A 72,089-nucleotide genomic window follows, 5' to 3' on the forward strand; every position below is an offset into this window, starting at 1 on the left:
CCTTACATCTCACTAATATTCATAAAAGCAAGTAATAGAAATTTGGGCAGCATGCCTTTTGTATTTCGCTATTTTCTAGCCATTTAAAGTTTCATTATTTTCCTCAACTCAGCCCAAAGTCACACATAAGCAATATTAACACAATAGCCCTTCAACTAGGTTTAATGTCATCCAAATACAAGGCAAGTCTAGCAATGCAACCAGAAACCAGTTTTAAAGACGAATAGCTAAATAGCAGGTTTGACATCTTTTGGCGTTTTGGCCACAACTGAAGCTACGCTGTTTATCTCAATCCGTAACTTGTGATGATTACAAAAAATAGATGTTACTAATATTCTCTGATTAGATCTTTTCAGAATGGAGTAGAACAGGCTCAAAGGCTAACATTTGCTGAAATAGCTGTCGAATGCACATAAAGACTGCATCGGCCGTCCGACAACCATTGAGTAATTTCGGACCATGAAGAACCCATTCTCAGACGTCCGAAGATGATAAGCCAAGTCCTCTAAGCTAATTGACCTCGATCAGATGTACAACACCTGAGTACCGGACGTCCGACAAACATTGCGACACTTCGGACGCAAAACATTGGAGGCATCGGACGTCCGAACGAATTGAAGGAGAATTTTCAGTTTTACATCATACCTTTGGACGCATATTCTGGAGGTACCGGACGTCCTAAACATTTCAAGAAAACTTCTTGAACTCACTGCCTGCGTTCGGATGCAGAAAACTAGCCTATCGGACGTCCGACACCACCAACGGCTAGTTGATTCTTTAGCTGCCTTCTATCCGTTGGTAGCATTAATTAAAGAATTTTTTGGTCTCTTATAAAAAGGAAAAAGTCAACCACTTCCGACAACTTTTGCATATTGAGACTACATCAGATCTTGAGTGATTCAAGTGTGAGAATACTCTTTAAAGAAGATTTGTACTCTTAGTTGTGTAACTTTCGATAAGCTTTTCAAGTGTGTTTCTATTTCTTTAATAGTGTAGCTTTCTAAGGGTTATCCAAGTGATAGTAAAACTTCCTTGCTTGACCAAGTGTGGCTTGGGGCGAGGAGGAAGTGATCCTTCCTTTGTACACAAGAGATTGGTTGTAAGTTGATCAACTTGAAGAAACTTGCTATATAAAGTGGTATTCAAACTCAAGTGGAGTTTGAAACTTGGTTTGCTATTCTATCCTTTTACTTACGGTCTTGCAATATAAATTGTCTATCTCTTCTACCCCCAAACACTTGTGCTTCCTCATCAATTCCTCCATTGTGTGGTCCTTTAGAAAAAGAGGGCAAGTTCAAAAAAAGTGACTCATATCTTGGCCAATTTTTTAATCCACCTAATTCACCCCCCTCTTAGGTTGTCTTCGATCCTTACAATTGGTATCAGAGCTTGGTCTCCTAGAGATTAAGCTCAATCGGCTTTGGAGTAAAAACGACAGCCAACAATGCCAAGTTTTTTGAAGGACAATCCATCACTAGACCCCCAATGTTCAATGGATCAAATTATGTGAGTTGGAAGGAAAGGATGATTATTTTCTTACAATCTATTGATATTGAGTTGTGGTTTATTGTCAATGAAGATCCATATGATACCTCTATTATTGATGAAGTTACTCTTAGGCCGAGACCAAAAACAAGGAATGAGTTGACTAGTGATGATAGAACTCATCTTACTTTAAATGCCAAGGCTATGAATGTTTTATACAGTGCTTTAGATTCAAATGAGTCTATTAGGGTCAAAGGCTGTAGATCTGCAAAAGAGATTTGGGATAAACTCAGAGAAATCCATGAAGGAAGTGAGAATGTGAGAGAACAAAAGAAATCCATTCTGGACACTAAGTATGAATCTTTTAAGACGAAACCTCATGAAAACATTGACAAGATGTATTGCAGATTCAATGATCTTATTGTGACGCCCCCATTTCTCCCTAAGGCGAACCAAAGGGTATCCGCGAGACGCCTGCCCAACTCTCGCCAGGACTCGATACAAATCCCATTCAAACTTAATACAATACCAGCTATCACGAGAAGACAAAGTAAGAAAGATAAGTCGCTTCCATAAATAACATTAAAATTTACACCACGAGTTCCACAATATATCAATCATCCAATTCTTACATTGGTTCCCAAAAGATACATCAATCCCCAAAATATACAATAGCCACAAAGTCTAGTCAATTACATTTGGAACCCTAACACAAAAGTACAACAGAAGGGTTTCTCTGAGTTCACTCCAAGTCCATGTCTGTTAAGGAAAACAAAACTACGGGGTGAGCAATCGCTCGTGAGGTCAAGAAACACACATGCAAGCACGTTGTCCAAATAACAATCCCAATTAGCAAGACAAACGATAATAATCGAGTAATTTACAATTCAAGTGAAATATAAACAGAAACAATTCAAGGATATGGTAGCTCTCAGGAGTTATGTTCCACTTGCTTTGCCAGGTCTCAATCGTATACCTTCCTGTGGTGACTCTCCGTCAACCGGGTCGGTATTTTCAATCCATAGAACTCCACTTACTTCTCATGTCCATCAACCTTACAACCCCCCACTGGGCCCGAACGACGATAAAGGTGCTACTGCACGAGTAGGCCAAGTAAAATCTCTCCAATAGATCAAACTTATCATGTTATTCTCATGGCTCACCGAGGTTCTCGACCAAGCCCATGTCGGCTCGAGTCCCAAGGTCGGCCAATGAGTTTCGGCGTCCCCCATGTAACATTTGTGAGTCGAGGAGATTCACTCCAACGACGTATGCAGCCATAGCATGCCATTTCATTTCATTCAAGCATTCAATCATTCATCTCATTCAATCAAGTCATTCATAATTCATTCATTTCATTTCAATCATGAGTCATTCATTTCAAATGAGAACGAGTGCGGTAAAGTACACACTCGCCTCCATTTTCAAAATCTCCAATCAATTATAACAATTAAACATGTATCAAGTACCCATACACTTGACACTCACCAACTACACAAAGGAGAAATTGTCACTCGAAGGTTCAGGCGTCCACCGTGGGATCCTTTTGAAGGTCCTCTTGTGTGCCTGAGCAAGTAATAACGAACTACTACTTAGAAATCCCAATTATCGAAGAAGATTGTACTAGAGTACAATATAAGAAAATCTCATAAAAAATGAGCCTTAATTACTCGTAGATCGAGGCTCAAAGGTAGGGTTTTAAAACACAAGAGAAATCTGGTTTTCATCTTTCAAATCAAGTGTAAAATGATCAAGTGATATCAAATGAAAAGAAAGAGTTTAAAAAACTCCATTTCCTTTAAGTTAGGAATTTTCAGATTTGTTACACGTACTTTGAAAAATCCTATCTCACTCTCTACAAGTCCAAAATTTGAAAACTTGGTACTGTTAAAAACTACTTTCAAAGTACTAAAAGTTCCTATAAGATACTTTTCCATGATTCCAAAAGGAAGATATTCAAAATTCAGCTCAAAGTTGCTGTTTTGGAATGCCAAGACAGATTTGGGTTGATTTTCGGCAAAGTTTGGAAATTCGGAAAAATTCACACAATGCGAACTAGCCTCTGAAATTCAGAACTCAATTAGAGTTACAATCAAAGTTTTCAACACAACAAGTGGAATAAGAATTGGAATTTTGAGTACCAAGATATAACGACTCAAAGATGCTGAATTTCCTCACTGAACAAAGATTTTCCAAGATTTAGCTTGAGCTTTGGTACTTTAGTTGGCATTAAAATGGACTTGGAATGACACTAAATTTGGCAGTATTACACATGGTAGTAAGGGCTATTCCTCTGTAAATTTTCATGTAAAAATTCGCATGGAAAGTCAGTTAACCAAGTCATTAAAACTCCAAGAATTTCCAAGGCAAAACTGCCTTGTAGTTCCGTTTTCCTTTTCTCCAAACGTTTGGCCAACAAAAACATATCAACTATGATTCATTTGTATAGAAAATATCTAAGAGACATCCAAGATACATTTGGTAGGTGATTAACACCAAGGATTACGAATAACAAGTCCCAAATCAAGATTAGCTATAAATCAGTCCAGAATTAGGGTTTTCTTCCACGAAGACAGCTCTGTAATATGGCCACAACTCACTCAATTCAACTTAGAATTAAGTGTGGTCAGTGGCTTTGAAGACTATATTCGTAAGGCTACAATTTCTTAGAAGGAATCGTTTTAAAATTCTATCCACAACTAGCTCATATTTGAGCATCAAGTCGCAGCTCAAAACAGGGCTTCTAGTACAGACGAGAAACAGAACAGGCAACTTTACAAGGTTGGTACGGCTCACTCAGGTGGAATCATGGCACCATTGGAAAACTGGAAATGTCTAGTTTCTATTGCCGCAAATGGCACTCGATTTCGACATCGGAGCAAAGAGTTATAGCTGTTTGAAAATCACTGCCAGAGCAATACGGGACACAATTCCAGTTTTGGTAAAATTTTGAAATCTCAACATTTGCTCATCCAAATCACGTACTTTTTTGTGAAAACTTTCCACACAACCTATATTACACATCTACATCAAAACAAGTCAATTGGACCACAAAAAAAGTGCACCAAAGTGCACGGCAATAGCAGGGGCAGAAACGGTAAAATTTCCTTTTAACTTCCTTTGAGTTTTCTTCCATAATACAACTTATTTTCACTAGATTAAGCACTAATCCAACATAATTAACATCAAATCTCATTAAATCAGTTTGTCAAGCCATTGTGGGATTACATAGAGCCCACTCACAAGATTTCCAATAATATAAAACTACCCATGTGAATCTATGAGCTCATAAGTGCAAGATAACTTCCATAAACTAAGATTTAAGAGGTTGATCGTTGTTTACCTTAGTAGATGACTAAAATAGAAAATTTTGGCCCTTGGAAGCTAAAGAAAACTGTGAGAAGCAAGCCTTTTTCCTAGCTTAGGTTGATCTCCAAGTGATTTGCAAGTTGTGTGTAAATTTTGGAGTGATTTGGGTGAGATTTGAGTGATGAAATGAAGAAGAATTTTGGTAGCTTTCTTCCTCCTTGTGGCTGGCTGCTATGGTGAGAAAGAGAGAGTGTGTTTTGCTGACATGAAGCTTCCTTGAGAAGCTTAACTGTGTGGTTCAAATTGCCTCAAAAGTCAACTCTCTCCTCGCGCCCACACGCGCGCGTTTCGTGCTCGATTCCTCTCGAGTTTGTTTCACTTGTGCACTAAACCTCTAATGCAATTATATTCATACTATTATTTTTCACTCTTAATGGTCTAAAAGTAAGGGTCTAAGGTCCCTCAATTAATCGCGCACGCGAAAACGCGTATTTTCGATTTGTGCGCGATAAAGTGGAAATTCCAGTAAATTCTTATAATGATAGTATCACTAACTAATACTTAAGCACTTAAACATAAAAATACTTGAGAGTTGAGAACCTTTGTGTGAAAATCTCTTAAGCACAAAACGCACTTAAGCACTTAAGTATCATTTTGTGTGCAAATCTCTCTTGTCTAAGAGAACCCTTGTAAATACTTGAGAGTTGTTCTTGAGAGTGTTCAATTCGACTTATCAATCAAGTGATCACCCTTGGTTGTGGCGTCATCTACCAAACACTTTGGTTTGCTAAATCGTTAAGTCGTGGGTCAAGTCATCCTTGGTTCGTGACTTTGAGGTTTAGAGGGGTCGAGGTTTCCGCATCAACTTGTACTTCGTCTAGATCCGGGGATTCTTGTCGGATACGAGTTCAGGCCTTTCGTCTTGATGGGTTCGTATCAGACTCAAGAGGGCACTGAGGAGAAGCCTTTCGAGGAGGATCCGGAGGAGGACTCTGAAGAGGAGGTTCCGCCTGATAGTCCTGCTGAGGATTAGATTAGGAGTGATGACCCTCTTTTGACTTTTGTACTAGAAATAGTTGGGGTGATGCTAGTTCAAAGGCCATGGTATTTTGTTTAACTGTGTGGCCTACTTTTGAGGCACTTGAACCTACTTTTGTCGTGCCTAACTAAATGTACTTTTGTGGCACTTGTGTGCCATATTTTTGTAAATGCCCTATGACTTGCTAATTGTATGAACTTTAAAGTGTTCATACATGTTAATTATTGTTATTTCCAATGTTTCATGTTGGCTTTTATATATTAAGTATTTTGTGACAGCCCCACCTTCCCCTAAGGCGAACCAAATGGGTTAGCGGACTGACTGTCCAGCTCTCGCCAGGACTAACGAGACAGTTTAATGCGGTCTAAAACGGTTCGGAATATATAAGCGCGCTTAAACAAACCAAAATCTCAAAATAAAAAAAAAATGAAAATCGAAGCCGGCATGAATAGTGCCGGACACGTCAGAATCCGAATCTGTCAAAAATCCAGTCGACTCACAACCAAGCATAGACAACTTGAAATTCAACATTTACAATCCAAAATAACACATAAAATCATCCAACAAATTTACACATGTTCAGTTCTTTCAAATTCCAAAAGAGGGAACGGATCCAAAATACATTTCAAGTTTCATTTGTTGAGGAGCTATACAAAGTGTATTTACAACTAGCTCAACTCGTCAACCAACTATCAAAGCCATTCCAAAAGTATTCACATTCCTGTAAGGAAAACAAAAGGAATAGAGTGAGCTTACGCCCAGAAGATACTATCACTCAAGCAGCAAAGTTCATATAAGCATAAAGCTTTTCACTCCAATTTATCTACGAGGAAGTAAGACAAGAGCACACATCAATAAAATTGAAAAAAGGATACGGACGGCTCTCAAGAGCCCCTTTCCTCGCTTGTATTCTTGATCGGACTTCATTGACCCTCCGTCAATGTTTACAAGTAACCAACCGTAGGCGCCACTTTACTTCCATTCCTTCCACCCAACATACCCCTACTGGGCCTGAACTCCATACAGTATAAATTTGGTAATACTCGAGTATACCGGAATCAGGAGTCTCATACTACAAGATTCCATATAATAGTCCCCATGGCTCGTCAATTTTCACGATCAAGCCCTCGCTGGCTCGATTCAATCGACTACCAATGGGGTTGAGCTCAGTAGTGACAGTAATGGCCATTGGATATTCGTCCAAACGACACCAAATCCAGTATTTCATGTACCATTCAAGTACCACAGTAGACAGTCATATATAATACAAAAGGGGTGAGGGCGATCAAGTACACCCTCACTTGAATCAGTTTCAATGCTGCAAATAAGCATTCAAGATATCAAGTTCAAATGTAACAAAGCCACATAGTAACAAGCAAGTGAGTAGTACACTCACCAAGCAAGCAAGTGAAATTTCATACACTTCCGCCCAAAGAGCGTCTTGAATCACCGTCACGCCCTAAAAGGTTCAAACAAGCACAATAAGACTCGATTACAAGTCATAAACCAATTCCACATACTACCAAAAATAAGGCTCTATTAGAACGTATGAGTACTAAAGTAAGTTAGGAAAAGTCTGGAAATGAAAGTTAAGCTCCAAGACCTAAAAACAGTTTTGACGTCAATAAGCGTATTGGACACAACCGGCACTACGATCATCAGATAGATGTACAATATACACCGTTTCGAAGCTAACAGAAAGGACTACAATGTTGAAGAAGGCCACTCAGTCCAGTTTGTAGTGCAACTAGGTCAAAAGTTCAATGTACCAAACCAGAACTGTATAAACAGGTTAACGAACCGCATTCTGGTTAAATAACCATACTTCAGGCTACCAAAGTCCAATTCAAGTGATTCCAATTCCATCCGAAAGCTAAGATACCAGGCTATATTTCTTAAGAATACATAAACAACCAAATCAGTAGTATTCTTGGTCAAACTAACCAATTACCAAAGCTGATTACCAGGTTCGGACAGAAACAGGGTAGCAGGGGTATTTCAGTATTTTCACAGGATACGTTCCTCCGATTGAACTGAAATTTTTCAGGAATCTATAAAATATCATTCCATACAACTTTCATGTTTTAACCCAAGGCTAATTCGGCCTCTAACTAGGGGAAACAGTACCGGACAGAATGGGTTCAATTGCAACCCTCATTTCCGAAATTTCCTTTCAAAGCGGAAATTTTCCGGAAATAGCCACAATTTACATCCTAAGGCTTCATTCTAAACCATTCCCAACCATCATCCATTGCCACATAATATTAATTATATGAAAACAGAAAAATCATGAATAAATATAAAACTTCACCAATTTCTACCAAAAATCATGAAACAACACCTAATATCATCACTTCATCTCACATAAGTCACTAATTAAGCATTATTGAGAAGAAAGAGAGGTCCCTTAGCTACTCACCTTAACAACCAAAGAAAGGGAGCAATTTAGCACCTTAATCTTCCAACCCACTTCACTAATCACCTCACAACTACTAAGAGAAGGATTTTTATGGAGAACTTTCAAGTTTAATCGGTTGGTTTGTTGGATTGAGAAAGGTTTGAGATGAAGAAAGTTGAAGAGTTTTTCCCTTTCCTCCCTAGCAAGGTTCGGCCAAGAGAAGCTTGAAATGAAGAGATTTTTTTGGTCAATTTTTGGGTTTATTTGGTAAAATGGTAAATAGTGGTCAAAATGTAAGAATTGCTCTCCAAGTGACACTTGTCACCACCATTAATGCATGGCTATCCTTTTGTCCCTCTCACCCTAATCCATTTAGTAATATCTAGTTATCTCTTAACACCTGCTAAAATAAACCCGGTATCCAAAACTTGACCTAACTGGCCGAATTTTTCTGAACTTTCCGCACTAGCGGGTCCCACGTCCGGTATACGCTCTTAATTTCTCAAAAACTAACCGATACTAGAAAAATTATCTAAAAACTATATTTACTCATAAAAAGTATCTGGAAAATTTTCCTAATAAAGAAAATACAGAATAGCATGCAATTAAATAGAATAAAACCTAGAAAATGAGAAGATTTACGGGGTCTCACATATTTTCTAGCGTAATTATTTTATTTCTTGCATTAGGCATAACTAGGATTATGGACGGACGGAGAAGTGGTAGAGGTCGTGGGCGTGGGGCTAGGCAAACCCAACCTCAAGGGGATGATCAGGGATCGGCAACTGGGCCGACCCAAGGACAAGGAAACGTAGAGGGTAACCAAGTGGCTACTGCCTTTAATCGGATGACTGATATTCTAGAACGATTAGCAGAGCGACAGGGTCCAGGGCCAATTAACCAATCCAGGTCCAAGGATAGAGGGGAAGATAGAGCCTTGGAGAGGTTTCTGAAATTTAATCCGCCTAAATTCATTGGAGGATCTGATTCCGAATTAGCGGAGAATTGGTTGGAGCGGATGACTAATATTTTTGCCGCCTTAGTGTGACGACCCGAAATTTTTCATATTTTTATTTTATTTTTCTGGCTTATTTAATTATTTATTCACCCGTTTACCCCAAATAATTTATTTCATCCATTTCAAGTCCATTTGTGTGCAAAAATGTCCCTGTTATAATTTTAAAACGTTTCGTTAGCAAATTTGATTTTTCTATGGCTCGTTTAGCGAGATATATTGAATACACGTTTTTCGAGTTAAATTCGATCCGAGAGTACATTAGTCTTGGAGAATTAAGTATAATCAATAGTAGACTAAGAAAAGTTAATTGAGGGATTAGATGTGAGTTGTTAATTATATTTTAGTTGCACGTATTGCCCCTAAGCTTCGTTTTATCGCGTGAATCGGAAGTTCGCGTCAATCGAGCCGGAACGGCTAAGTGGAGATTTAAGAAATCTATACTAGACTACTAGGAGTTGAATAATTACAGTGTTAAAGGAATTACATTAGAAGTTTAGTGCACAATTGAAACAAACCCGAGAGAAATCGGATACGAAACGCGCGCGCGACACTAGTGAGAGTTGACTTTTGCACACCTTTAACCTAGCTTCCTTAACACACTTCTTTTACAAAAATTGGGGACCAAGAAACCATCTCCTAGCTCTCCTTAGTGCTGGCCAATAGCAAGAAAGAAAGAAGAAGAAAAGCTCTCCATCATCTTGCATTATTCTTGCTCCAAATCATCTCCACCTTTGCAACTAACCTGTGACAGCCCCACCTCCCCCTAAGGCGAACCAAAGGGTTCGGCGGGCCGCCTGTCCAGCTCTCGCCAGGACTCAGTCGAGCCGTTAAAAGAAATAAAACACGTTCAGGAAGGTAATAGCGCGCTCAAACGATTCAAAGTCGCCAAATGGTAAAACGAAAATCAACACCAAAAATGAATAGTGGTTGCCACATCACCACCCCGCCAGGAGCCCAACGAATATAGATATGGCCATATGACTCGGGAAAATATTTCGAATCCAAATAGGATACATGAACAGGGTAAATAATTTTATACACATACGTTTGTAATTTACGGAACAAAAGAAGATAATTAGATCAAAATACATTTGGGTTTTTCAACTATCTAGGAGCTTTATTAAAAACTAGCTCGACTCGTGCGTCAAAACATCTTAGCCCCAAAAGTGGTTCCCTGTAAGGAAAAATAAAGATAACGGGAAGGGGTGAGCTTACGCTCAATGAGGTACCAAAATAACAGCAAATAAGAAACATGGAACTTCATATTCATTTAATCACATATGTGCATCAAATAAAGAAGTGAACAAACACCATAGACAGAAAGGATACGGGTGGCTCTCAGGAGCCAAATTCCCATTTGCTTCACCGAAACTTGATCGAAATAACAGTTGACACTCCGTCAACGTTACAGAAGTAACGAATACCGTAGACTCCACTTTCTTCGATTCCTTCCACCTCACATACCCCCACCGGGCCTGAAATCCAATCAGTTCAGAAATGGTAATACTCGAGTATACCGGAATTAAGGGAAAACTAGAAAACTCAAAACCTACCCGATACTAGAAAACTCACCTAAAAATGATATTTACTCATAAAAATTATCTAGAAACTTTTTGAATAAAGAAAATGCAGAAAACATGCCAGTAACCCGAATAAAACCTAGAAAATGGGAAAAAAAATTACGGGTTCTCACATAACCACAAAATCATTTGGAGATTCACTTAAACTAGGAGATAGGCATCATCTCACGGTTTTCTTGGGACTTTAGAGGTGCAAAAATTTCTGGTTTCTCTCAAGGATTAGGAGGTAATCATCCAATCTTTTAATCTCGGCTTTAGTGGGTTTAATCTTGGCTATGAAGCTTGTAGCTTCATTATTGATGTTGTTATTTGGATTGGAATGATTGATGTGGGCTCTATAAAATCCCACCTTGGTTGTATGGGCAGATATGATGATAATAAGTATTGTTTGTATTAATTATGTGTTAAACAAGATGATATTAGTTAGAAAAGTGAAAGGAAAATCGAAGGAAATTGCATAGGAAGTCCGGCCGAAATCTGTCCTATTTTTGCCGGGCCTTTGGTTTGAATTTTTTATGCTCAAATGACGTTGAAACTGATGTATATATGTTGTGTATGGTGTGTAGAATGTTTCTACCAAAAATTACTTTAATTGGTTGGATAAAAATTGAATTTTGGCAAGAACAAATCTGGAAATTTGTGTAACAGTGGTCCTCTGGCAGTGTTCTTTGAGCGAACATATATCTCTGTCCGGACGTCGGAATTGAGTGCCGTCAGTGGCATTCAAAACTAGATGTCCGTAGTTTTCTAACAGTGTAGAATGCACCTTCAAATTCGAAGTGAGTCATCTGTAACGATTGGTCAAAATCAGCTGCCCTGTTCTGTTAGCCTATCCGAGAGAAAGGTAGAAGTTGCAATTTGTGGCTCTATTTTCTCTCATTTTCAAACTGAATTTCAAAATGATTTGTTCAGATGAAATGTAGCCTTATTATTCTAGTTTCCAACACTGCCAACCATTCACAATTTTGAGTTGTATTGAGATATAGTCCAATTTCCGAACTGTACCAAAGCTGGAAAACCCTGATTTTGCTAGCCGATTGGTCTAGTTTGACTTGGGACATGTTGTTTCAAAAATTTTGGTGTCAAACACCTACCAAATGTATATTAGATTGTTCCTAGACCTCAGTGTTACCAATAAACTAAATTGGAGTTGATTTCATGGTACAAAGTGTTTGAAAAAGGAAAGAAAACAAGATGACAGATTTGTCTTGGAAATTTCTTGAACTTTGGTAGTTTTGTTAACTACCTTCCTGTACGAGTTTTTGTGTGAAATTTGATAGAGGATTAGCCCTCATATTGAAGTTGAATTTTATCGATTTTGGTCTCATTCTAAGACTGTTTCAATATACAAATGATGTGTCAAAGTTGTTCTTCAAATCTGGAAAATTGACTAACAGTCTTCATTTTTGGGCCAACTTTGAGCTGCTATATTTTGGCACTCAAAACTCTGAATTTAGTTCCGTTTATTGTGTTAAAAACCTTGTTTGAAAATCTAATAGTGTTACAATTTGTAGAGGCTATTTCACTTTCTATAAATTTTTTCGAATTTCCAAAATTTGCCGAAAAACACGACCAAAACTGTCTTGTAAGCTCAAGTCAGCCACTTTGAGCTGAAATTTGAATGTCTTCCGTTTAGAGTCTTAGAAAAGTGTCTTCTAGGAATTTTTAGTACTTTGAAATTAGTTTCCAACGGTGTAAAATTTTCCTATTTTGGACCTACTGAATGCAAGATATGATTTTTCAAATTGACACTTAAAACTGAAATTTTTGAACTTGTTGGGAAATGAGTTTTAGAGACTCTTCCCTATCCTTTGATATTGTTTGACCGTTTTAGATTTGACTTCATGAAGGAAATCAGTTTTTCCTTGTGTTATTAAACATCACTTTTGAACCTTGAATTTAGAACAAATAAAGCTGTATTTAATGATATTTTTTTAGATTGTACAAGTGTACAATTTCCCTTGTTAACGAGGGGTTTATAAACAATAGTGTGTTATAGCCAATTATTATTTACTCAAGTGCTCAAGGGGACTTTCAAGAGGATCTCGAAGCGGACGCCTAAAAGTTGTTTAAGCACTTACTCCCTATTTTGAATTGGTGAGTGTTTCTTATAGGTGTACGTGACTTGAATAGTTTGCTACATGTTTACTTCAAAGTTATTGTGTGCTTAAGTGTTAAGTGCACCCTATAATTGCTCCTATGTAACTGTCTACCGTTTTAATGCGAGTGTGTACTTTATCTCACTCAACCTACTAAAATAACAGATTTCTACCATTTAATCATAAATTTCTACCATTTACTGGTATATTTGATTACTTGCGCATGTTGTAAGCTCAAACCTAAACTGGATCCTGCCCTTGGTTACTAACCTGCTCGAGCCAGGACTGGGCTCGGTCGGGTAGGTTGGAACCCTGGGCCACAGTTTTGGTATATTCGAGCATTACCACTGGAGGGATAAGGTGAAGGCCAGACAAACCGAGGGGATCACTGGAGTTATAAGGTGAAGTGGACTGAAATCGTTCCAAGTGAACACCGTATCCTTTCAATGTGTATTTATTTCTGTTCAATGATAACTGTTTCATTCTAATGTGTGACGCCCCCACTTCTCCCAAGGGCGAACCCAAGGGTATCGGCGGGACGCCTGCCTAACTCGTGCCAGGACTCAAAACACAAAGCAAATAAAATAATATAAACCAAAAGAGTACTATGCACAATATAGATATTAGCAAAAGAGTTCTATTTACATCCTCCAAAATAGATATTTCGATCACTACATCACCCTATGCTAATCACCAAGAGTATAAAGTAGACCCGATGGAGGGTTCTTATACAAATCACCAAAACAAGAAGAAACATCTTAGTTCTCCGGCTATTACAAACCAAGCCTAACTATACTAGTGATAGTGCCAAAAGTTCCCCGCGTCGGCCCCTGTTAAGGAAAACAAAGGGAAAGGGGTAAGCTAGATGCTTAGTAAGTAAACAGGGGTAAAAATGTAATTTTCACAGTAATACGAACAATTACGTCACAAAGATGTCATATCGAAAATATAAAAGTAACAACACAAGTTGGCTCCAAAGCCACGTCATGTGCCATGTGTGACCTCCTGTCGACACTCCGTTGACCACAAATTAGGGTCCGTAGAACTCCACTTACTCCCACCGTACACCTTATCATCCACACTGGCCAGTCACCTCACAAAATGGCTCGAGCAAACGAAATTGAGCTTGGTTCACAAGCTCGGTTCATAAACTTGGTTCACATACTCGGTGAACCGGATTCACAAATTTGGTGATCTCAGACTTGGTCGGACTGACTTCGACCAAGCCCTGACCGACTCGAATATCCATCTAGGTCTTGAGATCGGGCCCATAACTTCATCATATTTCATAAATTTTACAAAAGTCACCCCGAGCTACAAGCTCCAGGGGTTCAGCACTAAAATAATTCATATATACACAACTCATAAAGAAGCACAAGTACAAATTAGGGTTTAGGTCGAGTGTGATCAAGTACACCCTCGCCTAAGTACCCTCTCATCCAAACCAAAGCACATAAGCAAGTTATACACAAAAACGGCCTGAATACTTACACAAAAGCAAGTATAGTAAAAGAGCGAAGATCACGCCACGTATAGTAGCTAGTAGGACCCACCGGCTCCGTCTAGCTCACCACCATCTGAAATAGAAGATTGCATCATAATATATTACAAACGGCTACTAACATGGATAACTCAAGTTGAAGAGGTGATTTTTGGTGGGTAGATAGACCGACCTAAATCAGTCCTCTCTGAGATGAGGTGGTGTACCTTTGCTTGTCCGAAGTGGATGGCGGGGCTTCTCCCCTGGTATCACTCCGACAATTAAGTTAGTATGAGAACGAGAAACGTAATTGTATATGAGAATGAACAGTCCTCTTACTTGTTGGGAGTGTGTGGGGTATTTATAGGGTGAGAGTGGAGGTCAGGACGGAGGGTTCATGCTGGTGGGACCCATGTCCTGACATTACGGCTCTGCTCCCTGTCAGATGGCCTGACCCTGACACTGTAGCCGCCTGGACAGGGTGACGCGGAGTCCTTCGCAGTAGTCACAGAGTGCGACAGTGCTTTTCAGATAAAGCACTGATCCCGGATGATGTCAAGTGTCTTGGCATCATCAGCGTGCAGCTGAGGTGGAGTTGTCGAGGTCACCTACACGGTAGACTGGGGATGTGGCCGAGCTTAGGGGGTAATGGCAAGGCATGGATGAGCTCATATGAGGGATGAGGTGAGTTCACCTCGGACATGGGGGTTGCCGAGGTGAGCATCCTCAATAAGGTGAGTTCACCTCGGACATGGGGGTTGCCGAGGTGAGCATCCTCAATAAGCCCCCCAAGCCTCGGTAGTTCCGGGCCAGGGAGGTACCAAGGCTTCCTTGGGCCGAAGTCGTAAAGAGCCGAAGTGCCGAAACTGCTCCGAGGAACGCGGGGACGTGACATGTGGGCAGGTCAGCTGATAGGACGTGGTCACTGGTAACCGTCGCGTCGTGAAGTAGTGGGACGTTTCGTGCAGAGGGTGTCAGCTGAAAGGACGGGGCATTAATGAGGAGAGAGGGAGGCTCGGCTTTTTGAATTTGAACGTGGCCGTCCTTTCGCATTCTTGCCGCCTCTTCGGATTCCCCCCAAACGCTTATAAATAGGGGGGTCCCCCTCACGGCACTTCTCACACCTTTCATTTTCATCTGAGACTTGCAAAGTTCACGAGCGTAGCCGAGATCAGTCTAGTAGCCGAGGTCAGTCTAGCAGCTGAGATCAGAGCCGTGGCCATCAACTTCGTCCAATTCCGTAGGCAATAGTAAGTATCCCTCTTCTTTCTTATCTCGTCTTTCACCCATGGCCAGAACGGCTAAGACCCATAAAGAGACCGTGATTCCGAGCTACCAGACCGAGGTGAGGCCGGATCCTGGGGAAGAAGCGACGACGTCCAGCTCGGAAGGGTCGACCCCGAGTTCTGAGGAGGGATCAACCGAGGCGGGAACCAGCGAGGCAGCCTCGGAGTTGGAGTCGTCCGAGATGAGCGAGGGCGGTTCCGAGGTGGACTATAACGAGGAGCTCGGCGTCGAGATACCGCACGACGAGGACGCACTGGAGCCTGTCGCTCCCAAGGACACAGCCAACATCGACTTCGGCAAGATGCCGAAGTTTAGAAGTCGTATCGGAAGAGATAGGGCCGTGAGGGTGATAAACAAGTACCCCTTCCGGTCGGGGTACGTGATTATACCGCCCCGGGCAGATGACTCAGCCGAGAAGCCCCCTTTGGGCATGGTGGCCATCTATGTCCAACAGTTAGAGGCCGGGCTGAGGATGCCCACATCGAGGTTCTTCAAGGACTTGCTCCGTCACTTCTTCGTGAGGATTACCCAGCTCACCCCGAACGCGATCCGCATCATTGTAGGGTTCGAGCTGCTGTGCCGACATCAGGAGGTGACTCCCTCTGTCGACCTCTTCCGCCGATGCTATACCCTCAGGTCGCACGGGACAGATAAGGGATGGTTTTATGTTGGCAATCGGAACAATGCCATTCCGAAGTTGGTGACTGGTTCTCCCAGCTCGATCAAGAATTGGAAGCGCGACTTCTTCTTTGTGTCCGAAGTGGACTTCCCCAGGGGCTTCTGGTGGAGGCCAATTAAAGCGAAGGTCGATCCCTCCGCTGGGGATGCCAAGGAGGAGGACTTCCAGAAGCTGATGGGGTCGGGACTTCGGATATACAGTCTGGACTACCCCGAAGCCGTGCTAGTTGACGGGGGAATCAGCCGAGCTTTGCTCAGTCCTGATAAAACTCCCTTCACCTCCACCAAACTTAAGATTCCTTGTAATTTTCTTTAATAACTTTGCTTTCACTTCGGCTAAGGCATATGATAATATTTGTTTCTTGTGCAGTGACTAAACTGTCCGACATCGTCGTATCGGGCTCGTCCGAAGTGGCCAAGAGGAAGAAGAGGAAGACCTCTGACGAGACATCGGCACCTCCGCCAAAGAAGAAACCTCAAGGACCAGCAGCTAAGACTTCGGCGGCTAAAAGCACTCCCACCACGGCTGGCCAAAGCAGCTCGGCAACCGCAGCTACGGGGTCCACCTCGTTCGTGCCAGAGGGGGTTCCCCTTGGAGTCATCACGGCACTTCCACCTCCTCATGGCCGAGGCAAGCAGTTGAAACCCCCGGCCAACCTAGTCTCAGGGACCTCGCTATGGAATCGTTTCCATAGCCCCCCGGTGTTTTCCGGGGAGGAGAGGACACACCCCGGCGGGCACTGGTGTCCGAACTGGAAGCTTTCGGTCAACGACAGGTGCAGCCAACCTCGGGTTGCCCAAGAGCTAGTAATGCACTCCCCCCTGCTAAGGGATTTGGAGTTTATGAAGAAGCTGTCCCCGGCTGAGATGGTTCAAAGCCTCATGGTGAGCACAGCTTCCACCTCAGCCTTTGTGGCCGAGATGACACACCGGTACTGTGCTCTGGTCGAGGAGCAGGACACCGGCAAGCTGCAAAATCAGATCTCCAAGTTGGAGAAGAAATTGGCGGTGTCCGAGTCTGAGAAGGCCGAGCTCCAGAGACAGCTTAAGGAGGCCGAAGCTAAGGGTGAGGAGGCCGAGGTTACAATGAATAGTCTCAGATCAGCCCTCGAAGAAGAGCAGAAGAGGGGGGACGAGGTTAAGAAGTCTCATGAGCAAGCCCTCAACAGCGTTGGGGCCTCGGCAGTGGAAGCATTTCGGAGGTCTGAGGCCTTCACCAAGGATCTCGGCCAACTGCTCACACCAAACTTCATGTTCGGCTTCACGTCGGGTGTGGACGCGGCCGCAGCCCACCTCTCCTCCGAAGCCTTGGAGTCGTTGAAAGACAATGATAGCTACAATGAGGACTCCAAGGAGTTGTGCGACCGGATGGCCGAGGGCCTCCAGGCCGGAAGGAACTTGGCCGAAGTCCAGAACGAGTTCAACAAGTGGCTGTCCGAACTCGACGAAGTGTTCGAGGAAGGTGAAGAAGCTGGGGAAGACGAAGCCGGAGGGGACATCGGCGAGGAGCATGGAGAAGAACTCCACCCCGGCGGAGGAGAGTCCGGAGAGAAGGCTGCCCAGGATGGGGCCGAGACGGGGAATGGAGCCGAGACGGAGGTCTAGGCTCGTGGGCTTTAAAGGGATGGCCGAGGTGGAGAGTGCTTAGTAGCATTCCGACCTCGGCCTTGTATTTTTTGGTAACGCTCTTTTTTGTTGAATGAAAGCCTATTTTTTTTCATCTCAGCACTTTAATTTCTCGCTTTGACTTCGTCCCTTGCTTGTCCCCCTTTATTTTTTAATAGCGTAATTCCGATGTTGAAAAATAACATAAGATCCGAAGTCATAACTTGATTTAAAATTCAAGCATAATACATTTTGAGGTTCTCGGCGTGCCAAGACCTCGGCACTAGTGAGCCATCTCGGTAACTAAGTTTACAATATCCTTTAAGGTCAGACTCCACAACTCGGTAAGGGCCTTCCCATTTCGGGCATAATTTTCCTTGCGGTTCAGCTCGGCTGACCGAGTTTTTCCTCAGAACCAAGTCTCCAGGCTGGAATCTACGGTGTCTGACGCGGGCATTGTAATAGTGTGCCAGTGTGTTCTTGTAGGAAGCTATCCGGGCTGAGGCGAGGTCCCTTCGCTCATCGACAAGGTCGAGATCCAACTGCCTCTCTTCGTCGTTCACCTCGGCTGCATAGGCTGCTAACCGAGGGCTAGGGGTAAGGATCTCGGCAGGGATGACAGCCTCGGCTCCATATGTCAGAGAGAAGGGGGTCTCTTGCGTGGCTGACCTCGGCGTGGTCCGATAAGACCAAAGGACACTGGGGAGTTCTTCGACCCAAGATGTTCCAGCTCGGTGTAGTCGGGTCTTGAGGCCATGCAAGAGAGTTCGGTTGAAATTTTCTGCTTGACCGTTGGCCTGGGGGTGGCCCACCGAAGTGAAGTGTTGTTTGATGCCAAGGTTTGTGCACCAAGTTTTAAAGGGGTTCTCGGCAAATTGTCTTCCATTATCCGAGATGATGACCTGAGGTATGCCGAAGCGGTAGACGATGCATTTCCAAAAGAATTTTTGAATGGCCAGCCCGGTGATGGTCCTCAGAGGTTCGGCCTCAACCCACTTGGTGAAGTAATCCACAGCGGTTACCTGGAAGGTATAACCCCCGACGGATCTGGGGAAATGACCTATGATGTCTGTCCCCCATTGCTCAAACGGCCATGGTGAAGTGATGGGAACCATGAAGTTTGCGGGCTGGTGGTGCTCGGGTGCGTGGACTTGGCAGGAAGTACAGCCGACAACGAGGTCCTGGGCGTCTTGCCGAACTGAAGGCCAGAAATATCCAAGAAGCAAAGCCTTCTTGGCTAGCATTCTGTGGCCGACGTGAGCTCCACACAAGCCCTCGTGGATCTCGTGGAGGACGTGGCATCCCGTCTCGGGAGTGACACACCTCAGCCAGGGGCCGAGGTATGAGCGTTTGTACAGCTCTCCATCGCGGAGAGCGTACCGAGCCGCCTTGCGTTGTATTTTTCTCGCCTCGGCTCGGTCTTCGGGAAGGGCTCCGTGACTCAGGAAAAGGATGAACAGGGTCATCCAGGTTTCTTCAGAGTGCACGGGGCAGGCCACCTCTTCCACGTATCCTGGTTCACTCAGGACTTCCACTAAGACAGTTTTGTTGAGGTCAGAGAATGACGTAGAAGCCAGCCGGGATAAGGCATCGGCTCGCTTATTCTGGGACCGGGGTATTCTTTGGATTTCGAAGGACTCGAAGTACGCGGTGAGTTGGTGAACTTTGGAGAGGTACCGTTGCATGGTCTCATCCTTAGCCTCGTATTCACCAAGAACTTGGCGTACAACAAGTTGGGAGTCACTGCGGACGTGGATTTGCTGGGCGCCGGGCCTGCGAGCCAGCTGGAGTCCAGCAATTAAGGCCTCGTACTCGGCTTCGTTATTGGTGGCTGGGAAGCCAAATCGGAGGGCGTAAGAGCACACTTCTCCCTGAGGTCCTTCCAGGAGCAGTCCAGCTCCGCTGCCATCCCCATTAGAGGATCCATCTACATACAATGTCCACAGGGTTGGGGTGCTCACCTCGGCAAAGGCAGAGGTGGACTCTGGACCTTCCGTGAAGGTGAGCTCGGCCAAGAAGTCGGCTAAGGCTTGAGCTTTTATGGCGGTGCGCTCGGCGGCCCACTTAGTGAGGCGCCCGGAGGCCTCGGGTCGAACCAGTATCTGTCGGAGAGGCTGGTCGGTCCTGACGGATATGGGGTGAGCCAAGAAATAGGGTTTCAGCCGCCGAGCGGCGTGGACTAGCCCCAACACCTGTTTTTCCACTTGAGTGTATCGAGTCTCCGGCCCTCGGAGAGCTCGGCTGACGTAGTAAACGGGCACTTGGGTGCCCTCATCCCGGATAAGAACAGCGCTGACAGCCTCGTCGGCTGCGGAGAGGTAGAGGTAGAGCTTCTCCTCGGGCCGAGGTGAAGCGAGAGTTGGTAGGTGATGGAGGTATTGCTTCAGCTTGTCGAAAGCAGCCTGGCACTCTTCCGTCCAGGCAAACTGATCAGCCTTCTTGAGCACCTTAAAGAAGGGCAGAGCTTTCTCAGCTGATTGGGACAGGAAACGATTCAGCGCGGCCAGGCGTCCATTCAGCCGTTCGACTTCTCGGATGTTCCGAGGTGGAGACATGTCCTGAATGGCCTTGACCTTGTCAGGGTTGGCCTCGATTCCCCGATGGGAAACCAGATACCCTAAAAATTTTCCCGAGGTGACACCGAAGACGCACTTCTTGGGATTCAGCTTCATTTTCGAGTCTCGCAGGACACCGAAGACTTCCCTCACATCTGACAGAAAGGATGAAGTGGCGAGACTTTTGACGAGGATGTCATCCACATAGGCCTCCACATTGCGGCCGATCTGATTCTTGAAGAGCCGGTTGATCAGTCTTTGGTAGGTCGCCCCGACGTTTTTTAGCCCGAAGGGCATGGTAGTGTAACAGTAGGTACCTCGGTCGGTGTAGAACGCCGTTTTCTCTTGGTCCTCCTCACTCATTCCTATTTGATGATACCCTTTGAAGGCATCTAGGAAGCAGAGGACTTCATACCCCATCGCCGTGTCGACGAGGGCGTCTATCCTCGGCAGAGGATAGCAATCTTTGGGGCAGGCCTTGTTGAGGTCGGTGAAGTCTACACACATTCTCCATCCACCGGGGTCCTTTTTGACCATGACTGGATTGGACAGCCAGGTGGGATATTGGACCTCGTGGATCATTTTGGCCGGCAAGAGCTTGTCGACCTCATCCGATATGGCCTTGCTACGTTCGGGGCCGAAGTGCCTTCGCTTCTGTCGCACAGGTCGGGCCTGTGGGTCAACGTTGAATTGGTGAGTCATGAGCTCGGGTGGCACTCCGACCACTTCATCCGCGGACCACGCGAAGACGTCTCGGTGGTCTTTGATCAGGGAGATCATTTCTTCTTTCAGGGGTGAGGGGAGTCCAGCCCCTACTTGAACCACTGTAAGTCCCAACGACAACCAAGAGTGGGGGTGAATTGGGTTGATTAAAAACTTAACCAAATTTATGCACTTTTTCTTTAATAAAAATTTACCTTCTTTTCTAGTAATGATCAATCAAGTAGATTAGAAGACAAGAGCAATATTGATCAGAAACACAAGTATAGACAAGCAATGAGAATTTTATTAAACAGAAAAGTAAATTAGGGAATCAAACCAAGTGTCTACCAAGCTATCCTCAAACTTGAAGACCACACACTAGGAAGAGCAACTTCTCTTAGATGAAAGAAGATCAACTAGATGTACAATGAAGGGAGCACTTCTTCCTTGCCCTAAGCCTCACTTAGTCAAGCTAAGAAGTTTTACAATCACTCAGAAAAAAACCCTCAACAAAGCTACACTAAAGATCCTTTCAGTCACAAAAGAAATGCTCACCAGAAATTCACACCACTTTAAAACAAATCTTGCTTTGGAGAGTATTTTCTAGCTAAAATATCTCTTGAGATCTTGTAAACAAAGTGTGCAAAAGTCCTTCCTTCGTTCAGAACAGTTTGCTTTTAAAGGGGAACAAAAAATGGGCTTCATTAAAGCTTCCAACGGATAGAAGGCAGATGAAGGGTCAGCTAGCCGTTGGGGCTTTCGGACGTCCGACGATCAAATCATCGTCCGAACCAAACGTCCGAAAATCGCCAAGTTGAAGTTCGGACGTCCGATGAGATTTTTGTCGTCCGACAGCACAGCGTCCGATCGTAGGCAGAGAGTTAGCAAGTTATCTTGGAATTTTTCGGACGTCCGATCTGGTTGATATGCGTCCGAGGTGTGCGTCCGATCCTTCCGGACGTCCGACAGTTTCCTTTCGGCCGTCCGACCTGATTGTCCTGTTTTTGCTTCTCATTTTGGTTGTCTTGCATTTCATGACATATTTGAACCTGATTCTTGGATAGACAAAAACACTTGTATTTGAAGGAGGTTAGGTAAACATTTCAAAGTACCAAGAATGACAAACAAGACATACTTAAAAGACAGTATCTTTGATCGGAACAAAACAATGACTAAATTCGTTTATATTATTTCAATCTTGATTGCCACATCCAAAGCATCGTAGACTGGAGTCAATCAAACATATGCTTTCCTTGTTCCATTAGGCCTGATCAATCTTGGTCAGTATAAACGAACTTTTGTGATCATCAAAACCAAGAATAACAACCACTTGGTCAAGTTTCGCTTCATCCAAGACCACCAGTTCCACCTCATCCCCAGGCTCCAGCCTGTTGGGCTCTCCTGCCTTCTGAGGGTCGATGCAGTCTATGGAGAGGACCGCTGGCCTCTTTTCTTCCGACCTCGGTGATGGTCGAGGTGTGACTGCTGCTTGAATGGTGGCGAGGCAGCACTCCCGGGCGGCGCCCACATCACTGCTTACCTCGGCCACCCCCGCAGGTGTTAGGAATTTAAAGCTCAGGTGGTAGGTGGAGTATACGGCTCTCAAGGCATTGAGCGTGGGCCGGCCTATCAGCATATTGTAGGGGGAGTCTGCTTTGACCACCGCAAAACTGACAGGCACAGTTCGGCAGCGTGGATGACGCCCGATTGTTACCATCAGGGTCAACATGCCCTCCGGGTGGACGACGTGTCCCCCGAATCCCACGAGGGGAGTTCTGACAGGAGTGAGTTGCTCCCTGGTCAGCTTCAAACTTTCGAAAGTTCGGTAATACAAGACGTCTACCGAGCTTCCGGGGTCAACATAGACCTTTTTGACTACGTAGTTATTGGTGAGGACTTCAATCACAAGAGCCTCGTGATTGCTGGAGGCCGCAGGAACGGGGTCAGCGGGGCCATAGGTGATGACCTCGGACAGCCGAGAGCTCGGCTCGGCCACCTCCATCTCGGCCTGGCGGTAGGTCCGCTTTCGGGAGTTCTGGCTGTCTCCTCCCGTTGGTCCTCCCGCGATGGTGTTGATCACCCCAGCGATGTTGGGGCCGTAGCCCGGTGATCCATCGCGTGGGGGCTGCTTGTCCTCCCTACGGTCTTCGGGACCCCGGCAATGCATGTTCGTGTCCCGTCGGTCGTCTCGGCGGGGGCCCCGGTTCTCCCGGTGGGAGACGCTTCGGTTGAAGCCTCCATCCTTGCGGACGAACTGCTTCAGGTATCCTTGCCGGATCAAATTCTCGATCTCTCGCTTCAGATCATTACAGTCTTCGGTCTCGTGCCCAACATCCCGATGATAGGCACAATAGAGGTTTGAGTTCCTCTTATCTCTCCTCCCCGGAATTTCGGGAGGGTTGCGGCCGAGGTGATTCTGCCTCATCATAGCCAGGACATGGGTCCGGCTCGAATTGAGGGGTGTCAGCTCGGCGTCCGAGGTGGACGACCTGCCGTTTACGATTCGATCGAAGACACTCCGGCGGTCTCGGAGTTGGTTTGAAGTGCCACTTGGGCCTTGTTCACCTCGGCCTGTGTCTCCTCCTCCGGGGATCTTGCCCCGTACGAGATGCCAAGCTTCTCGCTTCATGCGATTTACATCTTCACTTCGGATTCCCTGGTCCACTCTTTCCCAGAGCTCCCGAAGTGTATGGGGGTACTGCCGATGGATTTCGGTGTTGAAGATCCCTGCCACTAACCCATTGGTGAAGGCAGCGATAGTTACCTGCTCGTTCTGGTCAGGTATCTGTACATTTTCCTCGTTGAACCTTTGGGCGTACGAGCGAAGTGACTCGCCCTGACCCTGTTGCAGGTTCAAGAGGTAAGCTGAAGTCTTTGTTATTGGTCGAGACGACACAAAGCGATGGATGAACCGGTCTATCAGTTCATCCAGGGAGGAAATGCACCCCGGTTCTAAACTCCAGAACCACTTTCGGGCCGTCCCATGCAAGAAGATGGGGAAAGCTCGACAAATCACAGCGTCGGGGACACAGTAGAGGCGGAAAGCGGAGATGAAGGCACGGAGGTGATCCTCGGGGTCGCCTCGGCCGTCATAGGTGTGTAAATTTGGAAGCTTAAAGTTTGGGGGCACCATCTCCCCATTGATGTCATCAGTGAAGGGCGGAGCCCTCATGTAGTCAGCAGCTAGGCCTCCGGGGCGCCGAGGTGGGTCCTCGGCCCGTTTTCCCAACAGTCCTCGGGAAAACGCCTTGGAGATGGAGGCTATTTTAGTGGTTGCCTTGGAGGAGGCACGCCTAGAGGTACTCCGAGAGAGACGCCCCTCATCGGAGTCCTCACCTGAGGGCATTTCAGGAGACTTCGTCGGTCTCCTCTTGGAAGATTCGACTTTTTCTTTCCCTTGCCTTTTGAGGTATCTTCCTAGTTCCTCAAAAATGTTGGGGTTGTCTGACACAAACTCGGCCATCTTGGCGATGGCGTCTTCGTTGTTAGGCTGGGTCCTTTGGGACCCTTGTTCCTCAGAGATGCGATCTTGCTGAGCTCCCGAGGTCTGCCCAGCCCCCGTTGAGGGAACCCTTCCGCTTCTAGAGCGTGTGGATCTCATTTTGGTAATAGCAGTCTCGTTCCCACAGACGGCGCCAATTGAAGAGGTGATTTTTGGTGGGTAGATAGACCGACCTAAATCAGTCCTCTCTGAGATGAGGTGGTGTACCTTTGCTTGTCCGAAGTGGATGGCGGGGCTTCTCCCCTGGTATCACTCCGACGATTAAGTTAGTATGAGAACGAGAAAGATAATTGTATATGAGAATGAACAGTCCTCTTACTTGTTGGGAGTGTGTGGGGTATTTATAGGGTGAGAGTGGAGGTCAGGACGGAGGGTTCATGCTGGTAGGACCCATGTCCTGACATTACGGCTCTGCTCCCTGTCAGATGGCCTGACCCTGACACTGTAGCCGCCTGGACAGGGTGACGCGGAGTCCTTCGCAGTAGTCACTGAGTGCGACAGTGCTTTTCAGATAAAGCACTGATCCCGGATGATGTCAGGTGTCTTGGCATCATCAGCGTGCAGCTGAGGTGGAGTTGCCGAAGTCACCTACACGGTAGACTGGGGATGTGGCCGAGCTTAGGGGGTAATGGCAAGGCATGGATGAGCTCATATGAGGGATGAGGTGAGTTCACCTCGGACATGGGGGTTGCCGAGGTGAGCATCCTCAATAAGCCTCCCAAGCCTCGGTAGCTCCGGGCCAGGGAGTTACCTAGGCTTCCTTGGGCCGAAGTCCTAAAGAGCCGAAGTGCCGAAACTGCTCCGAGGAACGCGGGGACGTGACACGTGGCAGGTCAGCTGATAGGACGTGGTCACTGGTAACCGTCGCGTCGTGAAGTAGTGGGACGTTTCGTGCAGAGGGTGTCAGCTGAAAGGACGGGGCATTAATGAGGAGAGAGGGAGGCTCGGCGTTTTGAATTTGAACGTGGCCGTCCTTTCGCATTCTTGCCGCCTCTTCGGATTCCCCCCAAACCCTTATAAATAGGGGGGGTCCCCCTCAAGGCACGGAGGTGATCCTCGGGGTCGCCTCGGCCGTCATAGGTGTGTAAATTTGGAAGCTTAAAGTTTGGGGGCACCATCTCCCCATTGATGTCATCAGTGAAGGGCGGAGCCCTCATGTAGTCAGCAGCTAGGCCTCCGGGGCGCCGAGGTGGGTCCTCGGCCCGTTTTCCCAACAGTCCTCGGGAAAACGCCTTGGAGATGGAGGCTATTTTAGAGGTTGCCTTGGAGGAGGCACGCCTAGAGGTACTCCGAGAGAGACGCCCCTCATCGGAGTCCTCACCTGAGGGCACTTCAGGAGACTTCGTCGGTCTCCTCTTGGAAGATTCGGCTTTTTCTTTCCCTTGCCTTTTGAGGTATCTTCCTAGTTCCTCAAAAATGTTGGGGTTGTCTGACACGAACTCGGCCATCTTGGTGATGGCGTCTTCGTTGTTGGGCTGGGTCCTTTGGGACCCTTGTTCCTCAGAGATGCGATCTTACTGAGCTCCCGAGGTCTGCCCAGCCCCCGTTGAGGGAACCCTTCCGCTTCTAGAGCGCGTGGATCTCATTTTGGTAATAGCAGTCTCGTTCCCACAGACGGCGCCAATTGAAGAGGTGATTTTTGGTGGGTAGATAGACCGACCTAAATCAGTCCTCTCTGAGATGAGGTGGTGTACCTTTGCTTGTCCGAAGTGGATGGCGGGGCTTCTCCCCTGGTATCACTCCGACGATTAAGTTAGTATGAGAACGAGAAAGATAATTGTATATGAGAATGAACAGTCCTCTTACTTGTTGGGAGTGTGTGGGGTATTTATAGGGTGAGAGTGGAGGTCAGGACGGAGGGTTCATGCTGGTGGGACCCATGTCCTGACATTACGGCTCTGCTCCCCGTCAAATGGCCTGACCCTGACACTGTAGCCGCCTGGACAGGGTGACGCGGAGTCCTTCGCAGTAGTCACTGAGTGCGACAGTGCTTTTCAGATAAAGCACTGATCCCGGATGATGTCAGGTGTCTTGGCATCATCAGCGTGCAGCTGAGGTGGAGTTGCCGAGGTCACCTACACGGTAGACTGGGGATGTGGCCGAGCTTAGGGGGTAATGGCAAGGCATGGATGAGCTCATATGAGGGATGAGGTGAGTTCACCTCGGACATGGGGGTTGCCGAGGTGAGCATCCTCAATAAGGTGAGTTCACCTCGGACATGGGGGTTTCCGAGGTGAGCATCCTCACAAGTAAAACGGCAAAATCGGCACATGCATGCGCGGAAACGGCATACGGAAACGGAAATGGCAGCATAACCGTTTTGGTGTCAAAAACTGTTTTGAACACAATCGAAGCTACGAGTGTCGGATCAAAGTTCATGAGGTACCATTCCAAAGATAAAAGGAGGGCTACAATTTTCATGTAGACACCTTAATCTAGATCTGAATGGAAGCAGGTCGAAATTATGGAAAACAGTACCAGAAGTTTGCATTTTAGGGTGACGGACAGGGTCTGTTTGCTGGACCATAACTCACAGCTCACAAGTCCAAATCAAGAAATTCCAAAGGCGTTAGACAACTATGTCATAATACTAAAACTTTTATGTTTTGGGAAAAACCTGAATCAATACCGGGCAGGGTGGAAAACGGGTCCAAATTTCCTGTCAGAACTATCCAAATTCAAAGGCAGTTCTGACAACCGTTCTTGTTTTCGTCATAACTGGAGCTACAGAACTCGGATTTGGATGAAATTTATACCGTTTCTAAGATAAGACCAAGTTCTACATTTCTTATGTAGGGATCAACACCCAGTTCGGACGTTATCCAGGGGAACCGAGCATGGCCAGAGGCCAAATTTGAAAACGTAACACAATCCAGTGTTCCAAACATGAGAGATTCTTTTGGCTATGACTTGGGATACACTGATCCGTTTGACCTGAAATTTTGCAGGCACATTAAGGACTTAAGAGGATACAACTTTCATGTTTTGAGAAACTTCTGAATCAGCACACAGCATAAAGAAAAATGGAACTCAAGTTCGGATTTGTGGACTGCCCTGTTTCCAGTTTTTGCCGATTTTTGAACTTTGCAAACACATGGTCCATTGCTACGATTCTTATCCAAGGTTTCTAACTAATTTTATACCAAATAATACTACATATACCAGATCCTAAAAGACCTACTAATGGTTCAAAATTTCTCCCCAAATTACCACAAAAATTACCAAACACCAACCACAATCTAGAATCCAATCTCACTAGTTTTGCACTCACTTCAAAACCCTAACCAACTAAACCCTAGCCAAGCTAAACTAACTTCCATTGATATTAGGGCTTCATAACCAAACCTGCTTTTGTTAAGAACCCACCATTCAAATGAGATAATCACACCAAAAGTTCCATTATCAAGTCTAATCACCAACCAAATCAACTAAGAAAACCTATAACAAGAAGCCCTAATTTCTCTTGGCTTGACCGAAATTTAAGCAGCAAAATATCACTAAAATGAACCATTAAACTCCATATAATCACCATCTATATCATATAAGATCATAAAAACAACAAAAGCATCACCTTTCATGGATTCAAGACTTAAGCACCAAACTTTAACTTCCAAGAGAGATAACTTACCTTCAAGTAGGCTTTGTAAGTGATCAAACTACCACAATCAAGTGCTAAGGTTGTTACTTCACGCTCCAAAACCAAGATGAGTGGCTAAACTTGAAAACTTGGAAGAAATTTCCTCTTTTCCTTCTCTCTCAAACTCGGCCCTCTCTCTCTTTCTTTTCCTTTGGTTTTTCCTTTGTTGTTTTTAAGCTTGGTTCTCTCTTGAATATTCTAGATTTAAGCTTAGTCATCAACCTAATAGCTTAGTCATCAACCCTAGGAGATATTTTCCAAACAACCAATCACATAAGAGGTGGGATTTTACTTCCTAGCCCTTGTAACAACACTTTCTCTTTCTTACACTCTTGCCCACAAACATTTGGAACTCTTTCAATTTACTCCATAGGACTTAAACTTAATCTAGTCCAAACTAACTAATCTTACTTAATTTCTCTACTAATCACCCCACTACTTATACCAAAACCCACTCTAGTCTACCAAACATGAATTACAACTCAAATTTGTGATTAATACAAAAACTGGGATTTTATAAACAATCCAATTTAGGGTTTTCTAATAATTTAGTACAAAATAGAACAAAATGCTAGTAATATCACATAATTTCGAAATTAGGGACTATCCGGGGTCTCACATAATGTGCCAATGTGCAACCTTGAACCGTATGTGCGTTATGCTCAATTTACTTGATTTATTAGAACTGCTAATGTAGTTTGGAACCTCACTCGGCTGTTTAGCTCATTCCACGCTTTTGTTTTCCGTAAAAGGGTTCAAGACCGAGAGTACTCGCGAATAGTACTAAGTTGTTTTCTTTTGGAAATTTTAAGTTGTATTATGGCAGATGACTGTAGTACATATTCTTTTGGATTGTACTTAAGCTTGAAGATTGAGGTAATTTTGATAACTTGTGATACAAGACTTGGAAGTTTATTTAAGGGAGAGATTTTTCTTAATTTGAATTTTATTATTGGTTGTGTACCTTCAAGTTTAAATTTGACTTGTATTGAGTCCTGCCAAGAGTTGGGCAGGCGTTCCGCGGATACCCTTGGGTTCCCCCTTAGGAGAAGTGGGGCGTCACAGGTGGTATCAGATCCACTTCGCATGGTCTCTGCACGGGGTGAGTTTTGGCCAAGTGGTGTTGTGGTCTTTATTATGTGAATGAGTAAAAGGTTAAGTACTTTTCCAGAGCGTAAGCTGTGAATCATGAATGTGATAGGTATAAACCCTTTATCTTGATACTTGGGGAAAATTAGATGTGTATGTTGGGTACGAATCTCAAATGTGGTGATTTACTCTTGGGACCGACCGGCTCGAGTTGTGAATTATCTTATTTCGAATTCTTGTACCCGAGTACTTAAGAGTTGAGGGCAATGCTAAGGACTTGAGATCTCCATTTGCAGGGAATAAGAACGAATCGATATTTCACGTGAATAGTTACAGGAAACCAATAATCGTTAGGCTAGGATGATACAATAATTAAGAGAAAGAGGTGGAGAAGATCGTGGTCCAGAGGATCCTAGTGTTAGGGAACGGGAATCATCTAGTTCTAATTAATCTAGTGAAGCACTATTTTTGATCTTTTGTAATGGGATAATGGGAATAGGACTTAAGAGTTTGTGCCTTGGAGATGCATATACTTTTGTTAATCACCTATTTACTTTTGTTTATTGACCTTGACTTGGTATGTGCTTTACTTGACTGTAACTTGTGTTATGATTTGATGAACTCTAGTTTGTGTTTGACTTGTACGGTGATAATGTTATTTGTTCAAGTGATTTCATTTTTCTTTAGAATTGTTACTGGTATGTGTGTGCAATCTAGTTATGGTTTAGTATGGGGTTTATGTATGTACATTTAGATTAGCTGTGAACATGGAAACTAGACGACAACAAAAGGGACGTCAACCTGGACAACCCTGAAATCAAAGGGTAGATAATGGCTTTGCTACTGATCAAAACGCCGAGCCAAGGGCTGGGGGAGGAGATGACCAGATGGGATTAGTTTTAACTCGTATGACGGATGTACTAGAGCTCTTGGTAGCTCAACAGGGCCAGGGGATTGGACAAGGAAACCAACGTGGAAACCATGAGATAGGAGAGGATCGAGTTTTAGAACGGTTTCAGAAGTTCTTCCCACCCAAGATTTTTGGAGGACCTGACACAGAAGTGGCTGAAAATTGGTTAGAAAATATAAGGAATATATTCGATACCTTGGACTACACAGAAGAAAGATAAGTCACTTTTGCGGTATTTCAACTTGAGGGAGCAGCCCGAGTTTGGTGGAATGTTATAAGAAACAAGTGGAAAAGAGATCAAACTCCAAGGATTTGGATAAACTTTGTACAAGAGTTTAATAAGAAATTTCTGCCTCCACTAGTCCAAGAAAAAAGGGAAGACGATTTTATAAAACTTCGTCAAGGAATTTCGAGTGTGGCTGAGTACAAAACATAATTCACGAAATTATCTACATATGCTCTAGAATTGATGGCTACGGAACAGAAGAGAATAAGACGATTTATCCAAGGATTAAATTTAGAGATCCAAGATGCCCTTGCCGCAGCACAGATTGAAACATTTAGTGATGCTCTCAAGAAAGCACAAAGGGTGGAGAGCACAAAATCCCAACTGAGAGCCTTTCAAGCGAGGAAAAGAGATGTATCCGATAGTAGACCAAGAGAAATTGGACCGCCATCAAAAGTTAGAAAATGAGTGGATGGAGTAAGACTACCACTTCCTTCACCACTCATGATAAAGAAATGAAAATGAACTCTATCACGAGGAGCCCCAGTAGGACAGATACAATTAAGGGAAACTTCGCAGGCAAGTCAAGTCACAACTCCTCATTTGACCTATGGATATTGTCAAAGGACGAATCATACTGAAGAAAACTGCTGGGTGAAGGGGTGAAGCTGTATGGGATGTGGGAGCACTAACCATAAGGTTCATGACTGCCCAAAAAGGTATCCACGAGAGACTACAATTCAACAAGGAAATAGAACTATCCCTCGACAAGTCAATGAAGGAGGAAATCGACTAGTGGCACCGGCAATAACATATGAAATGATCACACAACAAGGCCCGGGGTTATCTGAGGTTATGGAAGGTATGAATTTCGAGGACGAAATTCTTTTAAGGATGGGAGGTTGTGAGGACCCGAAATTTTTCTTATTTTTATTTTATTTTTCTGGCTTATTTAATTATTTATTCACCCGTTTACCCCAAATAATTTATTTCATCCATTTCAAGTCCATTTGTGCGCAAAAATGTCCCGGTTGTAATTTTAAAACGTTTCGTTAGCAAATTTAATTTTTCTATGGCTCGTTTAGCGAGATATAGTGAATATATGTTTTTCGAGGTAAATTCGATCCGAGAGTACATTAGTCTTGGAGAATTAAGTATGATCAATAGTAGACTAAGAAAAGTTAATTGAGAGATTAGATGTGAGTTGTTAATTATATTTTAGTTGCACGTATTGCCCTTAAGCTTTGTTTTATCGCTCGAATTGGAAGTTCGCGTAAACCGAGCCGGAACTGCTATGTGGAGATTTAAGAAATTTATACTAGACTACTAGATGTGAATAATTATAGTGTTAAAGGAATTACATTAGAGGTTTAGTGCACAATTGAAACAAACCCGAGAAAAATTGGATACGAAACGCGCGCGCGACACTAGTGAGAGTTGACTTTTGCACACCTTTAACCTAGCTTCCTTAACACACTTCTTTTACAAAAATTGGGGACCAAGAAACCATCTCCTAGCTCTCCTTAGTGCTAGCCAACAGCAAGAAAGAAAGAAGAAGAAAAGCTCTCCATCATCTTGCATTATTCTTCCTCTAAATCATCTCCAACTTTGCAAATAACCACAAAATCATTTGGAGATTCACTTAAGCTAGGAGATAGGCATCATCTCACGATTTTCTTGGGACTTTAGAGGTGCAAAAATTTCTGATTTCTCTCAAGGATTAGGAGGTAATCATCCAATCTTTTAATCTCGGCTTTAGTGGGTTTAATCTTGGCTATGAAACTTGTAGCTTCTTTATTGACGTTGTTATTTGGATTGGAATGATTGATGTGAGCTCTATGAAATTCTACCTTGGTTGTATGGGCTGATATGATGATAATAAGTATTGTTTGTGTTAATTATGTGTTAAACAAGATGATATTAGTTAGAAAAGTGAAAGGAAAACCGAAGGAAATTGCATAGGAAGTCTGGCCGAAATCTGTCGTGTTTTTGCCAGGCCTTAGGTTTGAATTCTTGATGCTCAAATGACCTTGAAACTGATGTATATATGTTGTGTAGAAAGTTTCTACCAAAAATTACTTGAATTGGTTGGATAAAAATTGAATTTTGGCAAGAACAAATCTGGAAATTCGTGTAACAGTGGTCCTCTGGCAATGTTCTTTGAGCAAACATATCTCTCTGTCCGGAGGTTGGAATTGAGTGCGTCAGTGGCATTCAAAACTAGATGTCTGTAGTTTTCTAAAGGTGTATAATGTACCTTCTAATTCGAAGTGAGTCATCTGTAGTGATTGATCAAAGTCGACTGCCCTGTTCTGTTAGCCTATCTGAGAGAAAGGTAGAAACTGCAATTTGTGGCTCTATTTTCTCTCATTTGCAAACTGAATATCAAATTGATTTGTTCAGATGAAATGTATCCTTATGATTCTAGTATCCAATGCCACTGACCATTCTCAATTTTGAGTTGTATTGTGTGAGATATTGTCCAATTTCTGAACTGTACCAAAGCTGGAAAACCCTGATTTTGCTAGCCGATTGGTCTAGTTTGACTTGGGACATGTTGTTTCGAAAATTTTGGTGTCAAACACCTACCAAATGTATATTAGATGTTTCCTGGACCTTAGTGTCACCAATAAACCAAATTGGAGTTGATTTCATGGCACGAACTGTTTGAAAAGGGAAAGAAAACAAGAAGACAGATTTGTCTTGGAAATTTCTTGAAATTTGGTAGTTTTGTTAACAACCTTTCCGTACGAGTTTTTATGTGAAATTTGATAGAGGATTAGCTCTCATATGGAAGTTGAATTGTACCAATTTTGGTGTCATTCTAAGACTGTGTCGATATACAAATGATGTGCCAAAGTTGTTCTTCAAATCTGGAAAATTGACCAACAGTCTTCATTTTTGGGCCAACTTTGAGTTGCTATATTTTGACACTCAAAACTCCAAATTTAGTTATGTTTATTGTGTTTATAACCTTGATTGGAAATCTAATTGTGTTACAAATTGCAGAGGCTAGTTCACTTTCTGTGAATTTTGTTGAATTTCCAAAGTTTGCCGAAAAATACGACCAAAACTGTTTTGTAAGCTCAAGTCAGCAACTTTGAGCTGAAATTTGAATATCTTCCATTTAGAATCTTTGAAAAGTGTCTTATAGGAACTTTTAGTACTTTAAACTAGTTTCCAACGGTGTAAAATTTTCCAATTTTGGACCTATTGAGTGCAAGATATGATTTTTCAAAGTTGACACTTAAAACTGTAATTTTCGAACTTGTTGGGAAATGAGTTTTAGAGACTCTTCCCTATCCTTTGATATTGATTGACCGTTTTAGACTTGACTTCATGAAGGAAATCAGTTTTTCCTTGTGTTATTAAACATCACTTTTGAACCTTGAATTTTGAACAAGTAAAGCTATATTTCATGATATTTTCTTAGATTGTACAAGTGTACAATCTCCCTTGTTAACGAGGGGTTTATAAACAATAGTGTGTCATAGCCAATTATTATTTGCTCAGGCGCTCAAGGGGACCTTCAAGAGGATCTCGAAGCAGACGCCTAAAAGTTGTTTGAGCACTTATTCCCTATTTTGAATTGGTGAGTGTTCCTTATGGGTATACGTGACTTGAACAGTTTGCTACATGTTTACTTCAGAGTTATTGTGTGCTTAAGTGTTAAGTGCACCCTATAAGTGCTCCTATGTAACTGTCGACTGTTTTCAGGTGAGTGTGTACTTTATCTCACTTGACCTACTAAAATAACAAATTTCTACCATTTAATCATATGTTCACGGGGGAGTTCGATGAGAAGTTTCTTCCACCTCTGATCCAAGAAAATCGGGAGGACGAATTCATAAAGTTGAGGCAAGGAACCTCTAGCGTGGCTGAGTATGAGGGGAAATTCACTAAGTTTTCTAAGTACGCTCTAGAGTCGGTGGTTAATGAGCGAAAAAGGATTAGACGTTTTGTACAAGGGCTTAATGTGGAGATTCAAAAGGGGTTGGCAGTAGCCCAAATCTCTACATTCACTGAAACCTTAGAGAAAGCGCAGAGAGTTGAAAGTGCAAGGTTGCAAGTTAGGGACTTTCATACTAAGAAAAGGAACATTCCTAGTTACACCTCTGGACAAGTTAATAAAAGTGCCCCACTTTCCAAGATGGGGAGGGGAACGGGAGGAGTAAGGACTGCTGGAGCTCCAAAAGGGGTTTTATCAAGAGGAGGACGTAGTGGACAATGTCAAGCGAGAGGAATACCTTCTAGTGGTCCAGCCGTAACTCCTCAAGTTAGTTGTGGCTACTGTAGCAAGTCAAATCACTCAGAGAATGATTGTTGGAGGAAATCAGGAAAGTGCCTGTGCTGCTATAGTGCCGAGCACCAACTCGCAAGTTGTCCGATTGCGCCAAAAGTAGGAAATAGTACTCAACGGCCAGAGAAATTGGCATCTAAGCAAACTAGTGCTGGAGGAAGTCGACCTAAAGTGCCGACTAGGGTTTATGCACTAGATCATCAACAAGTTCTCGACTCTACTAAGGTAGTAGAAGGTACGATCCCTATTTTTCACCGTTTAGCTAAGGTTTTAATTGATCCTGGTGCAACCCACTCTTTTGTGAATCCTAACTTTATAAGTGGGATAGACGTGAAGCCAATTAAGTTATCTTATGATTTGGAGGTTAGAACACCTAGTGGAGATCAAATTTTAATCGCTAACTTGGTGTATAAGGATTGTGATATCTGGGTTGGGGAACGAAAATTATTGGCCGATTTGATGGGTTTAGCGATTAAAGGGTATGATGTTATCTTATGAATGGGCTGGTTAGCTCGCTACAATGCACAGTTGAATTGTAAGATAAAGATAGTAGATTTGTGCATTCCAGGAGAGGCAACCTTAAAATTGGATGTAAGGGGTAGATTAGCCTCATCTGCTCTTATCTCAGGAATTCGAGTTAGAAAAATGTTGAGTAAGGGAGCTCAAAGATAGTTGGCCTTTCTTATAAATACTCCTAGTGATAAGGTGAGATTGGAAGATATGCCCATAGTAAAGGAGTATCCAGATGTTTTCCCAAAAGAATTAGAGTTTTTACCTCAAAAAAGGGAAATAATTTTTAAGATTGATGTGACTCCGGGAGTGGCACCTATCTCTAAGAAGCCATACAGAATGACTCCACCTAAATTGAAAGAGTTGAAATTGCAATTGCAAGATTTGCTAGAGCTAGATTTTATAAAGGAGAGTGATTCACCGTGGGGAGTCCCGGTATTGTTCGTTAAAAAGAAAGATGGGAGTTTAAGACTGTTAATATACTACCGAGATTTGAACGATGTAACCATTGAGAATAAGAACCCTTTGCCCCACATTGATGAGTTGTTTGACCAATTACAAGGGGCGGTAGTATTCTCGAAATTGGACATCAGGCAGGGTTATTATCAGTTGAGGATTTTGGAAAAAGATATACCCAAAACTGCCTTTAACTCGAGGTACGGACACTTTGATTTCGCAGTTGTGAGGCCCCAGTCTGTTCTTAAGGTTGATATTAGGTTATATTCATTATTTGTGCGGTAACATTTGGTTTTGGGACTACTTCGAAAACCCTAAGTTGGGGTTAGGATTGAAACCCTAGTTTTTGTATTAATTATAAGTTCGAGTGGTGATTAAAGTTAGTTATGTTAGTGTGTGTTTTAGAATAGGTAAGTATAAGATTTGATCTGATTTATATCGGTTAAGTGAGTTTAAAAGTTAGAAAACCCTAAAAGCTAGCAAAAACCTTTAGTGTTATGACGTATTAGAAGTTTAAGTTGGTTTAAAACCCTAATTTCACTCTTGACAAAAAGGTTGTTCTTTAATTGCTTTTATGTGGGATTAAGTATGATTAAGTATAGGTGATTAAGATAGGAAGGTGATTAGTGAAGCAATTAAGTGTATTTACATGTTTTGGACTAGATTAAGTTATAACCTATTGAGTTAATTGAAAGAGTTCCAAATGTTGAGGGCAAGAGTGGAACAAAAGCTAAGTTGAGGTGCAAGGGCTAAAGCAGTAAATAATGGATTTTAGTGTGATTGGTTGCCATAAAAAAATATCTCTCCTAAGTGGGTTTGCACCACATATTAATTCATGAGTCACAACTAAGCCATTATATGACCAAAACAAAACAAAATAAGAAAGAATAAAGAGAGAGAGAGGGCCGGCCACCTTGAGGGGAAAAACCAAGGGAAGTTTGCAAAGTTTAACCAAATTTCTGTTATAGATCTTCATCTTGAGGCATAAAGAATCCATCTTGGAGTTGGGTTGAGTTCATTAGTCATCATATACCCTTCATCTTGAGGTAAGAAAGTTCCTATGCAAAACTAAGTGTGGTTTATGATGCTTGGGATAGTGGAAATTATGCTAATGGTTGTTAGTTGTGATTGATTATGATGTCTCTTATGTTTATCACTTGATTTTATGGATTAATTTAGTGAAAAATGAGGCCTTGAGGTTCGGCCATATGAACCCTAATTAGGGTTTCATGCTAAACATGTTGGTTAGCTCTAATCTTGTGTTATTAAACTTGTAGTAGTTGTGTTTGATGATTGGCTTCATTGGTTTGGTGAGTGAACGGTAAAAACTGATTTGGATTATGAAAACCTAGGTTTCCTTAAGTTAGTTCAGCTTGGCTAATGTTTAGTTAGTTAGGGTTTGGTTAGTAAGTTGTTAGATTAAGTTTGGTAATGCAAATAAAGTTAGTTTAAGGATCATGGTTAGTTTTGGCAATTTTGTAGTGGCTTAGAGGGAAAACTTTGGACCATTTGTAGGTCATTTAGAAGTTAGTATATGTGTGCTTAGTTGGTATGAATTTGGTTGGAAACCATGCATAAGAACCATAGAAATTAACCAAGCGTTTGCGACATTTGAAACCGGCAAAACGGGAAACCAGGGCAGTTCAGCATCTGAAATTCGGCTCCATTTTTCTTGATGTTACGTATGGATTCAGGGTTTTCCCAAAACATGAAAGTTGTAGCCCATTAAGTCCTTGTTGTGCCTACAAAATTTCAGCCCAATCCGATCAGTAGATCCTGAGTAATGGCCAAAACCTTCACTTCTGTTCTAAACCCAGGATTTTGCTACGTTTCTGGGTTTTGCCTCTGACCATGTTTTGTCCGTCTTGATAACGTGCGAAATGGGTGTTGATCCATTCATAAGAAATGTAGATCTTGGTCTTAGCTTCGAAACAGTATAAAGTTCATCCAAATCCGAGTCTTGTACCTCCAGTTATGACCAAAACAAGATCGATTGTCAGAACTGCCTTCGAATTTGGACAGTTCTGACAGGAATGTTTAGACCCGTTTTCCTCCATGCTCTGTATTGATTCACCTTTTATTCCAAACACGAAAGTTATACCCTTATGGATGATCTTTCTAACGCCTCTGTAATTTCTTGATTCCAATTCCTGAGCCGTGAGTTACGGTCGTTCAAATAGGGCCTGTTTGGTAAACCAAAATGAAATGGCTGGAACTATTTTGTGCATTTTTTACCAATACCTATTGAGATCTGGGTTGAGATGTTTAACTAAAAGTTGTAGCCCTTCCTCGTAGCTACGAAACAGTGTCTCACCCACCTTGATCCGATATTCCTAGCCTAACTTTTGATCAAAACGGTTTGAGATGGCAGATTTGGCCGTTTCCGTTTGCCGTTCTGCGCGCGCGCGTCTTTACATTTTGCCGTTTCTGCACTTGCTTGTGCCAATTTTGCCGTTTTGCTTGTTTTGGGCATGTTAGTTGCCGTTTGTGATATAATGTGATGTAATCTTCTATTTCAGACCGTGGTGAGCCAGGCGGAGCTGGTGGGGCCTACTACTAGCTAACACGCACGAAGTGGTTTATGCTCTTGTACTACTTTTGTGTTTTGAGTAAGTATTCGGGCCATTTTGTATATAACTTGCTTATGTGTTTAAGGTGAATGAAAGGGTACCTAGGCGAGGGTGTACTTCATCGCACTCGACCTAAACCCTAATTTACGTGCATATTTATACATGACATGTCTAAATGAATTATTTTGGGTTTGAACCCCTTGAGCTTGGAGCTCGGGGTGACTTTCGTGAGTTCGTGAAAAATGTTGAAGTTGTGGGCCTGATCTCAAGACCTGGATGGACTATTCGAGCCGGCCGGGGCTTGGTCGAAGTCAGTCCAACCTAGTCTGAGGTCACCAAGTTTGTGAATCCGGTTCACCGAGTATGTGAACCAAGTTTGTGACCCGAGCTTGTGAACCAAGCTCAATTTCGTTTGCTCGAGCAAGTTTGTGAGGTGACTGGCCAGTGAGGGTGATAAGGTGTTAGGTGGGAGTACAAGTGGAGTTCTACGGACCTTATTTATGGTCGACGGAGTGTCGACAGAAGGTCACGCATGGCAAACGACTTGGCTTTGGAGCCAACCCGTATCCTACCATTGTGATGTTACATTCCTGTATTGATGTGAAATATTTGGATTTTCTATGTTTAGTTGAATGTGAAATTTACCGTTTTATCCCTGTTTACTTACTAAGCATATAGCTTACCCCGTTTCCTTTGTTTTCCTTAGCAGGGGACGACGCGGGGAACTCCTTGGCACATTCACTAGTATAGTTAGGTTTGCTTGTAATAGTTGGACAATTAAGATGTTTGTTTTTTCTTTGGTGGTTTGTATAAGGACCCTCCTTAGGGTCTACTTTCTACAGGTTGTTATCATAATGTAATATAGTGGTTTGACTAGCTGCTTTTGGGGATGTAAATAGAACTCTTTCGGAGTTGGCTATTCTGAATAGTACGCTTGTGGTTTATCTAGTTTTTGTTTACCTAGCTTTTATTGCTTTAAGCTTTAAGTTTTGAGTCCTGGCGCGAGCCAGGCAGGCGGCCCGCCGATACCATTGGGTTCGCCCTTGGGAGAAATGGGGTCGTCACAGGTGGTATCAGAGCGCCTAGGTTAGAGGACTTGGGCAATTGTGGGACATACGTGATAGGCACTAGGCATATTTGATTCTTTTAAGATGAATGATATATTTAAGCTGAAATGCTGGTGAGCTAACGAATTAATGTTTGTAGGTATGCATCCGGGCAGTTCTAGTGGTACGGGACCCAGCGGCATGGGACCGGAACCGAGACCTCTGAGTGCGAGGGGCCCGGAGGACCGGGTGTTGCGTAAGCGGATGATCCGAAATCGGAAGAGGCTTGGAGAGCCCTACAATTTGTATTCCCCTTTTGGTCAGGTGTTGTACCGACCCTGCGAGTGTTACTATACGTACGGCTACCCTGATGAGGTCGTCTTGGCAGTGGACGCCGAGCGATGCCGCCTGAGGAGGGTTTGCGATCATTTGACTAGACAGCTAGAGGGGGCACGAGAGAGAGACTACTGGCAGGTTAGGCGCGTTAGGGACTTGGAGCGGAGTCTCCGAGATGAGGTGGAGAGGACGGACGCTTTACGCCGTCAGCTCCATGACACACACCAGCACCTCTTCGCCTTGAAGGGGCAGCTTAGGGAGAGGGCCCGGAGTATTATGATGGATTGTGAGGTTCTATTTGATGTGGCCGTCGAGGCACCGCCACGAGCTATCGGTCCAGCGCTGATGGACGAGATTGACACCTTGGGTTCTGTTGGGGATTGGGCTCCTAGGGGAGGCGTTTAGGGTCGCCTTATACTTTCTTTTGACTATCTGGCGGATTACTTTTGGCATGGCTAGTTTCTTTTGTTATCGAGTTGACTGACTACCTTTTTGGAGCCGGAGTGCTCATGTAAATAAGTGGTTTTGTACCGACCGGACGTCGGATAACTTGTATATTTTTTTGGTGTGACTCTGTGAATATATGTATATATTTGAGTATAATCTTTTGCACTTATTCTTCGCGTGTCTTTTGTGCATTTGCGTTGTGTTCTTTATTTTGTTTCTAGTTTGAATACTAAGCACACGTTATGTTTGGATTTATAGACTTTTGCACCTAAATGGCCTCCGGTACTCGAGGTAGAGGTAGCAGGCGAGGACGAAGCCCTGAAAGGGAACATGAACATGAGCCAGATCAAGTAGCTACAGCCATCCAGCGAATGGCTGACCTGTTAGAACGTATGGTTGACCAACAGGGTCAGGGCCATGGGAATACTACAGGAAACCCTGAAAATAATCCAGGCAATCACGAAGGAGAGGACCGTGCTTTAGAACGGTTACAAAAATTTGCACCCCAAAGTTTATAGGTGGGGCCGACTCTGATTTAGCGGAGGGTTGGCTGGACCGTATGTCAGATATATTTGCCGCACTTAGGTACTCGGAGGAGCGGCAGATATCTTTTGCCATTTTTCAGTTTGAAGAGGCCGCCCGAGCCTGGTGGAATGTGATTAGAGCTAAGTGGGAGTGGGAACAGACCCCCTGGACATGGGTTAATTTTACGCGAGAATTTAATGAAAAATATTTACCTCCCATCGTACCAGAGAAACGGGAAGATGATTTTATCCGCCTGCGTCAAGGGACATCTAGTGTAGCGAAGTACGAGACCCAGTTTACAAAGCTCTCCCGTTTTGCTCCGGAGTTGGTGCTAACGGAGCGAAAACGAATCCGCCGCTTCATTCAAGGTTTAAATGTGGAAATCCCGAAAGCACTAGCGGCCGCACAACTGGACACATTTAGTCAGGCACTAGAAAATGCACAAAGAATTGAGACGGCTAGGGGACAAGTAAAAGCTTTCCATGACCGAAAAAGAAAGCAACCTAGCTCCGACGTTGTGACTGGACAAAACTCAAGAAATGAGCCACCTTTTAAGAGGGGTCGAGGAACAGATAGTCCCCGACCCGCAGGAACCCTAAACCAGGGTAATTTTTGGAGAGGTCAGGTAGGACAAGAATCCCAGGGAGGTACCCAGTGTGGAGGGTCAAGTGCAGGCAGTAAGCCAATCTGTGGTTTCTGCGGGGCCAATCACACCGATGAAAACGGTTGGAAGAACAGTTCCATCCGAAAATGCTATAAATGTGGTAGTGCAGAACACCTGATTGCCCAATGCCCTAAGATGCAAAAAGAGAGACCTAGACCACCGACTGAAGGGACCACAGCTAAGCCGTCGAGTGTAGGGGAAAATCGACCCAAAGGACCAGCTAGAGTCTATGCAATGGGTCAACAAGAGGTGTTTGACCCTTCGACGGGTATCGAAGGTACGTCTTTTTTTTATCGGCGCACCGCAAGTGTTTAATAGACCCTGAGGACACGTACTTTTGTAAACCCCGCATTTATGGTTCACGAACAAAGGTATCAATTTCGAGGACGAAATTGTTCTAAGTGGGGGAGGTTGTGAGGTCCCAGTCGTTTCTTAAGGTTGATATTAGGTTATATTCATTATTTGTGCGGTAACATTTGGTTTTGGGACTACTTCGAAAACCCTAAGTTGGGGTTAGGATTGAAACCCTAGTTTTTGTATTAATTATAAGTTCGAGTGGTGATTAAAGTTAGTTATGTTAGTGTGTGTTTTAGAATAGGTAAGTATAGGATTTGATCTGATTTATATCGGTTAAGTGAGTTTAAAAGTTAGAAAACCCTAAAAGCTAGCAAAAACCTTTAGTGTTATGACGTATTAGAAGTTTAAGTTGGGTTTAAAACCCTAATTTCACTCTTGACAAAAAGGTTGTTCTTTAATTGCTTTTATGTAGGATTAAGTATGATTAAGTATAGGTAATTAAGATAGGAAGGTGATTAGTGAAGCAATTAAGTGTGATTACATGTTTTGGACTAGATTAAGTTATAACCTATGGAGTTAATTGAAAGAGTTCCAAATGTTGAGGGCAAGAGTGGAACAAAAGCTAAGTTGAGGTGCAAGGGCTAAAGAAGTAAATAATGCATTTTAGTGTGATTGGTTGCCACAAAAAAATATCTCTCCTAAGTGGGTTTGCACCACATATTAATTCATGAGTCACAACTAAGCCATTATATGACCAAAACAAAACAAAATAAGAAAGAATAAAGAGAGAGAGAGGGCCGGCCACCTTGAGGGGAAAAACCAAGGGAAGTTTGCAAAGTTTAACCAAATTTCTGTTATAGATCTTCATCTTGAGGCATAAAGAATCCATCTTGGAGTTGGGTTGAGTTCATTAGTCATCATATACCCTTCATCTTGAGGTAAGAAAGTTCCTATGCAAAACTAAGTGTGGTTTATGATGCTTGGGATAGTGGAAATTATGATAATGGTTGTTAGTTGTGATTGATTATGGTGTCTCTTATGTTTATCACTTGATTTTATGGATTAATTTAGTGAAAAATGAGGCCTTGAGGTTCGGCCATATGAACCCTAATTAGGGTTTCATGCTAAACATGTTGGATAGCTCTAATCTTGTGTTATTAAACTTGTAGTGGTTGTGTTTGATGATTGGCTTCATTGGTTTGGTGAGTGAACGGTAAAAACTGATTTGGATTATAAAACCCTAGGTTTCCTTAAGTTAGTTCAGCTTGGCTAATGTTTAGTTAGTTAGGGTTTGGTTAGTAAGTTGTTAGATTAAGTTTGGTAATGCAAATAAAGTTAGTTTAAGGATCATGGTTAGTTTTGGCAATTTTGTAGTGGCTTAGAGGGAAAACTTCGGACCATTTGTAGGTCATTTAGAAGTTAGTATATGGGTGCTTAGTAGGTATGAATTTGGTTGGAAAGCATGCATAAGAACCATAGAAATGAACCAAGCGTTTGCGACATTTGAAACCGGCAAAACGGGTAACCAGGGCAGTTCAGCATCTGAAATTCGGCTCCATTTTTCTTGATGTTACGTATGGATTCAGGGTTTTCCCAAAACATGAAAGTTGTAGCCCATTAAGTCCTTGTTGTGCCTACAAAATTTCAGCCCAATCCAATCAGTAGATCCTGAGTAATGGCCAAAACCTTCACTTCTGTTCTAAACCCAGGATTTTGCTACGTTTCTGGGTTTTGCCTCTGACCATGTTTTGTCCATCCTGATAACGTGCGAAATGGGTGTTGATCCCTTCATAATAAATGTATATCTTGGTCTTAGCTTCGAAACGGTATAAATTTCATCCAAATCCGAGTCCCGTAGCTCCAGTTATGACCAAAACAAGATCGGTTGTAAGTACTGCCTTCGAATTTGGACAGTTCTGACAGGAATGTTTAGACCCATTTTCCTCCATGCTCTGTATTGATTCACCTTTTAGTCCAAACACGAAAGTTATAACCTTATGGATGAGCTTTCTAACGTCTCTGGAATTTCATGATTCCAATTTCTGAGCCGTGAGTTACGGTCTTTCAAACAGGGCCTGTTTGGTAAACCAAAATGAAATGGCTGGAACTATTTTGCGCATTTTTGACAAATACCTATTGAGATCTGGGTTGAGATGTTTAACTAAAAGTTGTAGCCCTTCCTTGTAGCTTCGAAATGGTGTCTCACCCACCTTGATCCGATATTCCTAGCCTAACTTTTGATCAAAACGGTTTGAGATGGCAGATTTGGCCGTTTCCGTTTGCCGTTCCGCCCGCGCGCATGTGTCCATTTTGCCGTTTCCGCACTTGCATGTGCCAATTTTGCCGTTTTACTTGTTTTGGGCATGTTAGTGGCCGTTTGTGATATAATGTGATGTAATCTTCTATTTCAGACCGTGGTGAGTTAGGCGGAGCTGGTGGGGCCTACTACTAGCTAACACGCACGAAGTGGTTTCTGCTGTTGTACTACTTTTGTGTTTTGAGTAAGTATTCGTGCCATTTTGTATATAACTTGTTTATGTGTTTAAGGTGAATGAAAGGGTACCTAAGCGAGGGTGTACTTCATCGCACTCGACCTAAACCCTAATTTACGTGCATATTTATACATGACATGTCTAAATGAATTATTTTGGTTTTGAACCCCTTGAGCTTGGAGCTCGGGGTGACTTTCGTGAGTTCGTGAAAAATGTTGAAGTTGTGGGCCCGATCTCAAGACCTGGATGGACTATTCGAGCCGGCCGGGGTTTGATCGAAGTCAGTCCAACCTAGTCTGAGATCACCAAGGTTGTGAATCCGGTTCACCGAGTATGTGAACCAAGTTTGTGACCCGAGCTTGTGAACCAAGCCCAATTTCGTTCGCTCGAGCAAGTTTGTGAGGTGACTGGCCAGTGAGGGTGAAAAGGTGTTAGGTGGGAGTACAAGTGGAGTTCTACGGACCTTATTTATGGTCGACGGAGTGTCGACAGGAGGTCACGTATGGCAAACGACTTGGCTTTGGAGCCAACCCATATCCTACCATTGTGATGTTACATTCCTGTATTGATGTGAAATATTTGGATTTTATATGTTTAGTTGAATGTGAAATTTACCGTTTTACCCCTGCTTACTTACTAAGCATATAGCTTACCCCGTTTCCTTTGTTTTCCTTAGCAGGGGACGACGGGGGGAACTCCTTGGCACATTCACTAGTATAGTTAGGTTTGTTTGTAATAGTTGGACAATTAAGATATTTGTTTTTACTTTGGTGGTTTGTATAAGGACCCTCCTTAGGGTCTACTTTCTACTGGTTGTTATCATAATGTAATATACTGGTTTGACTAGCTGCTTTTGGGGATGTAAATAGAACTCTTTCAGAGTTGGCTATTGTGAATAGTACACTTGTGGTTTATCTAGTTTTTGTTTACCTAGCTTTTATTGCTTTAAGCTTTAAGTTTTGAGTCCTGGCGCGAGCCAGGCTGGCGGCCCGCCGATACCCTTGGGTTCGCCCTTGGGAGAAGTGGGGTCGTCACAGCAGTAATGCCGTTTGGATTGACTAATACACCTGCGACTTTTATGGATTTAATGCATAGAATTTTTAAGCCTTATCTAGATCAGTTTGTGGTGGTTTTCATCGATGATATACTGGTGTACTCTAAGACTTTGGAGGATCATGAGAAACATTTGAGAGTTGTTTTACAAACGTGAAGGGAACATGAATTGTATGCTAAGTTTAGCAAATGTGAGTTTTGGTTGAAAGAAATGACATTCTTAGGTCACATAATTTCCAAGGACGGAATTAAGGTGGACCCAGTCAAAGTTGATGCGGTTTCTAAGTGGAAGGAACTGGAAAACCTTACTGAAGTTCGAAGTTTTATAAGGTTAGCAGGGTATTATCAGAGATTTATCAAGGATTTTTCTAGGATTGTTGGACCCATGACCGAATTGACTAAGAAAAGTGAAAAATTTATATGGAGCCCGAAATGTGAAGAAAGTTTTCAGGAGTTAAAGAGACAATTGACGAGAGCACCTGTATTAGTTTTGCCTAACGGAAAGGATAGCTTTGTAGTATATATAGATGCTTCCAAAGAAAGCTTGGGATGTGTATTGATGCAAAATGATAGAGTGATAGCGTATGTCTCTAGGAAGTTAAAACCTCACGAGAGGAATTACTCAACTCATGACTTGGAGTTAGCAGCTGTAGTATTTGCATTAAAAAAGTGGAGGCATTATCTTTATGGGGTGACGTTTGAGATTTTCACCGACCACAAAAGTCTTAAGTATTTGTTTTCCCAAAAAGAGTTGATCTTTAGACAACGTAGATAGGTGGAATTTTTGGAAGACTATGATTGTACGATCAATTATCACCCTGGGAAAGCTAATGTGGTGGCAGATGCTTTAAGTCGTCAAGTGCAGGTGGCAGGATTGATGATTAAGGAGTCACACTTGTTGGAAGAGGTTAGTTGTTGGAATCCCCGATTCGAACCGAGAAAAGTGATTCTGGGGAACATTGCCGTGAAATCCACTTTGTTGGTACATATCAAGGAAGCTCAGGAGAAGGACTTTGAAGTGCAAAAGTGGTTGGAGAAAGTGAATAAAGGAGAAAAGTTGGATTTTAATTTAGGAGTGAATGGTGTACTAAAATTTCAGAATCGTATCGTGGTACCAAAGGACAAAGGACTTAAGAAGAAAATTTTGGAAGAAACATATCGATCTAAGTACACGGTACATCCTGGAGGGAATAAAATGTACCAGGACTTGAAAAGTTTGTACTGGTAGGAGAACATGAAAAAGGAAATTGCTCAGTTTGTCCAAACCTGCTTGATTTGCCAGCAGGTTAGAGCTGAACATCAGAAACCATCTGGCCTATTGCAACCTTTAGAGATACCCAAGTGAAAGTGGCAAAATATCACCATAAATTTTGTATCTAGATTACCTAGGACACAAGAGGTCACGACGCCATTTGGGTAATAGTGGATAGATTGACCAAATCGGCTCATTTTCTGCCGATTAGTATGAAGTACTCATTGGAAAAGTTAGCAAAGCTGTATTTGGATGAAATTATAAGGCTATATGGTATTCCAGTAAGTATTGTGTCCGACCGAGACCCACGGTTTGTTTCGCGATTTTGGCAGAAGATGCAGGAAATGCTAGGGACTAAATTGAATTTTAGCACTACTTACCATCCTCAGACCGATGGACAGTTTGAGAGGACAATTCAAACTCTTGAGAACATGTTGAGAACCTGTATTTTGGATTTTGGAGAGAGTTGGAGTAAGTATCTGACATTAGTGGAGTTTGCTTATAATAATAGTTTCCATTCACCCATTCACCCATTCCAGTAAGTATGAAGCACTTTATGGTCGAAAGTGTAGATCTCTAATTTGTTGGGATGAAATAAGTGAACGAAAGATTTTAGACCCAACTGCAGTGCCTTAGATTGAGGAGGCACGGGAAAAAATGAAGGTGATACGTCAGAGGATTCAAACAGCACGTCGTCAGAAGAGCTATGCAGATAATCTAAGAAAGGATTTAGAATTTGCGGTTGGAGACCAAGTTTTTCTTAAGATCACTCCTCTCAAAGCAAGTTTGATGGCAGGAAGGGAAAGAAATTACAACTGAGATTTGTAGGACCATACAAGATTCTTCAACGTGAAGGGAATGTGGCTTATAAGCTGGAATTGCCACTAAGTTTATCTCGGATCCATAATGTTTTCCACGTATCGATGCTCAAGAAATATCATCCAGATCCATCTCATGTCCTGCAATCGGAAAATATTGAGATCGATGAGGCACTGACCTATGAGGAGAAACCGATAAAGTTTCTAGAAAGAACTGAGAAATAAGCGAATCCCTTTGGTGAAAGTTCTATGGAAAAACCACGGACTAGAGGAAACAACTTGCGAGGTAGAAGAAGAAATTCGAGAAAAATATCCAAATCTATTTCCAAATCAAGGTATGAATTTCGTGGACGAAATTCTCTTAAGGGGGAGAGGATGTGATGTGACAGCCCCACCTCACCCTAAGGCGAACCAAAGGGTTCGGCGGGCCGCCTGCCCAGCTCTCGCCGGGACTCAGTCGTTCACTACAATCCTCAAATAAATTACAAGAATAAACCTCAAATATTACATCAAATTCTCAAATAATTTCATGTCAAAAGCAAAGCGGAAATAATTCCCAACTATACATAAAATGATTTCCAAATCCAAATTATACAAAACATAGGCCATCCAGTCACGTGCACAAGTACTACAAATCCTTCCTTCACCTTTGTGAGAACCCGTAAAACCCTAATTATTTTCCTAGGGTTTATTTCCCCTTAATTGCATGTTTTCTGCATTTTCTGGCTTAGAAATATTTTCTTAGTGGATTTTATGAGTAATTATAGTTTTAGATGATTTTTCTAGTATTGGAGAGTTTTTAGAAAATTAAGAATATATATTGGACGTGGGACCCGCTAGTGCGAAAAGTTCGGAAAAATTCGGCCAATAAGGTTAAGTTTCGGATACTGTGTAAAATTTATCGGGTGTTAAGAGATTAGTAGAGAGTGTGAAGTGATTGATGTGAGAGAGAAAAGAAAGATAGGAATGCATTTAAGGAGGTAACAAGTGTCACCTTCTCATTTGATGCCTTTTAAGAATTACTATTCACAATTTTGACTTTTTTGACCAAAGGTTAAATATCTCAAAAAATTGCACAAAATTCACCATTTTTGCACCCTTGATGGCCGGCTCTCTCTCTCTCAAAGAAGAAGACAATTTCCTAACTTTCAAGCTTCCATAAGCTTCAATCTTCCATGAACAAAGGCTTAGACTAGATTCTACTCCATAAAACCTTATCTTCTAGTGATAGTAAGTTGCTTGGTGAAGTTGTTTTGAAGCTCTAAGGTGGCCAACCTCTCTATCTCTCTTAATTCCTTGGTAAGTGATGCTTGAACACCCTACTACACCTAATGATGGTTATATTATGCTTAGAAGTGGCTTGAGTGTTGGATTATATGATTTATTTCTTGGTTTGGCTTGATTTGGTGAAGTTTTCCATTTTATGATGAATTTTCTGGTTTCATATGATTTTGATGTTTTGGACTAGTATGATGGTTGGTAATAAGGGGCTTTGGCTCTAGTAGGTGTGAATTGTTGTTAAATGCAATCAATTTTGGATTTGGAATGAAATGTGAAAAGTTAGGGTTCTTGAACCCCTATTCTGTCCGAAATTTTAGGTCATAGCTAGAGGCCGAATTGGACTTTCCTCAAAACATGAAAGTTGTAGGTTTTGATGAGTTTAGTGTGCCTGCAAAATTTCAGGGAAATTGGCCAAGTGTAGAGTGAGTTATGCCGTTTTTGCTGTTGCTGTTTTTGGTGCACAGAAGGTCCGAACTGCGATAGTAATTGCCTGTTTTGACTGGAATTGGTTTGGATTTTGGAGTTGGTGTCTTCTGATGAAATGTATCTGGATGTCTTAAATAACTTATGCCTTTGGAATTTCGGCATTTGGACTTGTATGGACTGAGATATACCGATTACAGTTTTCTGTGTTTTGCAAACCTGTTTTGGTGATTCTGGTTTAGTGTTTGGCATTTTTGACCTAGTTGGGTCAGGAACTGGATTGAGTGACCTTCTACATTGTTGTAGCCCTGTCCCATAGCTTCGAAACGGTGGGTCTTACACCCCTAACCGATAATTGTAGTGAGAGTTGTGCCATTACCGCATTATGACGTCAAAACCGGTTTTCTTATCAAGGCCAACATTAAAGCCTTTCTTAATTTCTGGTTTGCTTTCATGCTTGTATATGTTTATAAAACCCTATTGGGGTTGTGAATTGGTGTTGTTTATGGCTCGGTATGGTTTCTTGTTTTATGATATTGTGAGCTATGGAACGGCTCTTGACATGAAATGCTTATATGCGTGTTGTTGGGTTGTGATTGAAGAAAAATAATGAAGCCTTATGGCTGGAAAATTTGGTAAACATAAAGGGCATGCTGCCCGAATTTTTACTCGCGATTTAGAAAACTATATTCTCGACTTGAGTAAAGGTTAAGTATTTAACCCTTGAATTTCCATGCATGAAACCCTATTGGGCGATAATTGGTTTGACTTTATGACTCGTTATCGAGTCTTATGGTATTTGTTTACATGTTCTAGGGCGTGACGATAGCTCACGACATTCTCCTGACGGAAGTGCATGAAATAGCACTTAATTGATTGGTGAGTGTACTACTCACTTGTGTGCTATTATATGGCTTTGATATTGGAACTTGAGATGTTGTATGTTAATGGATTGATGTGAGAGTGTACTTTATCACTCTCACTTATTGTTTCACATGTTATTGAAAAGTTATTGGAAAGTTATTGGAAAGTTATATGAACTGATATATGAAATGAAATACATGACTTGATATCGATTGGACAAGTATCCAACGACTACAAATGTTATCATTGAGCTCAACCCCATTGGTAGTTGATTGAATCGAGCCGACAAGGGTTTGGTCGTGACAATTAATGAGCCTTGGGTAAAGTTATAAGGAATCTTGTAGTATGAGAGACTCTTGATTCCGGTATACTCGAGTAATACCACAGTGCAAGTGTTTGGAGTGCGGGCCCGGTAGGGGGATGTTTGGTGGAAGGAATGGGAGAGAAGAGGAGTCTACGGTTGGTTACTCTTCAACATTGACGGAGGGTCAATGAGGTTGGATCAAGAATGGAAGCGTGGAAATGGGCTCTTGAGAGCCGTCCGTATCCTTTTATCGATGTGTTTCATTCCTTAATTGTGTACTTGAAATGAAAGGTTATGCTATATGCTCTTAGTTGCTTATGTGGTAGTAACTCACTGGGCTTTAGCTCATCCCGTTCCATTTGTTTTCCTTACAGGGATATAATTACTTTTGGGACTGATTTGGATAGTCAATTGCCAAGTTGAGCTAGTGTAAATGGCATTTGTTTAGCTGGTCGAATGAAACCCTATTGGGTTCATTTTCTTTGATTGGCAAACCGAGTATGTATATTCATGATAGATGGTTTTTGGCATGACACTATGGTTGTAAAAGTTGAATTTCAATGTATATATGCTTGGTTGATGTTTGGATGAACTTTGAATCGATTTGGATTTCAAACGGCAAAAGTTAAATTTTGAACGAAAAGTCACTGGACTGAATCCGGCCTTTTATAAACTTGATGTATAAAAGGAATATGACTCTTTTGGGATGAATTTTGATAAATGGTTGTCGAATGAACTAGATGAATGACTCTTTTGTATTGTATATAAAATGGGACCCTAAATGTATCATTAGGGCCGTTTTCACTTTTGTTTTGGCAAACCATATATGTAGCGACTTCTGTATCACTTTTAAATGTCATTTTTGGTTTGTAAAGGCTAAATGTTATGTGGTTTATGTAATTCGATGTTTGGTTGGGTTCGGACGAGTCGGTTACTATTCATGGCCGACTCCGGATTTTGTTTCTTTTATTTTGGGTTATTTTGCCCTTTTGCCTTATTTGCGCGCGTTATAAGTTCCGGAACGTGAAAGATCGCTCTATTCTGCACCGTTAGTCCTGGCGAGAGCTGGGCAGGCAGTCCGCTAACCTCTTTGGTTCGCCTTAGGGGAAGGTGGGGCTGTCACAGGTGGTATCAGAGCCACGTCGCGTGGTCTCTGCGCGAAGTGAGACTGGGCCAAGTGGTGTTGTGGTCCTAATTTCATGAATATGTTTAAGTGCTCGTTTGAGCATAAGCTATGAACCTTGAAGTGTTAGAGGTCTTTAATCTTTCTCATGGTATATAAGGACCCTAGATCAGTATGTCGGACAGGAATTTTGATTTGTAGATGGTTTACTCTTGGGACTGGCCAGCTCGAGATGTGAACTATCTTATTTCGGATTCTCGTGCCCGAGTACCCCAGAATTGAGGTGATGTAAGCTACTAGGTATTTGAACCCTGTGTTTTGGAAACAAGCCTTGTATTTTGGAAACGTGAACAGGCTTTGTCTGACTAAAATGAGCACAAGAGATCAATGGACATCTAGTTTGGATAGTAAGTGACGTGAGAGACCAGACGGGCTGGTACTGGGATGACTTTTCGACTGTATATGACTAAGTCTATATTTGCTTACCTGCTTATCCGTCTTTTAATATAACGTGTTATATGCGATATGTTATTGGTATGATAGATTTTGTTATGTTAGTCAATTTATTGCATTCATGCATGGAAGTACCCTTTTGGAAAAAAAAAAAAAAAACCCGCGGACATGGTCATAGCAGTGACACAAAACGAGACCAAGAGTCAAAGAGAAGAAAGGGAGGAAACAACACCTGAACCGAACATGGACCAAGAGTGCTACTTGTAATCAAGACTTTCTTATGACCCATTGTTTTGCCGACAGGCTACCATCTGAGGTCCAGCAACTCTGTAAAATGGCACGTAGGGTTGAGATGTATAATGAAATCGGGGGTCTTCGAGACGAAATAGAAGTCCAAAAGAACATAGTCGCATACTGGGAAGGGCGCTGGAAGCACGAGTATACAGAGAAAATTGAGCTCCTGCACAAAAACTTAGAGCTAAAAAGGAAATATGAAGGGATTTCCGAGGAGGCCCTGGAAAAGGCTCAATGCATCAAGAATGCAAAGGTGCAAGTGAAAGTTTCCCAAATACGGAAAAGGGGTGCAGTGGGTAGCGTGAGTAAGGAACCTAGCGAAGCAATAACACCTTCTAAAGTACAGAAAGTGAACCAGTTATTCGGGCCGCCATGGATAATGGGGGCGGTAAGCAAAAAGATGACTGTCCACTTGACTTGTGACTATTGCGGAAAGGCCAATCACACTGAGAATGATTGTTGGAGAAAGGGGAGGAGATGTCTGCGCTGTGGGAGCATCGAGCATCGAATTGCATATTGCCCGATTAAAGTGCGGAAAAAGAAAAGAACTCAACAACCAACCCAGACCGACCCTGCACCGTCAAGTGGAGAAGGGACTGGAACGAAGAACCTCGTTTCTTCTGACTCTGAAGACGGAGAAGGTACAGGCCATTGGTTACTTTAAATTTGAAGGAAAATTTCGAGGACGAAATTCTTTTAAGGGGGGGAGAGTGTGAGAACCCGTAAAACCCTAATTATTTTCCTAGGGTTTATTTCCCCTTAATTGCATGTTTTCTGCATTTTCTGGCTTAGAAATATTTTCTTAGTGGATTTTATGAGTAATTATAGTTTTTAGATGATTTTTCTAGTATTGGAGAGTTTTTAGAAAATTAAGAATATATATTGGACGTGGGACCCGCTAGTGCGAAAAGTTCGGAAAAATTCGGCCAATAAGGTTAAGTTTCGGATACTGTGTAAAATTTATCGGGTGTTAAGAGATTAGTAGAGAGTGTGAAGTGATTGATGTGAGAGAGAAAAGAAAGATAGGAATGCATTTAAGGAGGTAACAAGTGTCACCTTCTCATTTGATGCCTTTTAAGAATTACTATTCACAATTTTGACTTTTTTGACCAAAGGTTAAATATCTCAAAAAATTGCACAAAATTCACCATTTTTGCACCCTTGATGGCCGGCTCTCTCTCTCTCAAAGAAGAAGACAATTTCCTAACTTTCAAGCTTCCATAAGCTTCAATCTTCCATGAACAAAGGCTTAGACTAGATTCTACTCCATAAAACCTTATCTTCTAGTGATAGTAAGTTGCTTGGTGAAGTTGTTTTGAAGCTCTAAGGTGGCCAACCTCTCTATCTCTCTTAATTCCTTGGTAAGTGATGCTTGAACACCCTACTACACCTAATGATGGTTATATTATGCTTAGAAGTGGCTTGAGTGTTGGATTATATGATTTATTTCTTGGTTTGGCTTGATTTGGTGAAGTTTTCCATTTTATGATGAATTTTCTGGTTTCATATGATTTTGATGTTTTGGACTAGTATGATGGTTGGTAATAAGGGGCTTTGGCTCTAGTAGGTGTGAATTGTTGTTAAATGCAATCAATTTTGGATTTGGAATGAAATGTGAAAAGTTAGGGTTCTTGAACCCCTATTCTGTCCGAAATTTTAGGTCATAGCTAGAGGCCGAATTGGACTTTCCTCAAAACATGAAAGTTGTAGGTATTGATGAGTTTAGTGTGCCTGCAAAATTTCAGGGAAATTGGCCAAGTGTAGAGTGAGTTATGCCGTTTTTGCTGTTGCTGTTTTTGGTGCACAGAAGGTCCGAACTGCGATAGTAATTGCCTGTTTTGACTGGAATTGGTTTGGATTTTGGAGTTGGTGTCTTCTGATGAAATGTATCTGGATGTCTTAAATAACTTATGCCTTTGGAATTTCGGCATTTGGACTTGTATGGACTGAGATATACCGATTACAGTTTTCTGTGTTTTGCAAACCTGTTTTGGTGATTCTGGTTTAGTGTTTGGCATTTTTGACCTAGTTGAGTCAGGAACTGGATTGAGTGACCTTCTACATTGTTGTAGCCCTGTCCCATAGCTTCGAAACGGTGGGTCTTACACCCCTAACCGATAATTGTAGTGAGAGTTGTGCCATTACCGCCTTATGACGTCAAAACCGGTTTTCTTATCAAGGCCAACATTAAAGCCTTTCTTAATTTCTGGTTTGCTTTCATGCTTGTATATGTTTATAAAACCCTATTGGGGTTGTGAATTGGTGTTGTTTATGGCTCGGTATGGTTTCTTGTTTTATGATATTGTGAGCTATGGAACGGCTCTTGACATGAAATGCTTATATGCGTGTTGTTGGGTTGTGATTGAAGAAAAATAATGAAGCCTTATGGCTGGAAAATTTGGTAAACATAAAGGGCATGCTGCCCGAATTTTTACTCGCGATTTAGAAAACTATATTCTCGACTTGAGTAAAGGTTAAGTATTTAACCCTTGAATTTCCATGCATGAAACCCTATTGGGCGATAATTGGTTTGACTTTATGACTCGTTATCGAGTCTTATGGTATTTGTTTACATGTTCTAGGGCGTGACGATAGCTCACGACATTCTCCTGACGGAAGTGCATGAAATAGCACTTAATTGATTGGTGAGTGTACTACTCACTTGTGTGCTATTATATGGCTTTGATATTGGAACTTGAGATGTTGTATGTTAATGGATTGATGTGAGAGTGTACTTTATCACTCTCACTTATTGTTTCACATGTTATTGAAAAGTTATTGGAAAGTTATTGGAAAGTTATATGAACTGATATATGAAATGAAATACATGACTTGATATCGATTGGACAAGTATCCAACGACTACAAATGTTATCATTGAGCTCAACCCCATTGGTAGTTGATTGAATCGAGCCGACAAGGGTTTGGTCGTGACAATTAATGAGCCTTGGGTAAAGTTATAAGGAATCTTGTAGTATGAGAGACTCTTGATTCCGGTATACTCGAGTAATACCACAGTGCAAGTGTTTGGAGTGCGGGCCCGGTAGGGGGATGTTTGGTGGAAGGAATGGGAGAGAAGAGGAGTCTACGGTTGGTTACTGTTCAACATTGACGGAGGGTCAATGAGGTTGGATCAAGAATGGAAGCATGGAAATGGGCTCTTGAGAGCCGTCCGTATCCTTTTATCGATGTGTTTCATTCCTTAATTGTGTACTTGAAATGAAAGGTTATGCTATATGCTCTTAGTTGCTTATGTGGTAGTAACTCACTGGGCTTTAGCTCATCCCGTTCCATTTGTTTTCCTTACAGGGATATAATTACTTTTGGGACTAATTTGGATAGTCAATTGCCAAGTTGAGCTAGTGTAAATGGCATTTGTTTAGCTGGTCGAATGAAACCCTATTGGGTTCATTTTCTTTGATTGGCAAACCGAGTATGTATATTCATGATAGATGGTTTTTGGCATGACACTATGGTTGTAAAAGTTGAATTTCAATGTATATATGCTTGGTTGATGTTTGGATGAACTTTGAATCGATTTGGATTTCAAACGGCAAAAGTTAAATTTTGAACGAAAAGTCACTGGACTGAATCCGGCCTTTTATAAACTTGATGTATAAAAGGAATATGACTCTTTTGGGATGAATTTTGATAAATGGTTGTCGAATGAACTAGATGAATGACTCTTTTGTATTGTATATAAAATGGGACCCTAAATGTATCATTAGGGCCGTTTTCACTTTTGTTTTGGCAAACCATATATGTAGCGACTTCTGTATCACTTTTAAATGTCATTTTTGGTTTGTAAAGGCTAAATGTTATGTGGTTTATGTAATTCGATGTTTGGTTGGGTTCGGATGAGTCGGTTACTATTCATGGCCGACTCCGGATTTTGTTTCTTTTATTTTGGGTTATTTTGCCCTTTTGCCTTATTTGCGCGCGTTATAAGTTCCGGAACGTGAAAGATCGCTCTATTCTGCACCGTTAGTCCTGGCGAGAGCTGGGCAGGCAGTCCGCTAACCTCTTTGGTTCGCCTTAGGGGAAGGTGGGGCTGTCACAGCCTTGAGCCCTGTGGAGGGGAATAAAATATTTTTTGGGTAAGCTAGAAGCTCAGCGAGTAACCAGTAAAATCATTAAACAAATATTTTTCACAATGTTGCATTTCGATCATTTCGATGATGTCATGATTCAGAGATCAAATGTTCGTTTAGTGCTCTCGTGAGCCAGGGAAATCATAGCACTTGAACACCCAACGCTCAAATAGATCATTTAACATTAACATTAACATTAAGAGGGAGCCCCTTCTTGAGCTCCAGATAAACATGAACATGAACCATAAACAGAGTGGAGACGTTGGTGTCCAGCACAAGACTTTCCCAGAACTCATTGAAGCCAAATCATGTCATGAACTCACATGCAAGCACGCATGATATGCAATCGAGTACATAATGCAAGAAACATTTCACAAGTACTTTGGAAATAGTTTAGGGTCACTCACCTCCATGGCTCAGAAATCATCCATCATATAACATTGCCTTGCTCAAACCCAAGTTTTAGATCACAAACTCAATGCAATCAAGTCCTTTCAAAGTTCGGACAGCACTTCCCCTGAATTTGCTTACTTTTCCAGCCATCATGGCTTCATTATATCCTCAGCCAGTCCCAAAGGTACACACACAACAACAAGTTCATCCAATAGCCATTCAGCAAGCTCCAAGTAGTACTAGTACAAGTCAAGCTAGGGAAAAGTCCGGAAATGAAAGTTTAGCTCAAAACCAGAAAAACAGTTTTGACGTCATTTTGCGGTAATGGCACCAAAGGTACTACGATTGTCGGATGAAGGTGCAAGACCTACCGCTTCGAAGCTAAGAAATAGGGGTACAATATTATAGAAGGTCACTCAACCCAGTTTCGAGTGTAACCAGGTCAAAAATGCAAGAAACTATACCAGAATCACAAAAACAGATTCACAGAACACATTCCAGCGGAAACATCATAACTCAGGTTCTCCAAATCTAAATCCAGAAATTCCAAAACCAGATAAAAGCTAAGAAATAGGTCTACATTTCATCAGTAGACCTCAACAACCAATTCGGAAGCAATTTCAGCCAAAACAACCAATTACAGTCGCAAATCCCAATTTCGGGTAAACCAGAACAGCAAATCCCAATTTCGACTTTTCTCACTCTACGCTACTCCGATTGACCTGAAATTTTGTAGGCTCCTTTAAAATGTCATTCCATACAACTTTCATGTTTTGAGATAAGGCCAATTCGGCCTCTATCTAGGACCAAAAATTTCGGACAGAATGAAGAACCAAGAACCCTAATTTTCCAGATTTCTTCCAAAACAGAATTTACTTGCAATCTTCCACTTTTTCCACCTTCTAGAATCATTAAACATCATTTCCAATCATCATACATAACCACATAATCATACTCATATGAAAACAGAAAAATCCCCAATAATGATAAAACTTCACCAATTCAACCAAAATCAAGATATAATCCATAAAAGTGCATCTTATACCACCACCAATCATGAATTGAACATCAATTAAGGGAGGAGAGTGGTTCTTCACAACTCACCTTAGCCATACAAGAGATAGAGCAACAAATCACCTTAGCTTTCCAAACAACTCCACAAAACACCTCAAGACCACTTAGCAAAGAGATTTTATGGAATGATTTGGAGTTTTATTGGTTGGATTTGAAGATTGAGCAAGAAATAGAAGGAAGAAATTGAGAGGTTTTCTTTCTTTCTTGAGCAAGAACATTCGGCCAAGAAGCTTGCAAAATGAAGCTTATTTTGATCAATTTTTTTGTATTTATTTGGTAAAGGTAAAGGTAAAGTCAAATGGTCAAAGTCCAAGATTAAATTAGATGGTGACACTTGTCACCTTTTGGTTCAAAACTTATCTTTTTGTCTCTCCAATACAAATATCTTAACACCTTGTAAAATAATATCACTTTCCAACAAGTTGTCAAAAATATATTACGTTTACCGCACTTGCAGGTCCCACGTTCAAAATACGCTCTTAATTTCTCAAAAACTAACCGATACTAGAAAAATCATTTTTAAACTATTTTTGCTCATAAACTTTATTTGGGGAATTTTTCTAATAAAGAAAATGTAGAAAAGGCGGGCGATTAAATAAAATAACCCTAGAAAATTAGAAAATTTTTCGGGTTCTCACACTCGTACTTTTCAGGGCGTCACATGTGAGGACTCATATTTTTATTCTTAAAATAGTTATTTTTATAATTATTTACCCTAGCAGTAGTTAATTACATTATCGTTACATGAATTTTTTTTAAATTTCGCTTTATCGTGCACGAATCGAAAGTTCGCGTATTTCGCGTCGAAACGGCTAAGTGGAGAATTGAGAAATTTATACTAGACTACTAAGAGTGAATAATTACAGTGTTAAAGGAATTACATTTGAGAATTAGTGCACAAGTGAAACAAAGAAGAGAGAAAAGTGGTAATTCGGGACACTATTCGCGCACTATTCAAAGTTGACCTTGGACACCTTTTTGCACCTTTTTCCCTCCAATCTTCCCAGGGAAGCTTCACACAACACAAACACTCTCTCTTCTCTCTTGTTGTTTGGTCGAACCTCTCAAGGAAGAAGGGAAGAAAAAGCTTCACTCATCTAGCTCCCATTCTTGCTTCAAATCACCATCCAACTTCCATACTTCTTGGAGATCCATCTTAACTTGAAGGAAGACAACATCTAGTGGAATTTCTTGGAGGTTTTGTGGTGAAAATTTCTGGTTTCTTCTAGGGTTCAAGAGGTAAACTTCAACTCTTGCAATCTCTCCATTTTCTTCAAGAATCAAGCTTAGATTGCATGGGTTTACAACCCTAAGCAAGAAATAGGTAGAGGACTTGAGGAAATCCGTTTTATCTTGTTATAATCTTTAGGCTAGTGGCCTTCAGGTGGATTATAGGTAGCTGAATTGAGGTGTAATTAGTTGATTGTGGTTGTTTATGTGTTATTTGAGATGAATACGGTTAGAAAGTGAAGGAAAAATCGAGGACAAGCTGTGCATGAGAGCTGGCCGAAACTGTCCTATGGTTATCTTGCTTGTATTTCAAATTTTTGTTGGTTATTTGACTATGAAATTGAGTGATATATATTTTATATTGTGTGTACAAAGTGTCTACCAAAAATCGTTTCAATTGGTTGGTCAAAACTAGAGTTTTCGAAAAAGAAAGAAATCTAGAAATAGTAATCTGGGCAGCCAAACAGTACCTCTTTGTTCAAATGTATCTCTCTGTACAAAAGTCAAAATTGAGTGCTGTTAGTGGCATTCAAAACTAGATATTCATAGATTTCCAACAGTAAAAAAACCACCCACTAGTTCATTTTGAATCAACCGTAGTGATTCGACAAAGTTGATTGTCCTGTTATGACTATCTGTCAAAGAGGAATGGAGAAGCTGCATCTTGTGGCTTGAATTTTTCTCAATTGTGAACTGATTTTGGAAATGTTTCCTTCTGTTGAAATGTATAATTTTGGACCTAGTTTCCAACTCCATAAACCATTCTTAATTTGAACTTGTATTGAGTGAGATGTGGCCTGATTTCGAAAGTGCAACAAAGCTGGAAAACTGGAAAGTTTTCCCTTCTTGCTGGCCGAATGGTCAGGTCTATTGTGAGATGTTTTGTTTCAAACATTTTGATGTTAATTGCTTATTAAAGGTTTATAGGACCTTGGTTTCAAAAACATATCAAATTGGGACCGATTTCATTGTGCAAAACGTTTGGAAAAGAAAGAAAAGCATGAGGGCAATTGGCCTTGAAACATTTTTTCAAACTTTGGTCGTTTTGTTAACTACCTTCCCACGTGAGTTTTTGAATGAAATTTGATAGAGAGGTATTCCACATATGAAAGTTTAAGTGTACAAAATTTGGTGTTATTTCAATAACCTTTCGATATCCAAATGATGCTACAAAGATGGCTTTTCAAATCTGGAAATTCACTGTTCTAGTAGTGAAAATTAACCGACTTTGAACTCCATATCTTGATACTCAAGATTCTGAATTTAGTTCCATTTATCGTGTTTGAAACCTTGTTTGGAACTCTTATTGTGCTACGAATTTCAAGGGTTGATTCACTTTCTGTGAATTACGCCAAATTTCCGAAAATGAATGCAAAACCAAGACTGGTTCAAACCTGTCCTATTGGAACTGAAACTTTGAGTTGAAAATTGAATGCTTTCCATTTAGAATCTTGGAAAAGTGTCTTCTAGGAACTATTAGTACTCCGAACCTAGTTTCCAACGCTGTAGATTTTTCCATTTTTGGACATACCAAACTCAAGATTTGATTTTTCTAAGTTTGTCACTTAAAAATGAAATTTTCCGATTTCTTAAGAAATGAGTTTTTGAGAACTCGCTACTCTTTCTTGATATCGATAAACTGTTTTAAACTTGATTTCATGGTAGAGGCAAGTCTCTCTTGGGACTTTAAACCCTCACCTTTGAACCTCGATTTTGAGAGATCTAAAGTTCTCTTTCATGACATTTTCTTAGTATTGCACAAGTCTACATTCTTCCTTGTTAGCAAGGGGTTTGTAAGTAATAGTGAGTAATGGTCAATTATTAATTGCTCAGGTGCTTAAGAGGATCTTCAAGAGAATCTCGGAGTGGACGCCTAAAGACTTATTTGCTCACTTACCCACTTTTGACTTGGTGAGTGTCAAGTGTCTGAAGTGTTGCTACATGCTTAATTGTTTTCATTAATTGAGTATTTTGCAAGTGTTGTGTCGAGTGTGTACTTTATCGTACTCGTTCTCTTTTAAGTGAATTGTATTTGAATTGCATGATGTGATACCCCAACTTTTAGGATACTACTGTTGTTTAGTCTCAAAAAAATATTACGCTTCCTTTAGTTTATTTTTATTTTAAGACATTGTTTTGTTTTAAAGACTAGAAACCCTAAAGTCTAATCAAAGTCCTAGTTTTTACTTGTTTTTTTTTTTTTCCAAAAGGGGAAAACTCCCCAACTTTTATTAATTGCAAACGCTAAAAATATGAAGGAGGGAAAAGTCCCAACCTTCAATACATGCCAGAGACCTAGGAGTACTATTCCTAAACATTAAAGTTGCGAATATATGGATAACCTATTGCATCCAAATTAATCAACGACCGAGCTCTACTTGGAAGTTGCTGATGAGATTGGAAAGTAACATATGGACTCTCCAGAGATAAAGCAGCTAAGTTGTCTGCCACGGCATTCGCCTCACGATAAATATGTGTAATGGTCCCCTTCACCTTGCATAGTAACAATCGAATTTGACTTAAGACGCTACACAACGGCCACTTACCAACAGATTGACTAGTAACCAACCGTACCAACGCTAGTGAATCCACTTCCACCAAAATATCTGACAACCCTGTTCCAACACACCACTGTAGACCAGTTAACAATGCTAAGCCCTCCGCATGTACCACCTCATATTCCCCGAATTCCTTATAAAAAGCACCAAGCATCTTCCCTTCAAAATCTCGTATTGTTGATCTTGATCCCTATCTTTTGATGTCTACAAAACAAATGGATGATACTAATATTTCTTCAAGATATACTTTCAGTTTTGAAGTTGTTTGATTCCATGAACAAGTGCAATTGAAAGGCAAAGTTTGCTGAAGCTGTCGGACGTTCAAGAAGTCAGGATCGGACGTCCGAAAGGATGAAGAACATCAAGAAGGAAACTCTGTCGGACGCTCGTGAGGAAGCATCGGACGTCCTGAAGGATCGGACGCACGCCTCGGACGCACATCGATCGCATCGGACGTCCGAGAAATTTCGCAAAGATTTGATGACTCTCTGACGACGTTCGGACGTAGGGTTCGGACGTCCGACAGGTGGTTCGGACGTCCGACAGGCCAACGGCTAGTTTTGACAGCATTTAATATTTGACCGTTGGAGAGCCTTTTGGAGCCATTTCTCACCTTCTATAAACACCCCAAAGCACAAGAAGACATGGGACTTTTGCCAACACAAAATACAAGCTTACAAGTGAGATTTTTGAGTAGAAAGATTCTTTGTTGGTTGTATAAGGGGTTGGGAAAGTTGGGTTGTGAGGTTGCTCAAGTGAAGGTTACTCTCTAGGAGGAGTAAAACCTTGGTGAAGGTGAACCTATCACTTGGAGTGGTAAAACCTTGGTGAAGGTTGCCTCATTTGTATAAAATAGTTCTTAGTTGGGTGAGTGATCTTTCAAGTGTAGGTTGTTGAGGGTTAACTAGAATAGTTGTAAAACTCCTTGGCTCAACCAAAGAGTGTTTGGGGTGAGGAAGGAGTGAGCCTTCACTTGTACATCTTGGTTAGCATCGCCATCAATTGAAGAGGCTATTGGTTTGATATTTGGTTTGCATTTCTTATCTTTTCTCTTTAATTAAGTTTTCTTTATTGTGCTTAAATTTGATATATCTTTGTGCATCATTGTGAAATTGTTTGTACTCATTGGGTTGCACCGGGATCTTACACGTATCACTCTACCGCCTTTAGAGAAACCATTTGACACACTTGCATCGGTGTTAAGTTTGATTGACCCTCGAGGAGGCTTCATCCATGATATAGCCTTCGGACATAAGGATTTAGCTGGTTTGATCCGAAAGTAACGTGCAAAATACGTATCAGTATCCCCCTCCAACTGAAATCTGTTCAGCATGCGTGCAGCCCCCGTAGCAACCAACCACCCATTGATATCAAAAATAACTTTAGAATAGACAGGGGGGATATTTCCAAACCGAGCATCGTTTCTACTATGCCACAGAAACCATAACACTACAACTGGTATAACACACCGAACATGATCCAATCGCCCATTCCCAGAAGATTGAAACCACACTACTAGCAGCGAAGAAACACATGAGAATGACCCCCACGGAATTCCGCAAGCCAGAAAGAAGTGCTGCCAAACAGCACTTGCTAACCTGCCATGCAAAAAAATATGATTCAAAGACTCCACTGCATTACCACAGCAATCACATTTGGAAACCATGAAAATTCCTCTAGAACGGAGCTTGTCGTCCAGAGGAAGAAAATCAGCCAATACCCTCCAAACTAAGTATGACATTTTTAAAGCCAGCAAAGGACACCAAATTCCACGCCAAACCAATGACAGGTTACGCCGCTGTCTAACTAAATCCCAGGCTGACGCCACAGTGAATGTACCATCCGCTGAAGGAGCCCAAACCAATTCATCCTTAAGGGTCAGATCAACAAGTGTTTGTGAAATAACATTAACAACAGATCGAGGAAGAACTTGGAGTAGACGTTCAATATTCCATCCCGTAGAGGTATAAAACTCAGCTACTAAAAAATGAGGAGGCACACCAGCAAACTGTCTGCTAAGAGGTTCGTCGAATAGCCATCGATCATGCCACAAATCGATGAATCCCTCACCAAGCCGCCAACGAATATTGTCTTCAGTTATAGCCCGAACCGAACAGACCCGCTTCTATGTTGCCGACCCAACAGCAGCCGCAGCCAAGAATTGGTGCTGTTCGCCAATGTACTTACAGTGCATAAATCTGGCCCAAGGAGAGCTCTTTTGACGTATTCTCCACCATAATTTCATTGCAAAAGCCTTCTGTGACGCCCCGAAAAGAATGAGTGTGAGAACCCGAAAATTTTCTAATTTTCTAGGGTTTATTTTATTTAATCGCCAGCCTTTTCTAAATTTTCTTTATTAGAAAAATTCCCCAGATAAAGTTTATGAGCAAAGATAGTTTGAAAATGATTTTTCTAGTATCGGTTAGTTTTTGAGAAATTAAAAGCGTATTTTGAACGTGGGACCCGCAAGTGCGGTAAATGCATTATATTTTTGACAACTTGTTGGAATTTTGTATTAAGTGATATTATTTTACAATGTGTTAAGATATTTGTATTGGAGAGACAAAAAGATAAGATTAAAACCCTAAAGGACCATTTGTCACAAAACCATTGGACCTTGACTTTTGACCAAGACTTTTCTAACTTTACTAAAACCAATTTGGACCCAATTTCTCTCCATTCTAGCTTGTCTTGGACGAAATTTTGAGAGAAAAAGAGAGAGAAAATCCATCATCTTGCACTTCAATTTCTTGTCCAAATCTTGAGTTCCAACCGATTAAATTGCAAATCACTCCATAAAACTTGCTAGCTAAGGAAGATTGAAGCTCTTGGTGGAGTTGTTTTGGAAGAAAAATCCCTAAGTCATCACCTTTCTTGATATTTGAAGGTATCATGTCTAGCCATCCTTTCTTTGTTCTTGATTATGCTAAATTAGAGACTTGTGATGGCTAAAGAGATGGTTTGATGGATTATATTTTGAGTTGTGGTTGGATGGATGAACTTTTATTATTTTTGGGGATTTTTATGTTTTAATATGAGTATGATTATGTGGTTATGTATGATGATTGGAAATGATGTTTAATGATTCTAGAAGGTGGAAAAAGTGGAAGATTGCAAGTAAATTCTGTTTTGGAAGAAATCTGGAAAATTAGGGTTCTTGGTTCTTCATTCTGTCCGAATTTTTAGCTCATAGATAGAGGCCGAATTGGCCTTGGATTAAAACATAAAAGTTGTAGGGAATGACATTTTAGAGGTGCCTACAAAATTTCAGGTCAATCGGAGTAGTGTGGAATGAGAAAAGTTGAAATTAGTATTGCTGTTCTGGTTTTACCCGAAATTGAGAAGTGCGTCTGTAATGGGTTATTTTGGTTGCGAATGCTTCCGAATTGGTTGTTGAGGTATTCTGATGAAATGTAACCCTGTTTCTTAGCTTTCAGCTGGTTTTAGAATTTCTGGATTTGGACTTGGAGAGCCTGAGTTATGATGTTTCCGCTGGAATACGTTCTGTGAATCTGTTTTTGTGATTCTGGTACAGTTTCTTGCATTTTTGACCTGGTTACACTCGAAACTGGGTTGAGTGACCTTCTTTAATATTGTACCCCTATCTCTTAGCTTCGAAACGGTGGGTCTTACACCTTCATCCGACCATCGTAGTACCTTTGGTACCATTACCGCAAAATGACGTCAAAACTGTTTTTCTGGTTTTGAGCTAAACTTTCATTTCCGGACTTTTCCCTAGCTTGACTTGTACTAGTACTACTTGGAGTTTGCTGAATGGCTATTGGATGAACTTGTTGTTGTGTGTGTACCTTTGGGACTGGCTGAGGATATAATGAAGTTATGATGGCTGGAAAAGTAAGCAAATTCAGGGGAAGTGCTGTCCGAACTTTGAAAAGACTTGATTGCATTGAGTTTGTGATCTAAGACTTGGGTTTGAGCAAGGCAATGTTATATGATGGATGATTTCTGAGCCATTGAGGTGAGTGACCTCAAACTATTTCTAAAGTTATTTATGAATCGTTTCCTGCATTATTTACTTTTGAATTGTTTCCAAAGTTACTTTCGAACCGTTTTCTTACATTATTTACCTTTAAACTGTTTCCAAAGTTACTTTTGAACTGTTTTCTTGCATATCATGCGTGCTTGCATATGAATGTTCCTTGTTGGCTGTATTCCTTGATTTATTGGCTTGTTATTATTGATTGATAATGTGTTAAGTGCTTTCAATGATTGTTAAAACGAGTTTTCTAGGCGAGTGTGTATTTTATCGCACTCGACCTAAATAAATATGAAATTTTCAATGATTAATGATTAAATGCTAGTTGCGCATGAATGTAAGCCGTTTGGCTGAACTGGCCACTGCCCTTCGTTACCGATCGACTCGAGCCAGAAGCGGACTCGGTCGGGCGATATGGTGACCCTGGGTGAATGTGGTATACTCGAGTATTACCTTGTAGTCCGGCTACGTCCGGATGGGTGGAGACCGGCCAACGTCCGGAAAAAAAAAAGATGAACGAATAAAAAGATGAACGAGGGATTATTTATAAAAAATGAACGTATCCTTTTCATGAATGTTACTATCGCTTTCCATTGTACATGTTTCTTGAATTATTGATACTCCATATTTAATGTTTTGTAAATGCTGTAATCATTTCTGGACTTATCATGTGATTTATGACATCACTGAAAAGAAATATTGTTAAACCGATTTGATTACTGATTTTCTGGTTACTCGCTGAGCTTCTAGCTCACCCCAAAAATATTTTATTCCCCTCCACAGGGCTCAAGGAGAAGGCAGGACTTGTTGTGCTTGTTCACGTGAATGGATGGCCTTTATGTTGTACAATTTGTATTTGGAATCATTTTATGTATAGTTGGAAATCGTTTCCGCTTCACTTATGACATGTAATTATTGGAGAATGTGATGTAATATTTGAGATTTATCTTGTAATCTGTTTGAGGAATGTAGTGAACGACTGAGTCCCGGCAAGAGCTGGGCAGGCGGCCCGCCGAACCCTCTTGTTCGCCTCAGGGGGAGGTGGGGCTGTCACAGTTGGTATCAGAGCTTAGGCTTCAGATCTCTGTAGTGTATTCTAGGCTTGAAGTTTAGGATGCCTGTGACAGCCCCATTTCTCCCAAGGGCGAACCCAAGGGTATCGGCGGGCCGCCTGCCTAGCTCGCGCCAGGACTCAAAACTTAAAACAATCAAAGCCAGAAAATTCAAAAGAGTACTATATACAACCCCAAAAGAGTTATAATTGCATTCTCCAAAAGTATCGAGTCAGACCACCAAAACAAAAATAAACATCCTAACTGTTCAACTATTACAAGCCAATCTAACCATACTAGTATACGAGCCAAAAGTCCCCGCGTCGGCCCCTGCTAAGGAAAACAAAAGGAATGGGGTAAGCTATATGCTTAGTAAGTAAACAGGGGCGAAAGCGTAAATTCATGTAGCAACAATTACACAATAAGAGTAAAGCAAAAGCAGAAAAGAACAACATCATATAATAAGGATACGGGTGGCTCCAAAGCCAATTCATGTGCCATGCATGATCTCCTGCCGACACTCCGTCGACCGCAAATAATAGTCCGTAGAACTTCACTTGTACACCCACCGACACCTTATCACCCTCACTGGCCAGTCACCTCACAAACTTGCCCGGGCGAACGAAATCACAAACTTGAGCTTGAGTCACAAGCTCGGGTCACAAACTTGGTCACCTTCTCGGTGAACCGGATTCACAAAATTGGTTCATAACATGAACCTACAAACTTGGTGACCTCAGACTAAATTGGACTGACTTCGACCAAGCCCTAACCGGCTCGAATAGTCCAACCAGGTCAAGAGTTCGCCCCAAACTCACAAACTTCACAAAATTATTCAAAATCACAAACTTTGCAAACTTCACAAACTTTATTCGAAAGTCGCCCCGAGCCACAAGCTCAAGGGTTTTGGTTCCAAAAGGTTCATATACATATGCCAAGTACAATTATACATTCAAATTAGGGTTTAGGTCGAGTGCGATAAAGTACACCCTCGCCTAAGTGCCCTTTTCACATATCTCAAACACATAGCAAAGAAAACACACCAAACTGGCCTGAATACTTACTCAAAACGGAAATAGCAAAAGTACGAAGTCGGATCGAAATGATCAGCTAGTAGTGGACCCCACCAGATCCGCCCAGCTCACCACCGTCTGAAATAGGAGATTGTGTCACATAATATCGTAAACGGCTACTATCGTGCCTCAAACAAACAAAACGGCAAAAACGGCACGCGCGCACGTACATATGACGGACGGAAACGGAAACGGCCGTTAGCGGAAACGGCAGATTTGACACTCGTTTCTATTTTAATCATAAGTTGAGCTACGAATATCGGATTAAGGCGTATGAGATGCCATATCGAAGCTTACAGGATGAACAACAACTGTTATGAAGACATCCAGAACTAAAACTGGAGGCTTCAGTCCCAAATGAACCAAACACAATCACTTACGAAATCTGGCCAATGCACAAATGGTCAGTTTTGAGTGCAAACTGTTTTCTATGCTACACATGGGCAAAAGAGCTGAAAATTGGCAGTTAGCTAGTTCATTCCAGATGGAACAACTTTCATGAAGGTCAGCAATCCAAATTCGGAACGGAAGTTGGTCATCAGGACCAAAACAGATCTGACCAGAAAATGGTCATTTTCACGGGCAGGCCTTATTTGCTCGGCTATATCTCAGGTTTTATAAATCCGATTCATGAAATTCTAAGGGCGTTAGAAAGCTCTGATATAGGGCTATAAGTTTGGTGTTTTGGTTGCAAGCCCAAACAGCTTGTAACCTAGTCAAACGTGAAGCCGAAGCTCCAGTCATAAACTGTCCGGATATAAAACAGTTCTGACATGCATTCTTATTTCGATCATAACTCGAGCTACGGGACTCGGATTTTGACGCACTTTATAGCGTTTCGAAGCTGTGACCAAGAACTACATTTCTTATGAAGGAATCAAAATCTAGATCGTACAGGATCAAAATGAAAACCCCCACGGTCAGAAGCTGAAATGCAAAACGTACCCAAACTAATGTCTAAAACAGGCCTGAGTGTTCTGTCTATCACTCATAATACCCTACTCCGTTTGACTTGAAACTTTACAGAAATATTCAGGACTTAAGGGGCTACAATGTTGAAGAAGGCAACTTTGTCCAGTTTTGAAGATAACAAGGTCAAAAATGCAAGACACTATACCAGAATCGCAAAACAGGTTCACAAACCGTATCCTAGTACAAACATCATAACTCAGCCTACACAAGTCCAAATCCAGAAATTCCAAAGCAATTCGAAAGCTTAGACATAGGGATACATTTCATCAGAAGACCTCAACATCCAAATCGAAAGCAATGCCAGTCAAAACAGACGAGTTCAAACGCAGTTCACACATTCTGATCAACCCAGAACAGCAACAGTAAAATCGACATATCTCACTCTACACTACTCCAAATGACCTGAAATTTTACAGACACCACAAACACATCAATACCTACAACTTTCATGTTTTAAGAAAAGGCCAATTCGGCCTCTATCTAGGACCAAAAATTTCGGACAGAATGAAGAACCAAGAACCCTAATTTTCCAGAATTTCTTCCAAAACAGAAATTGATTGCAATTATCAATCATTTACACCTACTAGAGTTATTAGCCATCAATTCCAACCATCATAGATAACCACAACATCATGATCACAATTAAACCAGAAAATTCATCAATAAATTGAAAACTTCATCAATTCATCCAAAAACAAGAAATAAACCACAAAAGTCATCACTTGAACTTTCACTAGGCATCAATTAAGCTTCATTAGATAAAGGAGAAGGTTCATTCACTACTCACCTAGTAAAACAAGAGAGAGAGAGTTGCTTGACACCTTAGCTTCTCCAAACACTTCACCAAACTACTAACTATCACCTAATGAAGAGATTTTATGGAGTAGAACCAAGTTTATGTGATTGTTTTGGAAGATTTGAGCTAGATGGAAGCTAGAAATGGGAAGAGTTTTCTTTCTTCTTTGCTCATGAGAGAGCCGGCCATGGAGGAGAAGAAAAGAGTGAATTTTTGTAATTTTTTTGTGAGATATTTAACTAAATGGTAAAAAAGTCAAAAAAGTCAATAATTGTCTAACAAGTCCAACCAATGAGATAGTGACACTTGTCACTCTATTTAAAGCATCTCTATCCTTTTATTCTCTCTCTCAACAATCACATCACAACCTCTACTTATCTCTTAACACCCGATAAATTTTACACAGTATCCGAAACTTAACCTTATTGGCCGAATTTTTCCGAACTTTTCGCACTAGTGGGTCCCACGTCCGATATACGTTCTTAATTTCTCAAAACCTAACCGATACTTGAAAACTCATCTAAAACCTATATTTACTCAGAAAAATTATCTGGGGAAATTTCCAATAAAGAAAAATGTAGAAAAGGCGGGCGATAAAAACCCGAAACCACCCCACCGATTAACGAATAACCCTCATATCAGCTTACGAACGGACTGGGGCCTCACAATCTCCCCTCCTTAAAAGAATTTCGTCCTCGAAATTCCAATCAACGAACTAAAGGGTTGGAATACTCAAAATAATCAAAAGATCAAAATGTATACATATATATACAAGTCACGCCAACATATACACAATATAATGCATCATATACACCAAGGGACATTTCAAGTTAGACAAAGTCAAGAGCTGCAGGTACTATATATGTAGGTATTCACATACCACAAGTAAATGACATGTAGGGACAATATAAGGGCAAAATGAAAGAAACGCGACTTATCGTCCCACGCTCAGTGAAAATCACCCTCGTCCGGTTTCTTACTCCACTTCCCAAGGTGCCCGTTGATATCTTGTACTTACTCTAGCCAGACAAAGCCTGTTCATGTTCCCAAAATGCTAGTCTCAAGTACTTAGCAGCGCCTCAACTCTGGAGTACTCAGGCACAAGAATCCGAGATAAGATAATTCACATCTCGAGCTGCAGTCCCAAGAGTAAACTATCTACAATCGAAATTCCTACCTGACGTACCTATCTATGGTCCTCAGATACCATGAGAAAGATTTAAAACCTATAACATCTATGATCCATAACTTATGCTCGAACGAACACTTAGTCCTTCATACTTATTCGTCACTTCATCCAGACTCACTCTGCGCAGAGACCACGCGAAGCAGCTATAGGTTTTATCCCTCAATTGCTTAACGTTTAAATCAAATCAAATCAAATCAAATCCCACAGTCCGGCATCCTAAACTTTAGCCTAGGATACACTACAGAGATCTGAAGCCTAAGCTCTGATACCACCTGTGACGACCCCACTTCTCCCAAGGGCGAACCCAAGGGTATCGGCGGGCCGCCTGCCTAGCTCGCGCCAGGACTCAAAACTTAAAACAATCAAAGCCAGAAAATTCAAAAGAGTACTATATACAACCCCAAAAGAGTTATAATTGCATTCTCCAAAAGTATCGAGTCAGACCACCAAAACAAAAATAAACATCCTAACTGTTCAACTATTACAAGCCAATCTAACTATACTAGTATACGAGCCAAAAGTCCCCGCGTCGGCCCCTGCTAAGGAAAACAAAAGGAATGGGGTAAGCTATATGCTTAGTAAGTAAACAGGGGCGAAAGCGTAAATTCATGTAGCAACAATTACACAATAAGAGTAAAGCAAAAGCAGAAAAGAACAACATCATATAATAAGGATACGGGTGGCTCCAAAGCCAATTCATGTGCCATGCATGATCTCCTGCCGACACTCCGTCGACCGCAAATAATAGTCCGTAGAACTTCACTTGTACACCCACCGACACCTTATCACCCTCACTGGCCAGTCACCTCACAAACTTGCCCGGGCGAACGAAATCACAAACTTGAGCTTGAGTCACAAGCTCGGGTCACAAACTTGGTCACCTTCTCGGTGAACCGGATTCACAAAATTGGTTCATAACATGAACCTACAAACTTGGTGACCTCAGACTAAGTTGGACTGACTTCGACCAAGCCCTAACCGGCTCGAATAGTCCAACCAGGTCAAGAGTTCGCCCCAAACTCACAAACTTCACAAAATTATTCAAAATCACAAACTTTGCAAACTTCACAAACTTTATTCGAAAGTCGCCCCGAGCCACAAGCTCAAGGGTTTTGGTTCCAAAAGGTTCATATACATATGCCAAGTACAATTATACATTCAAATTAGGGTTTAGGTCGAGTGCGATAAAGTACACCCTCGCCTAAGTGCCCTTTTCACATATCTCAAACACATAGCAAAGAAAACACACCAAACTGGCCTGAATACTTACTCAAAACGGAAATAGCAAAAGTACGAAGTCGGATCGAAATGATCAGCTAGTAGTGGACCCCACCAGATCCGCCCAGCTCACCACCGTCTGAAATAGGAGATTGTGTCACATAATATCGTAAACGGCTACTATCGTGCCTCAAACAAACAAAACGGCAAAAACGGCACGCGCGCACGTACATATGACGGACGGAAACGGAAACGGCCGTTAGCGGAAACGGCAGATTTGACACTCGTTTCTATTTTAATCATAAGTTAAGCTACGAATATCGGATTAAGGCGTATGAGA

At 41.8% G+C, this 72,089-nt stretch overlaps 1 protein-coding gene across 1 annotated transcript; it reads right to left on the reverse strand.

The window, feature by feature from the left end:
- Nucleotides 1-18,214: 18,214 nt before the first annotated feature.
- LOC113718218 (uncharacterized) lies at nt 18,215-26,185 on the reverse strand. Its single transcript, XM_027243133.2, has 4 exons — nt 25,783-26,185; nt 25,128-25,225; nt 22,550-24,980; nt 18,215-21,357 (listed from the first exon to the last, which is right to left on the reverse strand). Exons 1-4 carry the CDS (start codon nt 26,183-26,185, stop codon nt 18,215-18,217), a joined length of 6,075 nt encoding a protein of 2,024 aa, XP_027098934.2.
- Between the last annotated feature and the right edge of the window lie 45,904 nt (nt 26,186-72,089).

Source organism: Coffea arabica, chromosome 11e (assembly GCF_036785885.1).
Source record: "Coffea arabica cultivar ET-39 chromosome 11e, Coffea Arabica ET-39 HiFi, whole genome shotgun sequence".
Lineage (NCBI taxonomy): Eukaryota > Viridiplantae > Streptophyta > Magnoliopsida > Gentianales > Rubiaceae > Coffea > Coffea arabica.

Excerpts from the sequence above, each read along its gene's own strand:
- LOC113718218 (XM_027243133.2), bottom strand. The coding sequence starts at position 26,185 with ATGGCCGAGTTCGTGTCAGACAACCCCAACATTTTTGAGGAACTAGGA. Across the intron at positions 24,981-25,127 it reads GCCGTAATGTCAGGACATGG|GGGAGAAGCCCCGCCATCCA; the intron begins GTCCTACCAGCA and ends GAGTGATACCAG. Across the intron at positions 21,358-22,549 it reads CCAAGTGGTTGTTATTCTTG|TGGTTCAAGTAGGGGCTGGA; the intron begins GTTTTGATGATC and ends TGGGACTTACAG.